Source organism: Peromyscus californicus, unplaced genomic scaffold (assembly GCF_007827085.1).
Source record: "Peromyscus californicus insignis strain IS unplaced genomic scaffold, ASM782708v3 Scaffold_12__1_contigs__length_115047231, whole genome shotgun sequence".
Classification (NCBI taxonomy): Eukaryota; Metazoa; Chordata; class Mammalia; order Rodentia; family Cricetidae; genus Peromyscus; species Peromyscus californicus.
The window spans coordinates 57,628,302-57,699,091 of record NW_026294413.1 but is presented as its reverse complement, the minus strand read 5'-3'; the positions used below and the strand labels follow the sequence as shown (position 1 = coordinate 57,699,091).

The 70,790-nt window shown below is 49.3% G+C and overlaps 3 protein-coding genes across 3 annotated transcripts in view; 1 reads left to right on the top strand and 2 right to left on the bottom strand.

Moving 5' to 3' along the window:
* Nucleotides 1-18,150, bottom strand: part of Scara3 (scavenger receptor class A member 3) — a 34,030-nt gene extending 15,880 nt beyond the window's left edge. The window contains exons 1-3 of the mRNA XM_052732906.1: nt 17,873-18,150; nt 2,366-2,464; nt 1,088-1,207 (exon numbers count right to left, since the gene is read on the bottom strand). Coding sequence (XP_052588866.1) covers nt 1,088-1,207; nt 2,366-2,464; nt 17,873-17,879 — 226 coding nt within the window. The 5' untranslated portion in view covers nt 17,880-18,150. The remainder of the gene's footprint in view (nt 1-1,087; nt 1,208-2,365; nt 2,465-17,872) is intronic.
* Nucleotides 18,151-34,140: 15,990 nt separating this feature from the next.
* Clu (clusterin) lies at nt 34,141-44,086 on the top strand. Its single transcript, XM_052732905.1, is given in 9 exon segments — nt 34,141-34,164; nt 34,166-34,235; nt 36,139-36,287; nt 37,640-37,810; nt 38,395-38,806; nt 39,604-39,708; nt 42,411-42,640; nt 43,378-43,553; nt 43,841-44,086. Coding segments are annotated over 9 exon segments (1,347 nt in total). The 3' UTR covers nt 43,851-44,086.
* A 6,282-nt stretch (nt 44,087-50,368) lies between these two features.
* LOC128106358 (L-gulonolactone oxidase) lies at nt 50,369-69,066 on the bottom strand. Its single transcript, XM_052731832.1, has 12 exons — nt 69,055-69,066; nt 67,839-67,940; nt 65,733-65,858; nt 64,068-64,162; nt 62,769-62,859; nt 59,970-60,155; nt 57,013-57,120; nt 54,542-54,618; nt 53,046-53,195; nt 52,709-52,873; nt 51,008-51,098; nt 50,369-50,497 (listed from the first exon to the last, which is right to left on the bottom strand). The coding sequence occupies exons 1-12, from the start codon at nt 69,064-69,066 to the stop codon at nt 50,369-50,371; spliced, it is 1,332 nt and encodes a 443-aa protein (XP_052587792.1).
* Nucleotides 69,067-70,790: the final 1,724 nt, after the last annotated feature.

Sequence of the window (70,790 nt, the reverse complement as noted above, 5' to 3'; positions counted from 1 at the left end):
AAAGGTGAAGCCTCGCTGGAAGTAGTGGCTCACTGGAGTGGGCCTTGAGACTCTTATAGCTAGGCCCCACCTCCCTTCTGCTCTCTGCCTTCTGCCTGATGAGGCAATGTGTTTGGCCATCTCCTCCTACCGCCGTGCCTCACCTACCATGATGGACCGCTCTCAAGTGATAAGCCAGAATGAATCCTCCCTCCCTGAAGTTGCTTGGTGTCAAAGCAAAAAGAAATGTAACTAATACAGCCAGGGGTGTTGGTTCCCAGATACCCTCAACCAGGAGCATGACCACATGCCTTTGCCGGAGGGTGTTCACTCTCAGGGTCAGCACCTTGGGTGACGGTCGCTCAGGCCTCCATTGCTTCTCACTACTCCCAGCCCTGTCACTAGTATCAAGCAGGTTGGGACAAACAGATTTCAGTATGATGGGACCAAACTGATTTTAGACAATTTACCTTAAACTCTTAGAATCTAGAAAGTAGAATCTACCTGAACCTAGTCATATGATAGCACCGTGGTCACACCGACTGCACTGTATATGAGAAGCACCGAAAGTCGGGTCTCCTGGCCTCATCTGCAGGACTCTTGATTTTGTAGGTTAGTAAGATCCAGACATTTACATTTTAATGAATACTGAAGGCAAGCTTGATGCAGGTGGTAGGTACCCAATCTTATCTTGAACAATACACACACAGACCATGGATGGTCTTAGAAGCCACTTGATCCAGTGGTCAAAATCCAGGGCTCTACAACAGATTCACCTGGAGAGCTGAAAGTTATGGATCCACTCTATTACCCTGGGAATAGGAGAGGGCATCAGTAGTTCTGAAAACTCCCAAATGATTCCAACACAGACCTGTCAAACTCGTCTGGTTATTCTCTTCTACTCAAAACCCTATAGCTAACTCTTAACCAGAGATTAGAAGCAAGTCTAATCTCCTAGAGGATTAGCCACAATGAAGTCCGAGCCAGGAAGATGCTTGTGTGGGTTGCAGGAGACAGATGTGGAGGCTTGTCTCCTCAGGGGTGCTTTTGGTGTAGAAATCTAATCAGTCACTCCCGGGCAACCAGGGTCAAGGAACTCTGAACTCACCCAAAGAGGCCAGCACAGCCACGGCCACCAGGAGCAGAGCTAGGAAGAGGTACAGAATCCTCACCGATGTGTGCAAAGATAAGTTCTTCTGACAGCGGCTGCAGCGGGGTCCTGGCCGGCCTGCAAAGGACAAGGAGACGGTGGTGGCTTGGGTTAGTGGTGAAGGCTGGAGTGGAATGCTCAGTTCCATGTTCCTGTCAAGCTGGACTCACAATGGGAGTTTTCCACTTTTATCCCTTACTTGCTCCTACCTAGACTGAATTTCTAGAACTTTCTGGAATAGAGGAGACAGAGACTACCGGACCCCCTCCTTACCAGTCCTTCTTTCTTGGCAGTATCTTCATTCAGCCCACAAAGTGGCAAGATGCCTTTCCTCTGTACACTGGCCCTATCAGTGGTCCACAGTCCCAGCAGCCTGCTCGCCCCACTGCCTAATGCTATGCTCTCTTGTGTGTTCAACACAACCCAGTTTGCCCATGACTTTCTGGGTTACAGTACTGGAACTCTCCTGCCATGATAATTCCTCAACAGGGGCAAATCATGATGCTTTAGACAGTGTGCCAGTGTTAAGATGTAAAGTCCCACACCTGGGGACTCCCTCAGCCCCAGGCACGCCAGAAGTTGGTCACCAGTTTTCCAACTGGACAAATAAGCTGTGGCTGTTTTGGAAACCAAACAAGGAGTTAAAGTCCACCAGTCAGGTTGCTGCACAGAGGGGAGAGGGAGCAGGTGTTCCTGGGAACTCTGGGAGATGACCAGCGCCCACTGAGAGCGTGAAGGCCCCAAGGTGAGTTCGGCTTAGCCGCAAATGATGACTACAGCAGTGATTAAAGACCTAGTGCCTGGTCCACATGGCACACTAGAATCAATTCGGAATTCTGAGGGCAGGCCCGGGGCATCACTGGGTGTGTACAATGTCCAGTCAGGGAAAGGACATAAGGTGTAATCGACTGAATGCCACTGAGGGCCCTAGTCCAACCAGCAACAAGTGGAAGACAGGCCTTGGGCACAGAGTGTCTGGCTAGGGGAGTTGGTAGGGGTTCCTGTAAGGGCTCAGGGGGAGCCCTGGGGGCATACGACACTTCCACCAAATGCTGATTTCATCCATACTGCACAGTCCCAGGCCGCACAGCTCTGCCCTTCCCTCTCCAAGGAACAGTAGGAAAATGAGGGCAAGAATTCTGATGTCACCCATTTGGACACATTGCTCACCAGTCTAGAGATGAAGGCAGTGAACTCTCAGCTCACGGAAGAGATAGGGAGTCCCTGAGTACTTACCTTCTTGGGTGCAGGGGAAGGATGGCATGTCCTCGTCTTCACCAGCCGGGTCCTCTTCAGTAATGCACAGTACATCCCTGTCACTGCCAGCTGATCTCACTGCAATGGAACCGGTTGGGTCAGACCCTACCTTGACCACCAAGTCACTTCCTTCCCTCTCTAGCTTCCCATCTGGTATCAAGGCTCACATCCCATGCCCACCCAGTCCCTAGGTCCAATTCAGTCCACCTGAGACCTGATGTAAGCTGAGAAATGGGGCAAAGCTAAGACGTAGAAAGCCAAGTTACTGAGAAATCTCACCTATCTGGTAAAGAGATGTACCCATCTCCCACAGTCTAGGAAGACACACAGGCCCACCTAGTCTGCACCTTGCTCAGACCCCTAGGGGTGGACCAAAGAGATATAACAATGTGTTGATCGGCCCAGCACATGGAACAGAAGAAGAATTTGCCTGCTTCAGGCACGAATCTGATTTGGCCCTGCATGGGCTCCAAGACTGTGTCCAGTCAAGCTAGGAAGGAGGAAACAGAAATCAAGAGGTGGGCAGATAGGGGATGAGTACATTCTGCCTCCTGTATGTACTTCACTAGAGCCTCACTGAGGTGTGAAAGGGTCCAGAGTCAGGTGATTCCTAAATAAGACCTAAGTGAGTTATCTCATTATTGAGAAAACTGTTCTTCCCTTCCCCTCCCATCTCCTCTTCCTAGGAAAACAATGATGAGGAAGGTGTTCTAATAAAGAGGAAGAGCAACTGTGGGGCCAACTTGGACTTTGCTCTGGGAAATGGGGATAAAAGCCAAGGATGGAACCTAAATTACTTAGACGAGGCATCTTTGATCCCCACTTAAAAAATTAGTTTTATTTATTTAAATATTTAAATGTAAATTATTTTATTCATTTAGTCTACAGGTGTGTATGTGCATGCACAGACATGTCATAACAAACATGTTTTTTTTTAAATGAAGAGTTAGAGCTCATTAAGATGAGATTTTAACATAGGTTTAGATCTGATCATCAATAGAGAGATATTCAGGAAGAACAGAACATACCCAAGTGTGACTGTGGGCTTCTCAAGAGAAAGTTCTGCTTACATGTCTTAACAATAGCCATATACGCAATTAAAAATATTTTATTTTATTTATAATTATGTGTATATGTGTGTGTGCCTGTGTAGGGTATGTGGGTATGTGCATGTAGGTGCAATGCTCACAGAGGCCAGAAGGGGGCATAGGATTCCCCTGGAGGTAGAGTTGTAGCCAGTGTGAGCCTCCTGACAAGGGTGTTGGGAATTTAACTCCAGTCTTCTGGAAGAGCAGCAAGTGCTCTTCACTGCTGAGCCATCTCTCCACCCCAAGCTATATATATCATTGCCACGGCACCTGAAGCTACAGCTCAAATGACTGGTTAAAAAAAAAATTCCCTCTTTTTTTATACTTTAATGACTTTATACAATTCCTGCAAGTGAATTTACTGGATTGGACTATAAAGACATTTTAATGATAAGGTAATTAACAAGTTTCTCTCAAAGAAGGACATAAAAATTGCACTTCTAACTACATGGCATACACCAATCTGCTGGCATACCCCAATGGGTCTCATAATAAAAACAAATGCATTTATGAGTTTAACTCCAATTATCTCCATATTTTATCTTTTACATTGAAAAATTGTTGGTGAAAGGCTTGTGGTGGATGGACATTGTACCTCAGGGGTAAAGCAAGTACTTATAATGTATGAGACCCTGGTTCAGCTCAGCTCCTAATATGCGCGCGCACGCGCTCACACACTCACACACACACACACAGAGAGAGACAGAGAGACACAGAGAGATACAGAGAGAGAGAGACAGAGAGACAGAGAGAGAGACAGAAAGACAGAGAGAGAGAGAGACTCTACTTGGAGTCTGGAGATGCCAGGTTTTCTGGTCAGCTCTCTGCCAAATGGCCCTTTTCCCTTAGCCCCTGTTCCTCTCCTTCCCCATTTTTAGAGGAACCAGCTGGGATACACGTTAGAATCTTTACTGAGAGTATGGCCTGACACTGACCAATCAGGGTGAGTGTCATGACCAATTATAAAGGTCTTGGACTGTCCCAAGGTGAGCGAGACACAGTGACGGCAGTGCTCAAGTGGGACAGCTTCTGGGGTCCAGGATTTGCTGTGGGAGCAGTGGCCCAGCTGCCCCCTGTAGGACTCATGGTCACATGTTCCCATCATCTCATACGTTGCAGACTCCATGCCCATGATATGGTCACTCAACCCTATATTTGTTCCTCCTCTGGCATGAGCTCCTGGTTTAAATGTCTCTGCCCTCCCCATTTCCTTTCCCCCATCTTCCTCCTCTTGTTTCTCTCCCAATAATTCACCTCCTTTGGGGCTTGTTTTGCTTAATCCTTGGAGACTTCTCTTTTCCTTCATCTTAGCTGAGCATTTGGTAATACATTTGTCGTTTACCTCTTACCTAAAGTTTAAAGCTCAAAGAATATGCTGAAAGCAGCCAGTTTGCTTTCCTCGGTTTCATTTTTGAAATGTGGTGAAGTGTTGGGTCTGGCCTCAAGGCAACCATCATGACAATCCTATAAATTTTACAGCCTAAAGTATCAGTTTTATGGTCAAAGAGACTGAGAGCCAAAGACATTAAGAATGTTACTAACGGCACACACAATACAAGTGGAGAAGCCAAGATCTGGATTCAAAAATCTTCCCTCTCTGGCCCACATACTATAACTGTGAGTGAAGAACAAAAGCTCTCCAGAAGTATTGCTCCCGCAACTCCAACATTAGAGGGTAGAAAGGAGAAGGGATAGGCACTTCACTAAGCTGGAAGAACTTGGAGGGCTGTAACAATATCCAACAGCCCTCTGGGGTTTTGTAAACCTTTGGCCCCTGTGCCTTCATGTCCCCAACGCTGCCCTGTGACCTCTGTAATCAACTGGGAAACTGTGATGCAGAGAAGATGGGGTGCTTAATGAAGTTCATTGTCAATTTATCAGAATCTATATTCACCTGGGGATGGGCCCCTGGGCATCCCTAGAGTGTGATTATCTTGATTAGAATTACCTGAGGTGGGAGGGCCTGTCTAGGGTGGGTGACACCATTCCCTAGCTGGGATCCTGGAATATATACGTGATGAAAGGGAGCTGAGAGGTGAACATTCATTACTCTTTGCTTCCTGACTGTGGATGGTGTGGCCAGCTGATTCGGGCTCATGCTGCCTTGACTTCCTCACCGTGATGGACTGTACCTCTAACTGTGAGCCAAAGAAACCCTTTTCCCCTTCAGTTCCTTTTGTCAGAATATTTTGTCACAGCAACAGGAATAAAAACCAAGACAGTGGGCAAGAACACTTGAGAAGTAGAGGCAACCTTGAGAGGACTCGTTGGGGAGGAGGGTCCCATCACTGCCATAAGCCCCCTCTGCTTAGCCCCCAGGTCTGTCACAGCTCAGCTGTCCCTTGCTGCATGCACTCCAAGGTTGTGGATTGAGCCTCTGTGGATCTCAGCAGGCAGCTCTCATTCCCGGGGCTTGAGTCCTAAGGGCGGGCAGGCTGGTTCAAAGAAAGGGGCAACAACATTGGCTTTGAAACCGGAACAATTTTTCATCATGCCTTCTGCTAGTGTTTCTGTAGCCACACCTGAAGACATCAGAGGCTCTCGTGATCCCAAGACTCAGAGCCCCACCTCCAGAGGAATTCTGAGTTGAGGGAGGCTGAAGATGGAAGTGTTGGGCCTTAAAAACACCCCTACTCCACTGCCTTAATTGATCCCTACAAGTAGGCTGAGAAGGATATGGTATAAGAAATTAGAGAAATTAGTCTCTGGATTTGATAGCTGGATGAGGAAGTGTGTGTGTGTGTGTGTGTGTGTGTGTGTGTGTGTGTGTGTGTGTGTGTGTGTGTGCGTGTGTGCTGGTAAGCACTGTAAAGAAGAATGGCAGAGTGGGAGAGGGAAATAAGGATGAGAAGCACAGTTTAATGGGGTACAACACATCTTTTTATGTGCAACCCCGTGGAATCAACCTTTTCAGCTTTACTTTGCAACTTGGGCTGTGAACCCTCCATCAATCTGCCAGCGGTTTACAAGGATTGCTTTGCCCGGGCAGCTTACAGCTTACAGGGTGATGATCTCTTTCCCAAAAGCTTCGGGCTAGGAGGACTAGAATTCTTTGGGCCATTCTGTGCTTGTCTAACTAAAACCTCAGCCGATAGCTAGGGCGGCTCAGCCGACGAGCTCTTTAGAACACCGTGCTATGAGGGCTGCTCAGATCTTCCCGCTGAGCCCCTCAGAGAGAGTCCCCTTCCTTCCTGTCCATGCCCTTCATTCTCCCCTTAGTGGTGCTTCTCGGCCCTCCCTCGTGATAGGGCCTCCTCCCTGTTCTGGCTCCAGAGGATATTTCATCACTCCACTGTTTATAGTCTTAGCAAGGAATCTGGGATGATTTAAATGAAGCCTGGCTGACACCAGCCTTCAGCAAACACCCCTCCCAGAGCAGCTTTGTCACACCCTTGCTCCCCTAGTGAGAGCCCCTCAAATTGCCTGCCATTAGCAAGTGGGAGTTAATAAGGACCACCACTTTCCTGTATGGCAAGGAGGGAAGTGACAGTTCCTGAGTTGGCTCTCTTCCCCGTGATGACATCTCAGCTGCTCTGTAACTCATAGCCCTCCCCAGTCCCCACGGAGGGCTTCTCCTCTTCCTAGTCCCCCGACTTCCTGCTGTCCAGTGTAGAGCCCTGCCCTGAGGGACTCTGGTCGGCCCATAGCTGGAACGCTTCGGCAGCTTACCACTTTAGCCTCTCTCGCTTTAACGAGAACATAATCCAAAGCATTTGTGGGGCTCCCTCAAGCCAAGTCTCTTGTAAGCACAAACTCCGTGTGTTTATGTCTCATTGAGCTTGTTCTGGTTGGGGACCAGATGGACCTGCAGACAGGAGAGTGAGGAAATCCTCACTGGTGAGAAGATGAATGGAAACCAGAAGGGAAGCAGAGCCTGGTGCCGGGCCAAATGTGGTCCCCTGAGGCAGGAGAACAGCTTTCCTTCATCACCCCATTTTCCCAGCCTTCTGGGCCAAGCTGGCTTGGTGTTGGGTATACTAGCTCTCAGAAGGGAACTTACAAGTCAGAGTCACTGCTATCCCATTACTAAGACCCTAGGATGGTAATGGCTCCTCTGTGTCCAGGAATCTGGGGCCAGACCCCAACACACATGCAGTATCTACAGGACTGCACATGAGAGCTGGGGTAGGACCCTTCCACCCAGACCTGCCATCTGTTTACTCATCAGACACCCCGCCCCCACCCCCAGCACCATGTCACCTCTTTCAGATCAGCCCAGGGCTGATGCTGCGTGGGCATCAGTCAAGGTAGCTTGCTGACTCTTGCTGAAGGCCTGAATGTTCTCTGCTGGTTCAATCATGAGCTCGTTTTAATTTAAAAACAAATGAAGATTAACCATTAGAAATATGGTTTCAATCTGTTTTATTCTTGGTATTCTCTATGGCCAAAGGAGTGTTGATGCATGGGGTTTGCAAGAGCTTAACACGCCAGAGCCAAAATGATCACTCAGGGACTTCAGGCTTGAACTGCCAGGAAATGGAAGGTGGGGAGGAGGGGGCTGAGGGAGGCAGCAGAGTTTAGGTGGGGCTTCCCTCCCTTCTACAGAGCTAGCTAGAGACTGGATAAGACATTCTTTCCCTAAAACCAGAAGGATTCCTGTTTGGGTGAGGAGTGGGTGGGAGGGTAGGGAAAAAAAACATATGTGACATTTAGGACTTTGGATTTGCCCAAAGTTATGGTGACCTTTCTGTAAAATGTAAGGGTGGCTGGGTGTCCAGAACAGCAAGGAGAGCCTTGTTCTGATAGGACGGAGGTGTCCAGAGCAGGCTAAGCTTCCAGGAAGGAGCAGCCTCCATTGCAGATACATGCTGCATGTTTTCTCTTCTTCCTCCTACAGCTCTCAACATCAGGAACAGGTTGGGCTTGGACGAGGACACTGGAGCGGACAAGACATTTCTAGACCTAAAAACTTTCGTGAAGCCCCTCTGAGGGACACTTAGAACAGCATGGTGCCTGAGAATCATGAAAGGGCAAATATCTAAGGCTCTGGAAACCAGTCACTGCCTCCCTTGTCCCAAGGCCACAAGGAATCTGAACTGTGACGACACTGGAGTGCTTTTACCTAGAGAAGACAGCCAGCCGGGTGCTACCCTTCATGTGGCCCACATTGCAGGCAATGTGCTTGGAAAAAAAGGAAAAACATCAAACAGCCTTTAAAGGCCAGTGTTGCCAGCCAGCTTCATAAGGTAACAGCAAACAGTGCAGGGTTGAAAGGGCTTCTGTTCCACTGGTACCTGGGGGCGTAATCTCCAACTTAAAGGCCAGAAGGAAGGCCAGAGAGGAGGGATTCCTTGTTTTTAAGCTTTTGCTTGCAAGAGCCAGGTAGAATATTGGATTGGTAGGTGCATGTCTTGGCACCTGGTTGCAGTAGCTGCTGACTTTCTTAGGGTCGAGCCTGGTTCAACCTTTCCCGTTGTAGGTGGAAAACATGCAGGATGCTTTAGCGCTAACCATCTGCTCACCCGGACACCGTCTCTGACACAAGCTTTCTTCTGGTTGACCAAGAAATGTGTGATTGATTCATCCCTCCCCCCACCCCCCACCCCTCCACCCTGGGATCAAATTCTTCTGCACAAGTCAGAAGGGGGAGATTCGAGGAATAAAAAAGGTCTTTCTTTGGGCACTCCAAGGAACATATTTTGATGACTATCTTCAGCCGAGTTCAGAGTGGGTTTTCCAAACAGCCAATTGGGACAGAAAAAATAAAGATGTGGGAAACCTTCTCAGGAGCCAATGCTATATTTAAAGTTTCAGGACAGCTATAGTTTAAGGTCGGGGAATGCTATAATTAGGGTTCCAGGGTTGTTTTCATCAGAAGCCGCCTGCTACTGCCCCTCTCCTTGGCTTTGTGGGTTCCTCTGAAGCCTGGTGGGAATCTTCTGTCCCTCTCAGCTCCAAGGAAGCCAGGTCTCTGGTTCCGATCCGTGTGCTCAGGTCAGCAAACTGGCACTGACAGGCTTGGTGCTCCTGTGGTGTCTTCACTCTCAACCCCTTTCCTGTTTAGTCTTCGCCCTTATACTTATTTGTTGCGAGGATCTAGGTCCCTTCTATCCCTGCCACCTCCTTCTGGACCTTCTCTCTGTGACCTCTCGCTGTGTTCTTGGTGGCTGTAGACATTGTGAGTTCATTCTTGATTTATCCTAAGCAAGGATAAATTCCTTTTTCTAAACAATATACTCCCTTTCCTCTCCCTTGTTACTCACTGTTGGCATTTGGGGTCCCATGGTTTTCACTGTCATCCTAACTTAGGGCTAGCCTAAGCTAACTCTAACCCTCTGATAACCCATTTCTAAGCAGTTCCCCAATGGATGACATCACATCTCTTTGAGAAGAGAGCTAGGACTTTTCAGCCCAGGCAGCAACCATCCCGATCACACCCACACTAGAATCTTAAGTAGAAACAGCCCCTCCTCCACTCCCTGGAGCCCCAAGACTTTAGTGGGATGGTAGAGATGGGAGCTAGCAGTCTGCTTGATCCTTGTTGCCAATCTGCTCTGTGGAATGCCACCCTTTCTCACTTCTCGGGTTCCCTGATGCCTTCTCTGTGACACCCTCCTCCTCAGAGCCTCCTCTTCTGTAGGACAGCAGCGGTGTGCTCCCTGTGCTATGGATGCCGAGAATGCAGCAACAGGAGTAGCCTAAGGCACACTCCCATGTAGATTAAGGGTCGCAGCCACTTTGGGTAGGGTTATTTTCCTATCCTGAACCCAATCACAGCTGTCATCTATTACCATGTCCCAACCCCCATCCCCCTCAGGACCAATTTCCAACTTCCAAGAAACCCTTTTTACAAAGTGTGTTCACAGAGCATGGTTCCAAAACATCCTTTGTGGGGGGAAGAAAAATAAAAAGCTTTTAGCAAATATTTCAAAAAGTCTTGAGGGAAAGAGAAAGACATTTAAATGCATGTCTAATTCTGTGTTTCTCAGACTGACTTGACCTCAGAACTTCCTGTCAATCTGGAAAAACATTCATTGATTGATCCTGTGGAATGAGGATTCAGAGGTGCCCTGTGTTGGAGAATGCTGCTCTGGATAATACCAGTGCTGGGTTGGATTATTCTTTCCTCTTCCTCCTGCCATACCTGTGAATGGAGCAACACCGAGTCGAAGCTTCTTAGTTGAAATCTGTGGGTCTCAAGCTCCACACTGGCTGGCTGCAGCTCAGCCTGCTCACTCTCTGGAGCATGACTGCCATTCCTCTTGCACAAATGGGCTCCAGCATCTCTCTTTGCACCCTGCCCCCATGCCTTCCCAGTCTCTACCACACTAAGCCTGTACACCTGCTCTCCACCTACCCACAACCCTTCTTGAACCCCAACAAGAGCCTTTTGCAGGGTCAGAGAGCCTGTAGCTCTCTCCTGGGCAGGCTGTCAGTGCTCAGCCTGTTTTCTCTGCACTGTGGAAGATATCCCCACCCCAGGCAGCAGAAGTTCTAAAAGACTGATGACACTGAGGTCTAACTCCTTTATCTTTCACTGGCTCCCTCAATCCATCTGCATCTTACTCAAGCACAAGTGGACAGTGTGGGAGGGGACCCATGTGGATTTAGAACAGATCAGGGTTAAGTTGACCATATGCAAATGAGTATTCTCCTCTGACTCAGTGTCTCTTCTAGGAACTTTCCTAAAAGGATAACTATGCAGCCAGCAAAAGTGCCTACAGAGTTGACCACTGAGTGCTATAATAAACCTAGTGGAAATGTGGATGGCTTCAATGCCCGTGAATAAGAGGTTGATTAAACTATTGCAGAATCATACTATGGAACATTACAAAAATGTTCCATAAAAATGTAGATTTATGTTTATTACTGGGGAAAATATATGCATCCTTTTAAAAAATTCTTTAAAAATATTTTTTTAAGATTTACTTATTTATTATGTATACAGTGTTCTGCCTGCATGTGTACTTGCATGACAGAAGAGGGCATCAGATCTCATTACAGATGGTTGTGAGCCACAATGTGGTCGTTGGGAATTGAACTCAGGACCTCTGGAAGAACAGCCAGTGCTCTTAACCTCTGAGCCATCTCTCCAGCTCTTTAAAAATATTTTAATGTTAGAGATTGAACCCAGAGCTTTGAATATACCAAGCACAAGTTCTACTATGAGTCTACATCCCCATTACCTTGTGTTAATTTAAAAAACTACACACAGGCTGGGGAGGTGGCTCAGTGGGTAAAGGTACTTGCTGCCAAACCTGATGACCTGAGTTCAGTCTTTGGGACCCACATGATGGAAAGAGAAATCTAACTCCCAGAGGTTGCCCTCTGACTTCTGCCTGTGAACTATGGAATTCATACCATAGCACACACTGCCAATGCCACCAAATGGAATCTATACCATAGCACACACTGCCAATGCCACCAAATGAAATCTATACCATAGCACACACTGCCAATGCCACCAAATGGAATCTATACCATAGCACACACTGCCAATGCCACCAAATGGAATCTATACCATAGCACACACTGCCAATGCCACCAAAAAATAAATTTAAAAATGTAAAAATAACAAAACTGTGTAAGACAAAGTAATATAGATAGTATCTTATCTTTGTGGGGGGGGAGGTCTATGTGCACATATAAAGTTTTATGAAAATATGTCCATCTATGTCTTGCCATCTGTCAGCTCTGGGATGTGGGGATTTCATAAGTGCTGTATTTTCCCTCCTTTCTGAAGTTTTTGAATTTATAAAATAACCATCTAGGAAAGTAAAGGTCCAAGTCTTATGAATGCTTCTCCACACCTTTGACAGAGTCTCCCACTCGTCTTTCATCAGTTTTGACAGGGTCTCCCACTCTTCCTCTATCTCCTTTGATGGGGTCTCCCACTTTTCCTTCATCACCTTTGACAGGGTCTCCCACTCTTTTTCCATCACTTTGACAGGGTCTCCCACTCTTCCTCCATCACCTTTGACGGGGTCTCCCACTCTTCCTCCATCACCTTTGACGGGGTCTCCCACTCTTCCTCCATCTCCTTTGACGGGGTCTCCCACTCTTCCTCCATCACCTTTGACGGGGTCTCCCACTCTTCCTCCATCACCTTTGACAGGGTCTCCCACTCTTCCTCCATCTCCTTGTTTCTGTTCTTTCCCCTTTTCTTCTGTCCCTTTGCCTTCCATTGAGTGCTGGCCACCTCTTTAGTTCCAGCTTCATTTCTTACTCCAAGAACCCCCTTCCATTCTCCTGAAACCCTCACGCCGAAGTCCCTGCACCTTTGCCTCACTCTCCCCCATGCAGCCAGCTTCCTCACAGCCTGCTAAGTCCTCCTCACCTCTGATCACCACCAAAGGTATGAATCACTCCCCCGGCCTCACTTTCCAGGTCTAATTCTTTGCCTGTGTCCCCAAGCATGCCTCTCAGCTTCATTGTGAGCTTGCTCTCATCCTCTCACCCTCTGAAAGTAGGTTTCCCAACACAGGATAAAGTTATAAGAGGAATAAAGTTATAGGTGAGCCTAGTGAGAGATGTCAAATGTGCCTTTTTCTGACAAGCCTTTCAGGTTCTCCAAGGACAATAGGAGGCACAAGGCTGCCCTGGCCCATGGCCTTCAGCTTCTCTTTGCAAGCCCTCAACTCTAGGCAAATCTGACTACCTGCCAGCCTACTTCCTCAAGTACCCAAGGCTCAACACTCACTGGCACCACTTCTAGCCTCTCCCAAGCTCTCTGATCCAAGTTGCCCCACCCTTAACTCATAACTGAAGCCCTTTCTGAACGTTCATGCACTTGCCCTTTGGGACTCCTGAGTCCACTGCCCGTGCCCTCCCTTTGTTCTTCTCCACCTCCTGTCCTGATTACTCAGTTAGCAACGTGGCTTCCTTTTCAGCTGCTGTGCCTCATCCCCTGAAGCAGGTCTCCCACATACACTGGCGGTCTGGAAGGGGTAGTGTGACATCCCAGAATAAGCAGCTGTCCCAATTGGGTTCAGATGGGAGTGAGGGTACTTTCCTTGAACTTTGAAAAAAAGGTCTGCAGTCTCCAATAGAGATGTTGACATTACTGGAAACACAGGCCAGGACTTTGGGGAACTGTGTATGGGACACTCATTCTGGGTCCACTTGGGAAAGTGCCCAGTGAGACCCCAGGAGTTCACATCCAAGGCCAAGGAACATCCAAAAAGACAACAACAACAACAACAAAAAAAAAAAAAAAAAACAAACCAAAACAAAACAAAACAAAAAAACCCCAAAACAAAAAACCAAAACAAAAAAAAAACAGCCAGAAAAGTACACACGTACATACTCTTTCCTTGATGCCTCTCTTGTAACACTGGCCACTTTCAGCCTCTTTCATAATAATTATGGGGTATAAACCTTGTGTCCTAGCAAAAGGAAAGTTCCTTGAGAGGAAGAGTGGTATCTAAGCTCTTCTCTGTATCTTTCTTGGACTCTAGTCTCAAGACTACAAGAACCCTGGCATCTAACATCTGGTCAATACATGCTCACTAAATAGAAGCATGCACTTTATCAACTTCCTGGGCTCAATTCTGAGGATAGCATGGCGTGATTCTTGATTTAAAAGAGCTCGGCATAGTGTGTGTTTACAGTTAACACATGATACAATAAACAAGTATTATGAGCTGTCTCAAGTGCCAGAGAATGGGCAACAGAATGCTTATGAAACCCCATATTCTGATCACTCTCTGTGGCATCATCCAGCCTACTTGAGGAGGGGAGTGGGCCCTATGGTGTGCCATGACAAAATTTGTCTGCGCTAGACTGGGCTGACCTCAACACACACACACACACACACACACACACACACACACACACACACACACACACACCCGGCACAACATAATTGAATGCAGGTGGAGTGTATGCAAGAGTTCAGGGCCCATCCTACCACCCCAGATGCCAATTCTAACACCCAGACCAGCTGTGCATCCATGGGAACTGCCAAGCTATCCACCAGTGCCTGTTACAAAGCAGTGTGCTTTTTCCTCTTTTACGAATTAGCTCTGAGATATGAGTCTTCTGGTCTTAAAGTTACCACAGATGGATAGCAGGGAAGAACTTTTGTGTGAGCAGTGTTAATGGTTTGGAGCTGACCTCTAACATCCAAGTTCCTATGACCTCTGTGGCTCCTGGATCAGTTGGTGGCTCTTTTCACTTTTGTGCCATTAGCTCCATGTTTTTGACCCTGGTTTCCTTTCTGGGTCCAGAGTTCTGGGGATGGAGGAGATAGCCTGCTGCCTCATGAATGAGCATAACTTTTTCCAGGGCAAGCTGAGGGGTGGCCTCTGCAGTGTGAATAGTTTCTCAGCCTTTTGGCCAAAATCAAACGTCAATCACAGGACTGTATTTTTGTTTTACTAATTTATTTTTATTTCATACATGTAGGCAAAGTAGCCCACATGTAGGTCTGTGCACCATGTGTGTGCTTGGTGCTCTCAGAGGCCAGAAGAGGGCATCAAATCCCCTGGAACTGGAGTTACCGACAGCTGTGAGCCACCATACTGGTGTTGAGAATCAGAGTCCAGTACTCTGGAAGAGCAGCCAGCATTCTTAACCACTGAACCATCTCTCCAGTCCCACAGGGCTGTATTTTTTCCACCTTCTTTCCTCCCTGCCTGCTCTTACTTTGTGTTTCAGGGTCCTCTCTCAGTTTTTGGGGATGGCTTACTCCTCTAGTACTGGAGAGTGGTGGAGCCTGACTTTGCCCTTCTCCCACACACGGGCAGGCAGCTGAGCCACATATCTCTCAGGGACAGAGACACACACCAAGCACATGCTTCCCACCACCACCCACCATATCACTTCTGCTCACCAAGTGGTACTGGGGCCCAGAGCTCCCGGGCCTCATGGAACATTCAGGAGAAAGGGGCCCAGAGAAGGAAAAGACAAAGACCAAACCAGGACTGGAGAAATACATCTGAACTGCAAATTGGGCATCTTTGAAGTTTGAGCTTCTGCCTTTATAGCCAACCAGGCTACTTCTGGGAGGCTCTGGGGAGGCTTTCTGTCAAGCCCCTGTCACAGGTGGCTGTTAATGGCTCACAAGTCAGTAGGAAACTCTGAGGTGGGCTTGTCACCAAGAGGCTTGTGGCAGCTGTTTGCTCCTAGGCTTATGTGTGAGAGAGGCCAGGTGCCAGCTTACATAAAAAGACACCCACTACCTGGGAGGCCTGGCCAGCCACCGTCAGGCAGGGGTCCCCTCCCCCACCCACCCTCACCAAAACATGTCAGCTGCCAGAGCAGGGCCCTGGCATTGGGGTGCTCAACAGGCCTGTTTTCTGGTTTAAATACTATCCCTACCAATGCTCCCTCCCTCCACAAAACATCACATCACTGTGTTTGCTTTGAGCAGGGGACATTGTGGGTCTTTGCCAGCAGATGTAATTGGAAGATTGGTGGGGCCTTGAAGGAGCCAGAAAAGCCAGCCTCCCTTGGGGAAGGGCCTCTTTGGAAAGTCCCCCTCCCTCCCTCTGAAGGGCACCATGCTTTTTTCACTCCAATGAGAAAAAGCTTCACTCAGAAGATCACAAAGGCCAAATATTTGCTGTTTTCCATCTCCCCTGCCCTTTCCATCATAGGTAGAGGTGATGGCTCTTTCTGGCTGCTGGGTGAGAGGCATGCTGGGAGGCAATCATTTTCTCCCCTGGCAGCTCTGTACCCCCTTGAGGCCCCTGGGTGTCTCAGGAAATCACTGAAGGTTTCTAAAGAGCTAACCTGAAGCTTGTGGAGGGGTGTTACCCTGGAATCTGGGGAGACACCAGAATTAGCACAGGAGTGAGCAGGCAGGATTCACAATTGCCTCCGTTCCTCACTGGGGAACCTTCTAAGAAATATTCATTCAAAATTGCTCTTTTGTCCCCAGCACAGGTTTTGAGCCCTATCGTTGCCTTTTTATATTTTGTCTGCAGTTGGGGGGTGGGGGTGTCAAAAGCACTCTGAGAAACACAGCATCCTTACACCATTGGCAAGGTCCAGGGCAGCCTGTGGCCCTGTAGACTATAGTGAGATGTGTCCTCAGAGCTTTCAGAAAACGGCCTCCCCCAGGACTTCAGATGGCAGGAGAGCGCTCTGGAGACGCAGCAGCTAGGAGCGGGGCCCGTGGGCAAGGCTCTTCTCCATCTGCCAAGGGGACCCACCCAAGTCACTCTAAGACCCCCTGAGGCCATCAGAAAGCATTGGCAGAACGTGCCAGAGGCCTGAGGGACGGAAGCAGAAAGGGATGGGTCTCCTCTGGACTGAAGGTCAGAGTCCTGGGCTCTAGACCCTTTGGCTAACAGTAGTTGTAGGCTGCTTTTCCATAGTACTAGCTGTGAAATTCCTGGGGCTCAATACAAAATGAAAGTGGGGGAGAGGGGGGAATCCCCCGTTTAAAAAACATTATGAATTTCAAGATACCATCGGTGATACCTTAAACAAAGTGCGGGTCCCATGGGGGTACTGAAAATGTGGCACATTCAGGGTCAACCCTACTGTCTGGGCCTCAATCTCCTACGCTCTACAATACAGAGTTTGAATTGAGTCAGGGAGTTGTCTGTGAGGCCCTTGCTTCCTTCACTTGAATGCCCAATCCTTGAGTACCAAAGAGATAAACCACAGCTGCTCCAGATGAAACAGGCTTGACAGATGGGGCCTGACATCCTGGCACAACTTCACCTTCCCAGCTACACCTGAGAGGAGTTTGGAGCCCTGAACACCATCCCAAAGGTCCTCTTAGGAAGGGAACGCGAGCATCCCCGGCGCTGCTAGAGGAAGGTTACCTGCAGACGCCAGAAAGAGTACCCCAAACCTCATGATTCCTCCAAAGCCTGCTTCTCCCCTGGCTAGGAAGGGAGCTCTCCAGGACCCAGGAGCAGCAGCTTGGAATCAAGAAGGGTTTCTCCTTCCATCCCAACTCTGTCTGGCCTTCAGGGCTTGCTTATGGTCCCCAGGTCAGATGTCAGGAAGGACAGGACTCAGTTGCGACTCTGACTGGCATGATTGTCTTGAGGGGAAGGGGCCAAAGTTAGTGGAGAGAGCAGCGTAAGCCTGGGTGGGGCCTGCAGGAGCCCTTGGGATGGGACCTCAGCTGTGATCTCCACCAAGCATCTTTCTGGGCTCCCTGGGAACCGGATCGGAATCTTCTCTGGACTTTAAATTTGTTTTGAGGGGTGAGCAATGGCGGTGAGGCCGGCACTGCAAGGGCCATGTGTTCACCCTCACTCTCTTCTCTTTTCCTGGACTTAGGACTCTTCCTGTCCTGTCCCGTCCTCCACCCTCCACCCCCCTCCCGCCTCACTCCCTCTTCAGGGATAGTAAAAGAGGCAGGGGGCCCGACCTGGAACACCTTCCTCAGCTCTGGGGATTCTCAGCCCTCTTGCAGCCCAGGCGCCAGGGTGCCCCTAGCCGGTGCCTTGGAGGAAGGATGGATGATCTCTGTGCTCCCAGGGAGTCTGCTTACCTTTCATGGTCCCTTCTGCGCGGGCCTCTGCAGGGCCCGGTGGTGCTCGAGTAGCCTTGGATGGAGGGGGAAGCCGGGGTCCTCCCCAGGCAACAACCGCCGCCCCTAGGCACGGCCCGCGGGACTGGGGCTCGTGTGGGGATACATGCGGCGCTGTGTAGTTTCACAGGCGGCGTGACCGGAGGTGGATCCCGGGGGTCGCAGGCTGGGGCCGCCGCGCTGCCCGCGGGAGCCGGGCGAGCTGTGCTGCCCCGCGCCCGCCGTCCTGGCCTCGCGCGCATCCCTCCCTCCTCCTCCCGCCCTCCCTCGTCGTCACCGCTTGGGCCCCAGCCCAGAACAACTTCCTTGATATTTTCAAAACTGCCGCGGCCGGGTCCCTTTGTGCCCCTGGTGCGCGGCGATGGGTGCGAGGGAGGGTTCGCCACCCCGGGGCATAGCACCGTTACCATTGTGGTGGGCGGGGACCGGGACCCAGGATTCCAGCCCTGCACAGTTCCCTCTCCCATCTGTAAAGAAGAGGGACCTGGAGGAGCAAGAATTATTAAGGACCAGTCCCTCCGCCAACTGTTGGTTTTGCACCGGTCTGTGCTCTCCCCAATCCACACCCTCTACACTGCAAGCTTCCGCTTCCAGGTAGCCCCTCAGTCCTGATCAACTGTAGTTGACACCTCTTGGTTGCAATGGCTCTCTGCCACTGTCAAGCTCAGTAATGTTGAACTTCTTGTCTGCAGGGGAGACCTGGGCCCCCGAGCACTCCCAAATCCCGCTACATGTGGTGGGGACACTGATGTAAAGGATATTAGAGGGAAAGCTATTTCAGACACCAAGTTGACGCTTGTCATAAAGCCCCCTCTGTGTGTTAATTGCATTTAATGAGCATATGTTAACCACGCGTTTACTAGTCACCTACCAGCTTGCAGATCCTGCCCTAAGTTGAGGGAAGGTGGGGAACACATCACCTGTCAGTAAGGAATGGAAAGCCAGCAATTAAGCAATAGGCCAGAGATGGAGTGGGTGACAGCAGAGAGCAGGGACTCCAGAGTGAGGACAACCTAGCCTGTCCCCTTCTTGTGGCTGAAGAATGGAGACTGGAGATGGCAACGCCGAGATTAACATAAAGAAAGCCAGTTGGTGGAGGAGAGCTGGACTCCCCCCCCCCCCCAAGTCCCCCACCAGGTCTCTCTGACACAGACTTGGGAGAAATGGTGTTACCTACATGACCTCCTGGCCCAGCACTTCGGGGCATTTCCCAAATGGGCTTACTAGTCCACTCTCATTCTTGGGGTGGAGGGAGGCTTTACCTTTTCTTTTTTCTTTTTTTTATACTCTTTTCCTATTCCTAACATGTGTCCTGGTCTAGTTTTACTGCCCTGAGACTCACACCCACCCCTGTCACATCCTGATTGCTGCAGCCCTGCAGTCCACTCCCGCCCCTGCATGTCTTCCTCATTGAAGGCTGGACTAAAGCCCCGAGGGCCAGGAGTAGAGTGAGATGCTGCTACTCATCCAGCAGACCAGAGAGGGCAAAGCTGCGCTCTGCTTGGCCCTGCCCTGGACGTCCACAGTTTGCAGACGGTGTCCCCGTGTCCCGGAGTGTATCAGCAGAAACTCACACCACCTGGAAGGAGGGAGGCCAGGACACCAAGTCTGCCACCCGAGTCTGGGCTTCTGAGAGTCACAGCCTGCATCAGGGGACTCCTTTGGAAGTGCCGAGTAGACAGTCATGTCCATCAAAAGGGACATTCATCTCAGGGGTCAGTCGCCTCTTCATTAACTTGTTTGACCCTCTGTATTAATTATTTTCCTTGTTGCTATGGTGAAATAGTAACGAAACAGCTTAAGGGGGAGAAAAAAAAAGAGTTTCTTTGGGCTCCTGGGTTGAGCACACGGTCTACCACAGAAGGGAAAGCGTGACGGCTTCTCCAGCTGTGGCCACAGGAAGGTGAGGCATCTGGTCACATTGTGTCTACAATCAACAAGCAGAGACAGGTGGACGCTGCTGTTTGCCTCACTTTCTCTTTTCTTCCCTTTTTATTCTTTTTCTTTTTCTCTGTGAAGCCCCAGCTGTCCTGGAACTCATAGAGATCCACCTGCCTCTGCCTCCTGAGTGGTGGGATTAAAGGCGGGCACCACCACCTGGCTTTCTTTCCGTTTTATTCTATCTGGGATCCCGGGCCCTGGGATGATGCCACCCACATTCGGGGTGGCTCTTCCCACTCAGTTAAACCTCCCTGGAGACACCCTCACAGACACCCACAGAACTCTGTTTCCTAGATGATCTGGGTCCTGTCAAGTTGACAAAATCAACCATCACACTCTCTCCACAGTCCTGTGAAATAAGCACCACCCTTGTCTGTTATTCAAAGAGACTGAGCATGGGAAGGCTTAGCGGTGTATTTATTTAGCTTGCTGGTCAGTGGGAATGGTGGGATTTGAACCCGGGCAGGTTAAATTCAATACTTGTTAAAATACCGTGAAAAATGCTTAGATATTTGTGTACAGAATGGTTTTAAAAGGAGTCCTTCATTTCATCCGTGTTTTCGGTAGCTGGTGGGGGAAGGGCCTCACCCTTGTGTGAAGGAATAGGGTACCACTCCCAGGGCTTTTTTGGGTCTGAGGATATTTGCATCCTGGCCATTAATCTGACCATGGAGGAACATCCATCATCAGTCCTGAAAACCGACTCTTCTGCTTGCAGATGGTCCCTGGGTGAGCCCAGAAGGACATGGGTCAGCCCCGAGGATGCAGAAGATAGATATTCCATGGCCCAAAAGGACTCTGGGGAGAAGAACTCAGCTTTCTGGAGTGAGGAAGGGTTAGCACACACCAGGAGCTGCAGATCTGTGTGGTGTAGAGTGACAAAAAGAGGAAACCAGCAGAGCAGAGCCTCACCACAAAGCGAGAGGGGAGCACAGGGGGTCTAATAGAAGCCACCCCAGCCTTTGGCTGACCACCGTCATCTGCAAGTTCAGGTACTTTCTACCCACAACCAGAGGGCTGGGCCTGGGTCAGCTGGAGCACCTCTCACTGAAGGATGAGGCTGCAAGGCCATTGGGAGAGGGTGGAAGCTGGGAGGTCAGCGCAGAGGCCTGGGTCGCAGTAGTTAGAGAGGGGTAGGGAGACTGGCACCATTTTCACCTCCCGCTGTGGAAGGCAGCGGATGGCTGCACACACATAGGCCACCCGGGGTTGAAAGTCAAAGGAAAGGGAGACGTATGACCACTGATGGTTGATGCACCAGGGATTTATGAAGATGGGGAGCCCAGCGTTCCCGAGAAGTGTTACCAACCCCCTGCTTTCAAGACTTCCGGAGAGCGCCATGGACACCATCAGTTCTCTTCCACTTGAGGCAAAAGGCCTTCCTCACTCTTCCTCCTCGGCCTCCGGCTCGCCACCTCCCCAGCGCCTGCTGCTCTCTTGCGAACGCCCCCCATCTCCCACCAAGGGAGCCTCTGGCAGCATCTCCACTTTTCTTGCTACCTGCCCCAGAAGCCTCAATGCTCAGGAGTCTCCCCGCTCCTCCTGGTTACCGAACAGAGCAGTCTTTGCACACCCACAACCTCTTCAGCCCTGTGTGGTGACCACCATCAACGGATGTGACTCAGAGCGCTGCCGAGAACCAGAACCAGCAAGACGCTCATTTAGTGATCCCCCCCCTTCGTGCTCAGGGAATAGGTCTTCAGGCCCTTGGGGGAAGGAAGTCTGAAGCTGTAGACAGCACAAACCACAGATACTCGTTTGTTCCTATACGTAGACCTATGGTAAAACTTAACTCGTAAGTTAGACATAGTAAAAGACGAATAGTAAGTACAATAAAATGGAACAATTATTAAAATATTGTGTTTAAAGTTATGTGAGTGTTGTCAGTTTCTCTTAGCTACCTGATTGCACTTTGTGCAGGCCAACTGGTGTGTAAGATTCACACCACGGATGTGTTAGACAAAGGCCTAAGAGTATAAAAATGTCATAATTATCACTAGTCTGTTAACTAAAAGTAAATAATAACAATGGTAGTTTAAGTTACTTGTAGCCATACTGTGCACCTAAACAGGAAAAAAGAGCATAAAAATGTGAATATTTCCAACATAAAGTATAAATTGAATGCAATTATAATATCTCTTTAAACTAGGAAACATCATTTTTAAATTCATACAAATGATTTCATATGAAAGAACTGAAAAAAAAATTAAAGGAAAATTTATGTAATTAAAACAATGTATTCCACACATGTAAAGAAACCAATCAGATGAACAGACTAGGAAGTTTGATATAGTTCTAAGTTTGTTTGAGAAACTTCACGTACGTAGAAATGACATATTAACTTGGCATAGAAAGGTAGTGTGATGGTTCATCCCAGTTGTCAACATGATGAAATCTAGAGTCTCTTGGAGTCAGGTATCTGGGTATGCTTGCAGGGAATTTTCTTAATTAGGTCAATTGAAGTAAGAGGACCTGCCCACTGTGGGTGGCATCACTCCCTAGGCTGGATCCTGGACTGTATAGAAAGAAGAAAGCGAGCTGAGCACTGGTCTTCCTAGCTCTCTGCTTCATGACTGTGGATGCAATGTGACCAGTTACTTTAAGCTCCTGTTGCTATGACTTCCCAGCCATAGCGGACTGCACCCTGAAACTGTGAGCCTAAACAAGCCCTTTCTCTCTTCAGCCGCTTTTGTCAGAGTATTTTACCATAGCAAATGGACAAAGGCAGTTTCCCTGACAACAATGTTACATATTAGGTTACTAATCTAGACTAAAATAAGCTAGACCACTATTTTACTCCCCACTCCTACACACACACTCGTACACACAGAGTCACATGCATGCATTTCATTTTGGTTAGATATAAAAAGAACACAATAGAAACTAAATGAACATGAGGAGGATAGTGGTCTGTCTTCGAGTTGAAGGAAGAATTTCTCAAACAAGGTAGGAAACCCAGCGACTAAAGAAAAATATAAACACATTTTATTTGCGTAAAACCATGAGACTGCAGCTGGGCGGTGGTGGCGCACGCCTTTAATCCCAGCACTTGGGAGGCAGAGGCAGGCAGATCTCTGTGAGTTCGAGGCCAGTCTGGTCTCCAAAGCGAGTTCCAGGAAAGGCACAAAGCTACACAGAGTAACCCTGTCTCGAAAAAAACAAACAAACAAACAAAAAAACCCAAAAAAAACCCAAAAAACCAAAACCAAAACAAAACAAAAAAAAACCATGAGACTGCCCCCACAATCAAAGGAAAAAGACAAATACATGATAGCTTGTTAGAAAATGGGGCTGGAGATAGGGCTCTGGGGTTGAGAGCCCTGGCTATTCTTCCAGAGATTTCAAGTTTGGATCCCAGCACTCATATCAAGCAGTTCACAACCACCTAGAACTCTAAGTCCAGGGCATCTGACACCCCCTTCCACCTCCCTGGGCACATGACACACACACAAATACATACAGACACATAAATAAAAATAAAAATAAAAATAAATCTAATTTATTTATTAGATTTAATAAATTTATTTATTTATTAGATTTATTAAATTAATAATTTATTTAATAAAAAATAAAATAAAATCTAAAAGAAAGAGAACCTGGCTGGGCAATGGTGGCTCACGCCTTTAATCCCAGCACTCGGGAGGCAGAGGCAGGCAGATCTCTGTGAGTTCGAGACCAGCCTGGGCTACAGAGTGAGTTCCAGGAAAGGCGCAAAGCTACACAGAGAAACCCTATCTCGAAAAAAAAAAAAAAAACCAAAAAAAAGAAAGAAAGAAAGGAGAACCTGGAACACACAAAGGATTACTTTACTTGCTTTCCTTTGTTTACTTAAAAACTTAAAATTGATAGAAAAACATAAATAACTTGTTAAAATAAAAACACAATATGGATAGCCAAGACACAGAAAAGGAAATTTTATTTCAAAACAAGGAGTTGAAGTCAGTAAATATACAAAGAGATTATGACAGATAGTACCTGCCTCTCTGTCTCTTTCTGTCTCTGCCTGTCTCTCTGACTCTCCCCCTGTCTCTGTATCTCTCTTTCTCTTTTATCCTGAGGCAGGGTCTCATTAAAAATCCCAGGCTGCTCTGAACTTGCTATGTAGCTCAGGCTGGCCTCCCTCAAACTCATGATCCTGGCAGGCAACACTACTCTTGGGGGAAGACGTTACTTTTCCACTCACCCAACTGGCACATCCAAAGGACAGCATCTATCACGGTGGTCATGTCGGGGAAGGGGCATTCTCAGAGAAGCGAAAGTCCCAGAAACCCTTGGGGGAAAGTCAACAGACAATGTATCTGAACATTAAGAATGAGCCCTCTCCAGAGTTTGCATGTCCAGAACCCACATCCAGACATGCCCATGCCCATCTGAGATCTCAGTGCTCCTACAGAGAGATGGGAGTGTGACTAGGCTGGTACAAAGCAGAGAACAAGACATCCTGTCCCAAACAAGGTAGAAGGTGAGGACTGACACCCAAGGTTGTTCTCTAACCTCCACTCATGGTCCATGGAACACATACAACAGCCCATACACACATACGTGAACATGTACACACACTTCACACATAGAGATTAAAAAAAAAAAAGAATGAGCTGTCTGCTTCTGTTTCATCTGTCAGTATCTTCACCTTGTTGGGAGCAACAAGGGCATCAATAAATTCAGAGTCACATGGAGGGTCGTGATTTATGGCAGTGCTTAGACAGGCAAAACTGGATTAAGAGAATGATTGAATAAAACGTATTTAGTTTTACCATGGGATGCTGCAAAGCTGCCCAGAAATATGGGTTAGGTCTTCCTATGTATTGACTCAGAGTGATGTCTATGATATTTCATTAGGTGGAAGAGAGCAAGTTGCATATGATTTTATACTGTTTTTAAAACTATGTATGTATGTGCAGTGTGCAGTGCCTGAGGAGGCCAGAAAAGGGAGTCAGATCACCTGGAACTGGAGTGAGAGGCTGTTGTGTACCACCTTGTGGGTGCTGGAAACTGAACTTAGGTCCTCTGCAAGAGCAGCAAGTGCTTGCTGTTAACTGCTGAGCCTTCTCTTCAGTGTCTTTAGTATTTAATATTTTTAAAAAGAAGAGAAAAAGGGCAGCAATCTATTTTTTACTTATATAGTTGTTTGTAAACTTACACACTACATGTAAATGTATGCTTATAAAAAGCATCTACTACTTTAGAAGCATGAAATTCAAAGAGAAGCTGACAATAAGACAGATAAAGAAAGGGAGATGGTTACTGACTGTATATCCTTTCCTTTAAATCTTTGAAGGAATGTGGAGCCAGAAGTGTCTTTGTGTCCTCCAAGCTTGCCCCACAGGTCAGTTTACATCAGTGTGAGAAGCACATTGTGTAGTCGGAAGGTTTCTCTGGTCCCACCCAACCCCAAGGTCCTGCAGCCACTTATAAAATAATCACTCAGTGGCTTAATATTATTTACAAACTGTATGGTTTATGGCAGACCTCTTGCTAGCTAGCTCTTATATCTTAAATTAATCCATTTTTATTAATCTATGGATTTCCCACCTGCCTCTAAGCTGCCTTGTCATAGTCCAAAGCAGCTTATTTACTAACCAATGGGAAATATATATATATATATATATATATATATATATATATATATATATATATTCACAGCAACAGAAAGATATCCCCCAGCAACAGTATTGTGTATTTTGTATATTATACAAAAATGAGCAGAGAGAGGGCCCAGGAAATCACAAATAAAAAGTGTGTGCTACTGTCCCACATGGGCACTCAACCAGGTGTCCTTTGTTTAGTCTAAAGCCACACATAAAGGCAAAGTGGAGAGTGTTTGGGATAGGGATGAAGAGAGTTAGGCATCTGACACCCTGTATGAAGAGGTTGAAGGACACATAGGGCAGGCCAGACACATTTTGGCCTTTCAGATGTTTGGCCCGTTGGCTCGTGGAAGAAAGGACACCATGTCAGGCATTGTCTTAGAAACAAGACATAGGAGGCAGCTGTATGGAGGAAACTGCAGGGGCTTCAGCCAGAGTGAGCAAATACCTGCTCGGGGTCCTCCGAGTCCTCTTCCCCCACGCTCTCTGTAAAGGGAATAATGCTACACACTATGGCAGAGAAGATCAAATGCAGCAAAGCCTAAGCCAACAATTTGCAAATTGTGTTTCTAAACTGTGGCTGCTTTTACTTGGATGCATACACATATAATATATGTATTGATATACATTAATATAAAATTATATATGTACTAATATATTAATATAAAATATATTACAAATATATTTTATATGTATTCAGATGATATAGCGGATGAATTCAATCATAACTGCTGGGCGGGGGGACTCAGCTATTGGTAATTTTAATATAATTTAATTAATTTTTTTTAAGACAGGGTCTTGTATATCTCAGGCTGGCCTCAAACTTGTTACATAGCTGAAGATGTTCTTGAACTCCTGATCCTCTTGCCTTCACCTCCTGAGTGCTGGGATTGCAGGCATGTGCCATCACTGAAGTATTCTGGGTATTGTACCCAGATCCTCATGTATGCTAGGCAAACCTTCTACCAACTGAGATATGTTCCTAGTCCTCACTGGTAATTCCATTGTTTAGTCATTGGCTGGTTCCATAGAAATGCATAGATCTGGGGGTTGGGGATTTAGCTCAGTGGTAGAGTGCTTGCCTAGCAAGCACAAGGCCCTGGGTTTGGTCCTCAGCTCTGGAAAAAAAAAAAAAAAAGCATAGATCTGAAGAAGTAATAATTGGAGTCTAGGTAATTGTAGAAAAATAAGTCTCAATCTGAGGCAGATCTGTGGGTCAATTGTTTTTCAAGGCTCATTAGCTTAACATTTTGAGATAAAGGCTGGGATTGAGAAATTTTGAAGTGAGATAGAGTGTAGCCTGTTCGCAGCATGAGGAATGGTAAGTTTGTTTAAGGAACATTTATCTATTTCAAGCACATAATAAGCAATTCACAATTGACTAGCCACAGCTCTCTCTCCTGGGCAATCCCAAATGGGAAGATGAGAAGGACCAATTGATGAGATGTTTCTGGACCTCAATGATGCCCAGAAAAGATGCTGAGGCTTCTTCTTCATAAACCCTTAGCAGATTCAGTTATTTATAATTTTATGGCCCATGACGTCATCATGGGCCCGTGATTGACTTAACGTACCCTTAAATAATTACTGCCTAAAGAATGATTCTTAGTGTGGGTCACGAGACTCTGCTCATGTCCATTTCTACTTTGTTTTGTTGGTAACTGAAGTCTCCTGGTTGCATGCTGAGTTCACTGAGCTGGCTGATGGCCTGGCTGTGGGGTGTGTAGGAAGGACACCAAGTGACAACTCAGATGCAAAGACATTTGGGCAGCCAGAGATGCTGAGCAAAGCTTAAAGAGAAAAGGAGATCGCCACAAAGCTCTTTACTTACTCCAGCACTCTTCCCCCACAACCTCACAGAAAAGGAACCGGCTGACTGCCCAGTCACGGCTGTCCAAGTCCACGGTGGGAGAACAGTGGGAAACAGCAACCCCAGCTGACAAGCTGATGAACTCTGTGAATCAGCCCGTGACTCAGCATCTAGCTCAATGCTAATGAGGAGTATTTAGGACAAGGAAGTGGGTGGTCCTATTCTGCCCTGCGTGGTCATGTCACTCCCGGCATTGGCAGGCTCAGAGCTAGGTTTTGGGGGTTTCAAGAGCAGCAAAGTCAGAAGGTCAAAGCCTGGAAGAGTCTGCAAACGATGACATGCACGGACCTTCCAGCTCCAGGCCTCTGAGGGAAGCAGACTGGGTTGCCTTCAGCCATCAGATGGCCTTTGGGAGACATAACTAGGATTTCTTTGTGTGGTTCTGAGGACAGAATTGAGCTTAGAGACAGCCCTGACAGGAGCCAGCAGGCTTCAGCCAAGATGCCCTAAGTATCAATGGCTTTCCTAAAGAATCAATGCTTGCAAGGGAAGTAGCTGGTTCTCAGGTTGGGGGCATCCAAATAGAAGCAAAGGAGCACTCGGACAGGGATGCTGAGTAAAAAGGAGATCTTACATGAGGGTCAAACCAGCTGTCTATGGCAGTTTTCCTAGAATACTGAAAAGCCAGGGCGGGGGAGATGAAGTAGTTCATCCAATGCAAGCATGAGGACCTGGGTTAGATCCCTGGTACCTGTGTAAAAAGTGGCCCAGACTCATAATCTCAGAGCTGGGGAGGTGGAGACAGGAGGCTCCTAGGGCTCATTGGTCAGCTGCTGGCCTAGCCTACCTAGTGAGCTTCGTCCTGGTGAGAGATCCTGTCTAAAGCACACACAGTTGGACTCTACCCAAGAAGGTACGCTCAAGGTTGTCCTGTGGTCTCACATATGCACACATATGCATCTGAACACACGCGCACATCTATAAACACACAGAAGCGCACGTGAATCAAGTGGTGCCGTCAAGATCTGTGCCGTGCCGGATGTTCCGCTCGCTCAGGTTTTACATCCTGTCCTTCAGGACTGCTTCCTTCCTACGCGTGTGCTCTCTGAGCTGGAATGCAGTAGGTCTGTCAGGCTCAGCTTTGATAGTTACGGCCCCTCTCAGTCATGCCTCATGTCCAGCAACTTGACTTCAGAGGTTTGGGGTTAATTCTGCAAATGCTGAGTTAACCTAAATGAATCCTCTGCCCTGTATGTGAGAAACGAGTAATGGGATGGGAGCGATTTCTACTTCCTAAGATGGCCTGAACTGACATTCAGGGGTGTGGGGCTTGAAGGCATCGCCAACACTCTCTAGAGGCTGAGGCAGAAACGGTATGACAGGAGAGCAAACCCAAGGGCAGAAATGGATGCATATGCTGGTGTAACTTATCGACACTGCCAATATTCAGCGAAACTCCCTTTGCTCTAGTTCCGCGTGCAAATAAGCTTTGGACTATAATTTGCTTCCATATAGTCTCAGTTTATAATCAGTCCCTACTGAATCATTTTCCACTTCCCATTGTACTGTCTCTCATATTTTCAGTCAGTCCTACAAATTCAAGAACCAAAAGAGAAACTGAACATCCATCCAAGGAGGCCGTGAACTTCTGGGGTGGATCTGGCACCCAATGTCCAGCAACATATATCCATATAAGACCTGAGAAAGCTTTAAAAAAGGGGGGGGGGGTTCTAAACACACAAAAATGGAGCCAAACACGGCTTCCTACTCTTGTGTCTCCCATGTTGGCCATGGTACAGAGACACGTCTCCCAGCAACTACCTACGTGCCTGAGCCGCCAGTGTGCAATGAACCACGCGGCAGGTTTAAGGTTTTGCTCATGCAAACAGAAAAAGTTAAAGATACACAGTAAAGCAGGTTCAGATGAAAAAAAAAAAAAAAAGATTTGTGCCAATTTTCTCAAAGTTGGATTTCCAAATCGTGTATACTTGGGAACTGGAGAAAAGCGGCCACTTGTAATCGTGGCCGGGGAATCCTTATCGTCCTCTTCCCGGATCCCCTACCTCAGCTGACTAAGGCAGATCTTCTTGTCTGACCTCCAAAGAACAGTTCTTACAGACATAACTATTGTAGTCTGTGCCCACAACATCCAGCAGAGAGGAGCTGTGGAACAAAAAAGTTACAAGGACACCAGTGTCCACGGAAAATGTAGCTGTTACTGAGAATTCTTTTTTTTTCTTCTTAAGGAAAACAAAGAAGTTTCTAGGGGAGAAAAATTCCCCCAACGTTCTGTTGACGCTGTTCTTTGGTCAGTTATCTTCTCAAACTTGGCATTGGGTCAGACTAGCTAAAGGAAGGCCTAGAGAGGACACATTTCAAATCCACCCTTCCCAGACAGAAGAAAATAAGGCCTGAGGACAATGTGGTTCATCCAAAGGCACCAGGTGCCTCTAGGCACAACTGGGATGGTAGCCAGACCTAGCCCACTTCTGCCTAGGCCTAGACACTTCCTGTAGGCTGCCTTTTGGGAAAGGTCCAGATCACCATAGCCTCTGGCCTTGGGCAAGTGGAAATCTGGCCTCCCAGCTGTTCTTTTATAGACATGAAAGGGACGCCCAGGCCCTGAAAACACGTCTCTCCTTCAAGCCCTTTCTCTTGTACACCGTTTTCAACGCTTGCCACTCAAACGGCCTTACCTGCACTGGGTCCTCACTGGCTTGAGAGGAATGCCAGGCTCTTGCCCTGTCTCTTGACACACAAATGTTCCAGAGTCCAGAGTGGGAAGCTTGGTTCCTTCTCCAAGAAGTAGCAACATGGTAGAGACTTCTAGACTGTTCTTCCTTTCCAGAGATCCCAGTAACAGATGTTCCTGCTCTCTGAAGAAAACAACTGGGGAACATCTCAGCACCTCTGGATACAGACCAGCTACTTAATCAGCAGGGCCTAGTGGAGAACTTCCATGACAGGCTCCTTGTTCAGAAACCGATGTGAATGATAAGTCTGGGACAAAGTAGTTTTTGTTTTAAATTTTTTATGAGTGTATATATTAATTATACATAATAATGAGTTCAATAATGACATTTCCGTACATGTATATAATGCATTTTGATCTTATTCAGACACCCCCATTTACTCTTTCTTATCCTCTTCCCCCTCCCATAATCTCTTCTTTCTCTTCTCTTCCTCTCTCATGAATTTCATTAGGGTTGCTTACAGGAGAATGGAGAGGCAAGTTATTTACAGAGACATGGGCACCTTACCTGTGGCTATACCACTGAAGAAAGTGGGACAGTGTACTTTGAAAGTAGGTGTGAGGTTCCTAGGGCCAGAACCAGTGAAGCCCACCCTGCTTGACTGGGTTCCACTGGCATGGGAACAATGCTTAGGTTCTATGGATCCCAGAGACAGGGAAGGCCTTCTGGGCTCCTGGTGTATAATTTGTTCATTCTTAACCCATTTCTGTTTCCTCCATCTGTCTGCCAAGGGACCAGCAGCCCAGCGCGGCATTTAGAGAGCCAAGTATTCCCTAACACAATGCCTGTGTCATCCTCAGTGTTTCTGATACTCTCCCATTTAAATGGGGGAAAAGAAAGGGACAGCGGTTAATGGGTTAATGTGGAAGATGGATGTGCAACAGAGTGGACGTGACTAGGCCAGAGTAGTGTGTGTACCTCTCTTCCTCTAAGGCTCTTCTGTTAGGGCCTGGCTATGAGGCCTCCGGTAGCACGCAGGGAAAAGAGCAGCCACCTATCTAGGGTCCCTCTGGCACCGGCAGTGTCATTTGTGATGCCCATGCGCCCCCCGGTGCCCCCCGCCGAGTGTTGCACCCCTCACCCCCACCTCCAGGCTTCCAGAAAGCTCCTGGTGCATTCCCCGGCATTCTCTGGGCGTGAGTCATGCAGGTTTGCAGCCAGCCCCGAAGGGGGTGTGCTTGAGCCGAGCACTATAAATAGGGCGCTTCCCTGGTGCTCACTAGCAGCGTCACCAGGAGGAGCGCACTGGAGCGACGCTGCAGACCGGTGAGACATCCACACCTTTCCTACCCCAGCGCTGTGTTGAAGCCACAACGGGAGGGATGGGAGGACGGGGACAGCAGCCAGGTGAAGAGATGGCGCAGCCGTGGGGAAGTGGGAGGAAGCCAGAGTCCCATCACCAGGCAGCCGAGCCTCGGGTCGAATTGCGGGGGGTGGGGGGGGGGGGTGGGGGTGGGGGTGGTGGTGCTGCGCGCTGTCTCAGACTCGGGAGTCCCGGTGTTCATTAGCCCGGATCACAATTTCAAGGTTGTTAAATAGGCCGCATGCAAAGATCTTCCTTTTGCAAAAATGGGGAAACTGAGGGTTGAAGCCTGCGCTGCGTTGCGTGCGTTGCGGGAGGCGCAGGGGCGCGAGTGGCTACGTGCTGCGTGCAGGTGCGTATCTTGGTGGGCGGCTGATGTCTTACATGCATGAGTCACCGTGTTTACACCTCCCTTCCAGCTCCTGGGACAGCACATAATAAATAAGATGTGTGTATAAGGACACGCTGAAGCCATTCAGTCCTGCTTAACACAGGGCTGAACGCATTCAGTCTTTCAGAGAATTGCTCCACCAGGCCTGAGCCGTCTGACCCCACCAGATCGTTTTATACGTTAAACGAATGAGAACTGAAGTCCGATGGCTTTCAGAATTTCTGGATCCAATTTTAAAAACTGCTGCTGCTGCTGCTGCTGCTGCTGCTGCTGCTGCTGCTGCTGCTGCTGCTGCTGTTTTAAAGGAAGAAGTTAGGAATCCAAGTGTCTATGCAGGTTCTGTAACAGGAAGCTCAAGAGAGTACAATTTAGTGCCCAACCTTGTGAGAATAATAAAACAAACCGCAAATGTTAGTCAATGGATTATTAGACAGCCACAAATGTGTGACTTTAAAGAATATTTGAAAGCAGGTTCTGTAAAGGGATGGTTCATAAAAATGCATTGAAAATAAATGGAGGAAATACGCCACAAGGGAAAAGACAGTGTTGTCCTGTTAGATAAGGAGGTGCTTGGCCCTGGTCAGGCTCATCCACTCAGGGCAGTTGGCAGCCAGGCAGCAAGTCAGCCTCCAAATGATGAGAGGAAGTGAGTCAGTGTAGAGGGAGGGCACCAGGCTGTGTGCATTGTCCTTGGACCAACAGCGCCGCAGCACCTGGAAGCTTCTGAGACAAGCAAATTCTGACCCAGAGTCAGCATTACCACCAGACGTCAGGGGAGTCTGTACTTGGGAGATTTACAGAGTAGAGGCTCCATCGATCGCTCCTTTGAGGTCTGTGTCAGGTCCATTTTACAGATAAAGAAACTGAGGCGGAGAGATGTAAGACTTTTGATGTCAAGGAAAGACTATTAAAGTGGGGTTTTGGAGTGCTGGGCTCTCATCCCGGGGTGGCCATTGGCTTACAAGTGTGTCTTGGGAGACTCAACAGTACCTAGGCTTTGGCACTGCTGTAGAGGAGCAGAGGCTGGGTGGAAGAACCACCCTCCCCTTTCTTATCTGGGAGCTTGGTGGCTCTCCAGGCCCCAGGTCTCCTTTGGCAGGACCCAGGGCCACTGCAGCTCATCTTGAAACTGTCTTACCTCCCTCCCATTCAATGCTCTTCCTTGGCTACCCTGCCCTGCTTCTGGGCATCATACTATAGGACCTCTGAATCCATTTCCAAGGCTGTTGAATGGATTACTTCCCAAAAGTCACACTCGAGGCTTCTCCCACCCACAGGTATTTCTGTGGCTTCATCTCTGATGTGGCAAAGGGTCTGTCCCCTGCCGGAGGCGTTTCGGGCCTCAGTGAGCATTTGGGAGACCCTGTGAGATCGGGACCTTCCTAGTCGATCTGAAAACCAGGCTGGTCCAGCTGCCCACCCACCGCTGGGGAAAGTGCCTGTCCTTTCTCCCACGCGGCTCCTCTGCCTCTGTGTCCATAACTTACGCCTCAGTAGAGTCCTTCCCTATTAATGATCTACCCAGTGTGCCGATGGGCCTGTCCAGCTGAGAGCATGTTTCAGAGCGAGACATTTCAGGAAGAAAGACCGCTCCTCCCTTCTCTGTTCCTGTGGCTATGGGAAGTCGGTGAGCCCAGATAAGCCGTTCTGCACAGGCTTGGAGATACAAGGCGTGTGTGTGTGTGTGTGTGTGTGTGTGTGTGTGTGTGTGTGTGTGTTTATGCAAACAATCCAGCTTCTGGGAAAGGATCCATTGTGTAATCCTGGGGCTTCAGCCTGTGTCCCCTGGCTCAGGGCAGCCAGCCCAGTGGTGGCAGGGGCACCTTGGCAGAGCATGCTGGTTCAGGCTTAGAGGGAACAGGCATGTGAAAGGGATTTGCTGGAGCCAATGGGTCTGTCCTCCTGAAGGGGCTTTCACGGGGGGGGGGGGGGGGGGGGGGGGGGGGAGGGGGCACGGCTAACCTCCGGCTTTGTCTTCCCCTTCCCTTGCTCTGCTTTCTCTGCTTCCTACACAGTCCTTCTCTCCTTATTTGCTTCTTTACCCCCACCCCCACCCCTTGAATCCATATTCAGCCCAGCAAACGCCTCACCCCAGACGTAATCAAATGGATTGAATTTCCGTTTGTGCTGACGGAAGGGGGTGAATGTTATCTCTGTCTACCGAAAAGCACACTTAGCCCTGGGGGCTCTGAGGGGATCATTGAAGGGGATAGGAGAGGGATTTTTTTCCCCCCATGTTCCTCAGGGATAAACTGCAGTCATGCTAGCTGAGGGGGACAGACAGACAAGGGCTACGGGTTACAATCCCACCCCACCTCCTTTCTCAGGGAGCTGTGGCGGGCTGCGGGAAATTCATAAGGAGCCTGCCCAGCTGTTACCATGATGCTCTCCTGTTCTTTCCACACAGATCTGCTAGGACTCCTGACCCAGAGGAGGCCGCACCATGAAGATTCTGCTACTGTGCGTGGGGACTGCTGCTGGCAGGGGACAATGGCATGGTCCTGGGGGAGCAGGCGGTCTCCGACAATGAGCTCCAGGGCAAGTAGACTGAGGAGACTCAGGTGGTGGTGGGGTCTGGGGTAGGACCACCTCTCCCAGCTCGTCCCCAAGTGCAGAGGGCTGTTTTCATACTGCACCCTGGGTCTGTCCCTGTCCCTGTTCCGTCTGAGTCTCTAAGCTCCTGCTTTGTTGTGTTGTGTTTTGTTTTGTTTTGTTTTGTTTTTGTGGTCAGGTGCCTTCTAGACATTGACCTCTATGTCCCAAGCTACTCATTTATTCCTTCCTGGTCCCCTCACCTGGCTCCCTTACTTTTCTCTCAAGGCTGTGCCCAGACCATTTAAAACTTGGTCAGTTTTACCCTTGAGTCCCTCAGCCTCTCCCCCTGGAAACCTGGTTTCACCAGTATCCTTCTCCGGGCAAGAACAATACAGTTCAACATGAAGTAGTCATCTGAGATCACCCCTTCCTCCCCATCTTCCAAGGCTTTCCTGGAAACCTGCCTTTCCTCCTTCCTTCTCTCCCAACCTCTTGTTCACAGCTGACCAGTTCTGTGGGGGTTTTCATTTAAAAACCCAGATATTTGGGTCAGTCCTGGGTGTGAGTCTGCCCTATACTCTAGTTCAGTGGTTCTCAACCTTCCTGGGCTGCGACCCTTCACTACAATGCCTCAAGTTGTGGTGACCCCCAACCATGCAACTATTTTCATTGCTACTTCATAACTGTAATTTTGCTACTGTTATTAATCATAATGTAAATATCTGATATGCAATGTATCTGATATGTGACCCTGTGAAATGGCCATTCGACCCCCCCCCCACACACACAAAGGAGTTGTGACCCAAGGTTGAGAACCACTGTTCTACTTGTAAACCTCTGGGCCACTCTCTTGATCTCACAACTCTGCTCCTAAACTCCAGCTTTACTGAGATACGACTGATACATCAAAACGATAGATTACAGAATACAACCTGATGCTCTGATACTGATATGCATGGTGAAATGATTGCCATTGTCAAGCTATTAGCTATCCATCACCTCGCCTTATTGTTGCGGTTCAGACACTTAAAATATATCCTCTTAGCACATGACAGAGGGTAGAACACAATATTATTAACCATGAGTACCGCGGGGACCATTGACCTCCAGGCTTACTCATGCTGCGTAATTGAAACTTCGTGCCCTTGGCTCAACGCCCCCGCCGCCCCCATCCACTCCCCCTTCTCATTGGATGTGTGTGACCCTGGCGTCAGGAGTAGTAGACAGAACACATTTGAGGTGTGGGAAACGGTGCTTGACACAGGATAAGCATCCCAGTAAGTGGTGCCGCTGTGACACCATATGTCATCGCCTCCGTCACTTGCTGCTGTGCCCTGGTGACAGTCTCCATGGTGACTGCAGCTCTTCATTTACCTTCCTGTCTCCATGGTGTCCTGTGCTGTTTCATGGATCTTCCTGTCCTCATCACCCTGACACTGTGCGCCGGAACAAAGAAGTTCAAAGGCTGGGCTGAGCTGAACTCCAGAAAGAGCTATATCCACAACCACAGACTTTTATTCTATTTTGATGCTTAAAAGGTTAACTAACACTGCCCCCCGCCTCTTTTCCTTGAAATATCGCATGGCAGGGGCCAGATATAGTATGGCTGCCTTTCTCTGTACTGCTCCTGTGGTGCGTGTTCCTGAGCTGTGGGGGTGGCATCTACCATGAGCCCTGTGATGAGACACAGAGGCAGGACAGAGACCATAGCAGCTGCCACTGGTTTGGGGTGGTGGTGACAATGTCTCAGCTTGGCCGCTCCGACCGCCCCCATCAGAGCAGAGCTTTCTCAGAGCCCCACTGGCTCCCGGGCTATTGCTCCAGCCCTTTCTTCCATTCAACTCACTCTACCTTCCTCTCTCTCTCTCTCTCTCTCTCTCTCTCTCTCTCTCTCTCTCTCTCACAGAAATGTCCACCCAAGGGAGTAAGTACATTAACAAGGAAATTCAAAATGCCGTCCAGGGAGTGAAGCAGATCAAGACTCTCATAGAAAAAACCAACGCGGAGCGCAAGTTACTGCTCAACAGTCTAGAGGAAGCCAAGAAGAAGAAGGAGGTAGGGCCAAGCCTTGCCCTCTCCCTGCTGGAGGGGAGGAAGGGGACATGGTGGGCAGATGTCTCGTGGGGTTGCCATGGTGTCCTAGCGCAGTCTTTACAGGGCTTTGCTGAAGCTGGCCGGCCTGGACCAAGGACACAGAGAAAGCACATTTGCTTGCGAAAGCCTCGGAGCTGAGGTCTTGGATCTGGTTTCCTTGCAAGTCTGGCCCAGGGCCTGAAGCCCAGATTCATTTCAATAGATTTTTCTAATCCTTGTTGAAGATAGGGCATGGTGCGGGACTCGGGAGGGGGATCACAGCAGCATCTGGCTACTCTCCACTACTCCTTTCTTCTGTATTCAAAATTACTTTTAACATGAAAGTGCTTATTATAATATTTAAAAATTAATGCGAAATCTTTGTAATCTGTCCTTAGTCATCTATCCAACCCCACTTAGCCACAAGGGGCAGTCTTCAAAACCCTTAGTGGAAGCCTGAAGCCGTGGAGAGTACCAGGCCCTCTAGATGTGTTTATGTACCTATCTATGATAATGCTTAATTTAGAAATTACAGACAATAAGATATGAACAACAAAACAGAACAATTATAATGTTATACTGCAGAGAAAGTTATGCGGATGTATTTCTCTCACTCTCAACGTATCTTAATTCCTCACGGTTCACGATACTATTTTTAGAATGTAATTGACCTTCAGTAGCTAAGACCACTGATGATAATTGGAGGCTGCTGTGTTAACATTTGCTTAACTTGTCTTCCGCATTTGAGCATCTCAGGTGGCTCTGGTGCACACTCACACACACATACACACACACACACACACACACACACACACACAGAGCAGAATTTATACACATATCCACCATTTACACACATTTCTTTTCCATATCTATATGTAGACGTCCACATCCACAGTAAACTAATATCTCTTCAGGCACAGGATTTAAAATTTTTATTTTGGCATTCCCTGGAGCCAATGACTGGGCCAAAGGCACAGTAATGAGTTTGATGGTTGGTGTGACTTCTGTTTTGATAGCTTCGATTTGCATGTCAGGGGCCACAGTTACATAGAAAGATGAGACTGGTGTCTTGGGGGAAATGAAAAGAGGAAGTGAGGCATAAGGGAGAGGTGGAGATTGAGGAAAAGACTGTCAGAGCAGTAAGTCAGAGAGGTCAGGGAAAGCTTAGGGAACATCTGGGCCTTGGAGGAGAAGAGGCTGCTGAGAGCCCAGTGGGGGGCAGCAGGACAAGAGGGCTAGGGCGAAGATGAGGGCTGCAGGAGTACATTGAACATAGACCAGGGAGACCTGCCGGGACTCTGTGTGGCTCACCTGGCCCTGTTATCTTCCCGAAGGATGCTCTCGATGACACCAGGGATTCTGAAATGAAACTGAAGGCATTCCCGGAAGTGTGCAACGAGACCATGATGGCCCTCTGGGAAGAGTGTAAGCCCTGCCTGAAGCAGACCTGTATGAAGTTCTATGCCCGTGTCTGCAGAAGCGGCTCTGGTCTCGTTGGCCGCCAGGTGAGAAGGAGACGTGTCCACGGCCTGGGCTCTGAATGAGGAACATGGAGAATCCATGAGATAGGCCTCGTTCCATAGGCTGGATACGGTTGATTAGCACTGCCTGACGACTTGCCTTTCTAGTGTCATGGTTGATTGGTGATGTCTGACATGAGTGCAGATGTAAACAATCATCCCAGGTCTGCTTGCCGGGTACCATCTCTTAGGAGACCTTGAACTAGCTGGGGGAGATGGCCTCATGGTATGGCAGAAACCTGTGCTCAGCTAGGAGAAAGGAATTAAGAATATTTAGCATATTAGCGTTGATTCTGTCCCTACCTGTGAGCTCCACAAGGTTGGGACTTAGTAAGATTCACTGTTTCCTGAAGGTTGACCAGCCCAGTGGGCATGGCTGTCCTCTATGGTCAAAGGTGAGAGGGGATTCTTTTGAAGAGACTTGTGAGAGGTAGAAGAGTGACATGAGCTGACAGAGTATCCTCTGGGAGGCAGAACAGTGGGAACTAGGGTCACCTGCTGTGTGATCAGAGGAGGATGCATGCGGGACTGGAGTCAACACCTCCTCACTGTGCTTCTCTGGGTCCCAGCTGGAGGAGTTTCTGAACCAGAGTTCCCCTTTCTACTTCTGGATGAATGGCGACCGCATTGACTCCCTGATGGAGAGTGACCGGCAGCAGAGCCAAGCCCTAGACGCCATGCAGGACAGCTTTACCCGGGCATCTGGCATCATGGACACGCTTTTCCAGGACCGGTTCTTCACCCATGAGCCCCAGGACACCCACTACTTCTCACCCTTCGGCTTTCCACACAGGAGGCCTCACTTCTTATACCCCAAGTCCCGCTTGGTCCGCAGCCTCATGCCTCTCTCCCACTATGGGCCCCTGAGCTTCCATAACATGTTCCAGCCTTTCTTCGAGATGATACACCAGGCTCAGCAGGCCATGGATGTCCAGTTCCACAGCCCAGCCTTCCAGTTCCCGGACGTGGATTTCATAAGAGGTCAGAAAACCCTGCCTTTCTTTCCCAGAAGGAAAGGGAACCTCCCAGATGTTAAGGCTCTTCCAGGGCTTGGCATGTGCCGTCTTTTTATGTTCCTAGCGGCCCCTTAGGCTGGTATTCTCTCCATTTACAGGTTCAAGGAGCTAGGATGGGGGTAAAGGAATGCAGACGACAATGTGGGGTCCAGTTCAATTTAGCACAGTAAAGATTGGAGCCTGTGTTCTTTGTGACCCTCCTACAGGACCACAGCTTCTTTCTTAGGAACTCTTGAGGGCGAGGTGTGTGCGGCCTGTCCTTCCAGGCAGTGAACTGTATTACAGCCTTGCTCGCCCTTAAAGAAGATATTCATGGCCGTGACCTTAGTGTGCAATGTCTGTAAGGATGAAATGTCACATGGACACAAGAAGCCAGTGTCTAAGGAGCAATATTCTTCATTGGTGCTTTGTGTCCTAACACCATGTTCTACATGGTGTGTGGTTTGCACCATGGGGCTCCACGGCCGGTTAGGAGGGATACCAGCCCAGGAGAATGAAGATCTGAGAATGCTGGCATGCCAGAAGGCACACAGCTGAGGGGATATGGCAGGAGAGAGCTCCTCAGATGGAGGTGGTGGCTGCACGGGCCGTACCTGCCGTGAAGCCATGGGGATATCTGATTCCATGTGCGCAGGCAAACAACCATGCCACATCTCCCACTGACCTCAGGGCTGAGCAGAGGTGTGGAGTCGTGTTGGGTGGGCTCCCTTCCAAAGGGCTGTGTGCCTCAGCCTGCCTCTTTCTCCCTTCATATGTATCCAGAAGGTGAAGATGACCGTACAGTGTGCAAGGAGATCCGCCACAACTCCACAGGGTGCCTGAAGATGAAGGGCCAGTGTGAGAAATGCCGGGAGATCTTATCTGTGGGTGAGTGGGGGACCAGTCTATAATCTGGCACTGTGGTCATCTGACTTTGGGTCACCTGTGACTCACTGGCAGGGTCCTTCTTCAGAGACTAGCTCTCTGTCTGTGAGCTGGGGTCCCTGGAAAAGTCCTCACCTTGATATACAGCCTACTGTCCTCCTGTCTAGAGTTGGGTTCATGATTTGGGAGTTGGGATAGTGCTCTACCACTGAGCGACACCTGTTGTATTTAAAAATCAAGTTCAGATGCAGATTGTTCTAACACATATGAGGTGTATCTAAAGCAACCACCACCTTGATGGCCCATGGTAAACCCACAGTCCACGGTGGGTGTCGCCATAGAATTTGACTACAGCCACCAGCAATTCCCGTGGTTACTTTGTCCACAGTGCCAAGGACAGTAGACCTTGTTTTTTTCCTTCGTATTATGAAGTCTCAGACGACATGCATTTTGTTTAATGAGCACTCACCACGTGCCAGGCACTGCTGTAAACATTTCAGATGTTTGCTCACCCTTCAGAATGACCTTGTGAGCTGGGTACAGCTCTTTTCATCTTGTAGAACAGCTAAGTGACTTAGATTATGAGACATGAGACATCTCACTTAGGCTGTGCTTGTGAATAGCACCCTGGGGTTTCTCCCACGGGACCCTGAGTTATGTCTTTGTGATAGTGGTCCTTGGTATCCTGCCACATTCTTTTTTGGTGGATGAGTCCCTCAGAAGATGAAATATTTTCCTTCAGCAGTTCCCCAGGCAATCTGGGTGTGGTGGTACACCCCCCCCCCCCATAATCCCAGCACTTGGGAGGCTGAGATAGGATGATGGTGAGTTCAAGGCCAATCTTGGCTACATTGTGAGATTCTGTCCTAAAGAAAACAAAACAAAATACAAACAGCCAACAAAACTGTTCCTCAAAGTTTTGTCAGGTCTGGCTATCGATCAAATGCCCCTGCTTCAAGCCCAGTCTTTTCCGTGGTTCCCGGACTTTGCAGCGCTCCCTGCTCAGATCACAAAGGGTTAATCTTCCTTATCAACCCTGTGGTTTTGCTGTTACTTCATACCTGTGGTTGGCCAGGACAGGCCTTCAGAGTCTGGTTAAATATTCCTAGCCTCACTCCCGCGATGTTAGGAGTCCGTGCAAACAAACATTAGTGTTTCCAAAGGTTGTGGTGTGGAATGTTAGACAAGTATATGGCCACACCTGCAGGCTTTCCCCAGGAAACTGTCAGGCTAGTTGAATGACAGAGGGTCTGTCCACAAGGAAGCCAGTCACCTGGATCTCTTACATCAGACTTAGAGATCTTAGACCACACTCTAGCCGTCACCATGTCTAGCACCCATTAGCTCTTATTTATGGTGCTGACAATTTTATGGATAGGCTCTACCAGGGACCTGCAGCCTGGGATGTCTTGATTCAACCCTGTGGGGCAGGCCTTTGCACTGCTGAGCGTTTAACAGCATCTTTGGCTTCCACCTGCCAGATGCCACCTTCCCTCCACTGTGACCATCAGAAATATCTTCAGAACTTCCAGAATGTCCCCTGGTGGGTAACAAGGTCCCAGGTTGAGAACCACCAACTGTGTAGCCCCTCAGGGACTTTTCCTTCTTTGGGATATTCAGTAGCAAGAACGTTCAGGTTATTTCTCGCAGATTTCTTCTCAGCCTGGCTTCTTGTCTCTAATCCTGTTTCTTGCCCCACGCAACATTTTGTCTTATTTTAGTATGAATGATCGCAGCTGCACATAGGGCCCACAAGGCTCTCTTCTTTCTTGCTTGCTTCGTTTTCATATAGCCATTCCTGGATGCTTTAAAAATAATGGGGAGGGGGGGGGGGGAACTGGTTTTCAGACCACTTGGACACTCTGTAGGTCCTAGAAACCTGAGATCTGCAGCGCACTCAAGGACCAGAAAGGAAGATTGCAATTTCACTGTTCTCTGCAGGAGCCCATTGGCCAGCTGTGGGTGGACGAGGGCAGCCAAGGATCGACACCCCGGCACCAAACCACAATGTCTAAATCTCTCAAACATGCCCAAAAATAAGCTTGGCGAATGTTGTAGAACCATTGTCTCAGAGGAGGAAGAGCTCAGGTGGAGGAGTTGAAGATGTGGGTTCAATCTTGGTTCCACAGATTGTATCTCTTATAGATCTGGGCAAGTTTCTTACTTCTGGAAACCCGTTTCGTTACTGGTAAAACAGGAGTTTTGATGCCTACTTTGAGAGAAAAGGACACCTGGAGCACCTGATGTGTGTCTGGCACACAGTAGGTGCACCTAGGTAAATAATGCTCCTCTTCTCTGGGGAGTGTCCAGTGCACAGTAGGTTCCTTCTGTTTGGAAATGACTCCCGGGAGGAACTAAGGCAGCTAGAGTAACTCCGGGTCTGAACACATGGAGTAGTTGACCTCGGCGCTCCCTAGAGAATGGTCAGCAGCACTGGGACAAGTCACCAAGACTGGTCCTGCCTATTACTCAGAGAGAACTCACTCATGCTGCTCCAGCACAGCTTAGCGCCGCCACCACTGCTTCCCAAAGCACGAAGGGAGCAGTGCCTTGATGTCCATTTCGGGGGACTGCTTCATGGTTTGTGGAGCTCCACTCAACAGTAGCTCTGCTGCAGATTCCAGCTGCAGGCACTGGTCCCCAAGGTCATTTTCATCTCCCCCTAACTCTCCCTGCGGGGTTCTGTTCCTTTCTTCTCCCGACAGACTGTTCGGCCAACAACCCTGCGCAGGCTCACCTGCGCCAGGAGCTGAACGACTCCCTCGAGGTGGCCGAGCTGTTGACCAAGCGGTACAACGAGCTGCTTCATTCCCTCCAGACCAAGATGCTCAACACCTCATCCCTGCTGGAGCAGCTGAACGAGCAGTTCAGCTGGTTGTCCCAGCTGGCTAACCTCACACAAGGAGAAGACCAGTATTACCTTCGGGTCTCCACAGTGAGTTGTGTTCCGGTCACGTGCTGTGCTTAGGCTGGGGCCCTTGTGTGGTCTAGAGATGATGCGTGCCTCTTAGAGGTGGAATGGGACAAAGATACTACACAAGAGCACCTCTGAGTTCCACTGGCAGGGACTAGGGAAGTCCCGTGCTCCGTGGCTTGCGAAGGGTGGGGAACTTTGGGCAACTTTCCTGCCCCGTCGACCCGTCAGCCTGACTGCCAAGCTGCTTTCTTACCGGGGATTGAGTTAAGTGGCACATGAATTGGTTCATTGTCAGGCAGTGAAAACAGCTTCCTTTAACGCTTGGACCTCCCCCTCCCCATTTCAACCACAGAGCAGCTCTAACATTTGTACAAGCGAATGTGGGGGCCAGGCATGCTGTAAGCCAGCACTGGGGAGACTGAGGCAGAAGGGTGGGGAGCTTGAGACCAGGCTGGACTACATAGCGAGACCCTGTCTCCAACAAAGTGGAAAACAAGAAAATAAGACAAGATCATAAGAAAACATTGGAAAATCAAGTTTCTGGAGTGCCTGCTCAGCTGCTCATTTTCAAATGACATCTGTTCTTTCAGACTGGGATGTTTTTGCTCTGACTTGTCTAGACATCTTGTCTAGTGACAGATAACGGAAGATCCGCATTTGGTTGAAGGGGCAAAGAGAAATTCCATATCCTTTGGCGAAGAAGGGCACACTCTAGACCTCGTGTATGGATGCCTCACCTGCCTCCTTCTGCCTAGGTGACAACCCACTCTTCGGACTCAGAAGTCCCCTCCCGTGTCACTGAGGTCGTGGTGAAGCTGTTTGACTCTGACCCCATCACAGTGGTGTTACCAGAAGAAGTCTCTAGGGATAACCCTAAATTTATGGATACAGTGGCCGAGAAAGCGCTGCAGGAATACCGCAAGAAAAGCCGGTAAGCAGGCAGCTTTTCTGTGACCCCGAGGGACTGATAAACAAGCCTTTCTGAGACCCTGGGAGGCTGGAAAGTCCTCAGAAGTCCAGATAAGGAGCAGAATGTGCGTTCTGGGCACGGTGCCTATCCCTGTGGCTGGAGTCCACGGGTAAGCTAGGAAAACCCTGGGAATTTTCTTTTCTCCGCTCTGGGAAATGTTTTTCCTTGGTGGTAAGAATGTGGGTGTAGGTGGCTGCTTCTGGGGCGGGGGGGATACTGATTCCCTTCTCCACTTCTTTTTTTTCCAGAGCGGAATGAGACAGAAACATTGCTTTTCCACACGTGGGGCCTCTAGAAGTGAAGGCCCCCCCCAGCTCCCCGAGGTTGCCACAGACCCCTAGAGAGCCCCGCATGTCTCCAAGCGAGTAGGCCTCTCGACCCCAGCAGCCTCTCCTTCCTCTGGATCCTGCGCTCTAACAGCTGCACTTGCTGCTTCTGGGGAGAACTTCCCCACGCAACTAATCCAATAATAAAGCCGCCTTGTGATCTGTGTCGCCCGGCCTGTTTCCATACCTGACTTTCCTGCCGACCGCATGTTTCCTTCTGGTATGGGGAAGAAACAGAAAGAGATGGGTCAGCTGGCCAAGTGCTTGCCACACACCTGAGCTCGGTAAAGTCAGGCATGGCGGCACGTGCTTGTAACCTCAGCGTGGTTAAGGTCGGGGAGAGAGGGCCTTGGCACTTGCGGGTGAGGCAGTCTCACCCGATCAGTGAGCTCAGGTCCCCCGAGAAAGATCTCATCTCAAAACACGCAGGCAGGAAGAGATTGGCGGAGGGACACCCAAAGCTCCGCACGGATGCAAAAGAAACCTTAAAAGTAAGGACCGAGGTTATAAAGGGCTCGCCATACAGTGGAGAGTAAAGAATATCGAGGCAGCTGGGGGGACCTCTGGCTTGGAGAGAGGTATGTTCCACTAAACCACTGAGGCAAATTCCTGAAGTCCATGTGTCCTGACAGGTGGGGCAGTCTCCCAGAGAACGCTCTGAAAATCAAGGTGTAACTGTGGAAAGTGGCCTGCAGGAGGCCAGGCTAAGAGGCAGTTTTCTTTTTATTTGTAAGAACTTGGAACTCTGGGACACCTTCTGGACCATGGTGGTCTCTGATCACTTCCACTCCATACAGTCTTTACCTCTTTATTGGGTGTTTATTTCTCTGCTCATGTGGTTTTTAAAGTTCCTTCCTCCACAGCTCAGGCTCGGCGGCCGGTCGGCTGCAGTACCAGGTGCTGCCAGCAGGTGACGCTGACCGGCCATAGTCTACATCTCCATTGAGTACATCCTGTTTGTCCCTTACTGGGATCTCAGGCCATTGAGAGTGACACTGTAGAAACGATGACACAGGCCATTTATTTGCAGTCCTGAAGCTAGTGAAGAGCAGATTCAGGGACCTGAATTCAGGGGCTTCACGCCAAGGCTTCTTCTAGCTCCGTGTGTCCTATGCAGACCGAGCCTTGCTAGGTGTTTTCTAGAACAGTTGGGTCAATCTAGGTTGCACAAAGATGAAGAGAAGGTACAGAAAGGGCTTGGATCATCAGAGTCCAGCACTGACCCTGCCGATGGAGTAGCAAACAGCACACCGTGCGGAGCAACCTCACAAGGTTCACAATGAGCTGTTTGCCTCCGCGCTGTTTGCACTCCAATCTGGTTTCACCTCTGATCCCGATATCCCTGCTGCGGTCCTCGCTGACTAAGACATTGCTTTGTGATGGCCGGGCTGCCTCCGTGCGTGCACAGCTCTTCCTTCCCCAGCTCAGTGACGTATGGTCCAGCAGTGGCACTGACCATCTCTGGTCCAACTGGAAGTGGATGAGGGTTTGTCTAGGCTTGGGATGGAGTTGTCACAGGTTGGGGGACCATGATCAGCCTGTCCTCACTTGTACCGGCACCCAGGAGAACAAAGTCCATGTCTTGAGGTGGCCCCAGGCCCGCTCTGTGACCTCATCTTTGCCTCCAGTCTCTCTAGGTCTCCTAAGGCACATCACAGGATGGGGGTGACTGGAGGGCCACTTTCCCCCAGCTCATGTTCATAAGTGACCACGAATGCCATGACATCTTTGCCAATGATGTTGTGTGTGTAAGGCCACACAGTGACACACTGACACCATCCCAGGAAAGGGCGCATTTTTCAGATCGGCAGCCAACAGGTCCTAAAGAAAGGAGTTAGTTCTTTGAAACTGGCACAACATGCTACTGCCTTACTCTGACTGTGTAAAGACGTCCTGTGTCTAGAAACACATGTCAAGATCATAAAACCAACAAACACACAGCTGACTCCTTTTTGGAATTTTCTGGAAATGTCTGGGCTTCTCTTGACCTCTGAAAGGTCCTGTCTCATGGAGAAGACATCAAGATAAGGTTGATGTCAGCAGCACAGACCTTTAGTGACATCTGCTCCCCATTGCTTGGTGATATTGCCCCTCTTCATAGATTCCCATTTCAAAGTCTCCCTGGCCTGTGTGATTAGGCTCTTTGGAATGATTTTTCTGGCTTCCAATCTTCCATTCTTGTGATAAAATCCGTTTTTTGCAAGACCTCAGGAAGGGACCTTACTTACAGAGGCCAGAGAACTTCACTTCTAAATCTGAAGTCAGCTATGGTTTGTAGAGCTCGGAGTCTGCTCCCTTCTCTGAGACATTCAAGGTCATTTTTTGTTTGGGCCATGGAAGGCACACATGTTAGGTTTTAGATTTTTTTCCTCTGTACAGCCACTGGGGACAGCTTGAGGCCCAGTCCAGAGACCTGTAAGAGGCTACCACAGAATGACTAGAGAGGTCCCTTCCTGTGCTGTGTGTTCCCTCTGTTGGTGAGCTTTGATGGCCCTTCCCAGCCAGCTCTACCAGTGTGCCTTCCTGACAGGTCACTGTGTCTTATCTAAGGTTCCAAGGTGACAGAGTCGATCCATTCTCCAGTCTTAGTTACCTCCTATTGCTGTGATAAAAATACCCCAATAACAGCAGCTCAAGGAGAAAGAGCGGGCAGTTCCAGATGCAGCCCAGTGAGGCTTCATCTCCTGTCAGTTCCACAACCTCCCCAAACATCTGCATCAGCTGGAGACCAGGTGCTCAGACATGGGAGCTTGTGGGGGGTGGGGGATTGCACATTTGGGCCACCATGCAGGTGGCCTGGCCAGCTTGTCTAAGTTTGTCCTAACCTGAGCCAGAGACCCCAGGGCATAAGAGCCACATAAGCCTTTGAGTGTACTAAGCTTTAGCAAAAACCTCAGAGTAACGAGCTGGTGGCTGCATCCCATGGGAGTCTCAGAGCTCACCCAGGCCCCTTTTTTTCTCAGCTGCATACCTGAGGAGCATGGGGACAAGTGGGCATCTGGAGAGAAGTGTGCTTGGTTACTTCTCTCCCCAGATGCAGCTTGGAGAACTGATGCTATGCTGTGATCCTATTTACCCACCGGACCCCCACCCCAGGAGGGCAATGGTCCTCATCGTTCAACTCCATTTTAATTTCTTGGCATGTGCTAATGGTTACTGCCCACTTGTTAAGAGACCAGGCTGGGCAGACAGGAACAGGCACACACGTCGGTACCCATGAGTTCCCACATCCAGAGAGGTGGCTAGTGTTTGCCGCCATGGGGACGGATGATCTGGTTCATGATGCTTCAGGCTCAGCTGGTGGGGAGGCAGCTGCGGGCAGAACCCAGCCAATGGGAACTTGGATCAGAGGAGACAGAAGAAAGATAGAAGGAGGGAGGAAAGATGGCTGTAGATCAGCAGTGCCCTCGGGAGCCCAACACAGGTTCAGCACACATCACTCAGGGTCAAAAGGATGGTGCCATGGGAGTCTTCTGGACGGATGGCCTTCAGGGGTTGAAAGACACCAGCTCAAAGCAAGAATAAATTGCACTCATCAGAAGCCAAAGCCCCTAAGGATATGCAGGTGTTCTGGCAACTGGAACGTGTATTTTCAGAACACTGGGTTGACCGAGCAACCTGGGAATTGAAGAATTAAGGAACTTGGAGGTGTCAGACTTAAGTCATTGGACTGAGTCCCTCACCGCCTATATGTCTTGAAGAGAATGCTCAATCCATGAAGTTTAAGAATTGAAATGTAAACTATCTAAAAATCCATGCTGTAAAAGGTTCTCCTGTCTCCAGCAGTAGGGGATGCTCTCCCCAGGCTCCTACTTGGGTGCAGCCTTCTGACGGAAAAAAAAAAAAATTATGAAGTCAGTATGAAGCAAAATTGGAGTAGGTAAAGGAAAGTTCTGGACTTGTTAAGACAATACAGGCTTTAATTTAAGTGTGGGCATGGAAAGAGACAGAACATCTGAGGAAATAAGGACTTCTCAAGGGACTGGAGTCACTGGGACTCTGGATAGCCCCATGTATGAGCAAACTGAATGGGAGATTGTGAGTTAAATTGGGGTGGGAGATTCGATGTGTGGATTTTTCCAGAACAGGGGTCACTTTTTTGTCCTTTATGGGGTTTTCCAGATGTGTTATGGCATCAGATGAATAATGGGGAAGGCAATCTCGCAAGCCCAGTGGTGGCAAGCTGCCATTATCGTGACGTCAAGGACAGTCAGTGGCCATGTTGGTCAGGTCTTTGTGTTGGCCCCAGCTGGGTTTGGGTGGTTTCGTTCTTCACTGGTGGAGTGATACATGACGTTTCATGATGGGACAGCTCTGTGTTTTCGTTTTTTTTTTTTAAGCAACACGTAGTTGGACCTTTCCCCACCATGCCTATGCAGCCTGTCTCATTCCCCTCATCTTTGGTCTTAGAGTTTAAAGACATTGCCTTTTGTAGCTTACTCTGAGGTACTGACAAGTTCCTCCACTTCCCCGAGCCTCAGCTTTCTCTTTTGTGGAAGGGAAGGGGGGAGGTGACTTAGACCTGGTGATTTCCAATGCCTCAGGGTTGAGCTTGCTATAATTTTTAAATTTTTTTTTACTTGTGTAATATGCATTTATGGGGTTGTGCACGTGAGTGCAGGTACCCACAGAGTCCAGAGGAGGGAGCTAGAGTTATCGGTGGTTGTAAGCCTCTTTTTTATTTTTTAAAGATTTATCTATTATGTATTCAGTGTTCTATCTGCATGTGTCCTTCCAGGCCAGAAGAGGGCACCAGATCTCATTATGGATGGTTGTGAGCCACCGTGTGGTTGCTGGGAATTGAATTCGGGACCTCTGGAAGAGCAACCAGTGCTCTTAACCGCTGAGCCACTTCTCCAGCCCTGGTTGTAAGCCTCTTGATCAAGTGCTGGAATCAAACTCCGGTCCTCTACCAGAGCAGTGCATGTTCTTAGCTCTTGAGCCATCCCTCCAGCCCCACGTTTACTCTTGTTAGTCACTCCAATCCATTCCAGAGCCCTCAAGAGAAAAGTAACCGATGGGTACATCAACAGTGAGGGATTTGATGTTGGGCTTAGCACCGTGATTTCAGTCTGCAAGGAAGCCCTGAAGGCTGCAAACTCCAGTTGAAGTTAGTGTGGACTCTTCACAGCCCTGAAGTTCCCCCTAGTGGGCTTATCTAACTTTTTTGCTGGTCAACATGACACTATCATCTACAAAGTTCACAAGCGAGAAACAGGCAATCAAGTTTAAAAAATAACTTAAAAACTATAAGATTTTGGGCTGGAAAAATGACTCAGAGGTTTAGAGCACTGACTGCTCTTCCAGAGGTCCTGAGTTCAATTCCCAGCAACCACATGGTGGCTCACAACCATCTGTAATGAGATCTGGTGCCCTCTTCTGGCCTGCAGGCATACATGTAGACAGAACACTGTATACATAATAAATAAATCTTTAAAAAAAAACTATAGTATTTTAAGTTAGCTTTTACATTAAAATACTTGTTATTGTTGATACTAATAGTATCATGTCACCGTGGCTTCATCTGCACTTTCCTAAAACAATGGCATTGAACATCTTTTTTCCGTGTTCGGTGGCCTTTGTGTAGCTATAGAGAAATGTCTATCCAAGTCCTTTGTCCCTTTGTGATCTGGCAGTTCTGTTGGTAAGTACACTCTGCATTTTAACTCTTTATGAGATAAAGAATTGCAATATGAATTTCTCAAAGGCAGAAAAATATCTTCAGAGTCTTTAATTTATACAAAGTAGCTGGAGCATCTTGGTTCTCCAAGGAACACTCCAGAAAGGCCACAAAGCAAACTGAAATCACATTTGTGAAGAGGAAGGTGAGTACAATACCCGGGGAAAACCAGGGACACGGTGAAAGCCTGGCTCCTAAGACCAGTCTCCGAGGTGATGGGAGAGAAACAAACAGATGAGTGAGTTCCACTCTGAACACCTCCTGAAAGAGACACTGTGAGTGTCAGGGACATGACACTCAGGCCAGGTGGGTCCATCTGGAAGATGGCTTCTCCAGGACCAGACAGTCTCTGGGCATCCGAAAGAACTTTTGAAGAGAGAAAGCAGAGCGTGCTTCATGCCACCTCTGTGCTGAAACACTTGCCAAGGGATCCCTTCTGTAGTGGGCTGCAGAACCACAGGCCTCAGGACCTCACTACAACTGGCAGACAGGTAGATCCTAGGAACCACCAAATCCCCAGTCTGGATGATTGGAATGTGTGTGGGACTCATGGGAATGCAAACAGGGATTTAAGTGAGAGTCTACCTCTTGCCTGGGGTGCTGTGAAGATGGTGGAGAAAGGAGCAGAGAGGCCCCCCCGCCCCCAGAGCCCCGCCCTTCTGTGTGGTCAGGAGTGGAGGCTGACTCCCACTGTGCCTGTGGGCCACTGCTCCATCCCCCAAAGGTCACAGAAATCTGAGAGGTGGGGGAGGCTAGCTGCCACCTCTGCTCTAGTAGAACACCTTCTCCAGGTACGGATTCAAGAACATCCCAGTGGGGTCCAGCTTCTCACGGATGTCACAGAACTTTCGAAAGGCAGGGTACATTTTCTCAAAGTCCTTCCTGGTGCAATTGTGGGCCTGTGGAAGCAACCAGAGGCAGCAGGCTTTGTCTTTACAGAGCTGGCAGGCCAGGCTACAGGCCAGCACCCAGAGTCTCTGAGCCTGTGTTATGACACTGCTCCCCCACCTTCTACACACAGTACAGACTCCCAGACAGAAAGAAAGTAAAGCTGAAGCAGCTTAGAATTCATCACTGGTATCCTCATCCCATAATACTATGGAGGGCCTGGCTCTGGTCCCACCACTACACAGGCCTTCACTTTCCTATCTGTTACGTGGACACACAGATGCCTGCCTCATCCTGCTCACAAGCTCCATAGGAAAATGATAAAGTGAAGGAAATTGCTATGAAGACCCCAAGGGCCCAGCAACCTCTGGACTTTGGGAGCTGGAGTGCAGGAGAGGCGTCTGGTGCCCTTTCACTAGCTGGTTGGGTTATTTAGAATAACAGAGGAGGGGCGCCCTCTGGTGGAAGCAAAGCGTAGAGCAGCAGGCCTGTAGCTATGTATGGGTGCAGGGCAAAGTTACCTTTGCCCAGTGGGGTCTGCCTCCAAACTTCTTCATGATGGTCTCGTAAGCCAGCCAGTAGTCTAGCCGAGGCACATCCTTGCCATAGGGCCTAGGGCAGAGGGGAAGAAGTTGGTTAGCCAGCCTGCCCTGTCCTATGAAGGGCCTCCACTGCCTCAGGTGCATTCTCTGTGGCCTGCCCTAATTGGCAGGTGACTAGAGATCAGGCTGGCTCTCCCCGCAGGACAGCACAGTCAGGACAGGCACCTGAGGCCTTCTGCTCATAGCACATCCAAGGGATCTCCAAGACTTTGTCCCCTTGTGTATTCATCAGTTGATACCTAGACATTACTGTGAGTTTAGTATTGACCAAAGACCCTAAGGTAACGGAGCTGAAAAGTTTCTCTTGTTCTGGTCATTGCTTTACATGGGTTAGCTACCAGAGTATAAAACAGACACAATGTATTGCACAGGCAGACAGCCTAGAAACAGCAGAGGTATGCAGAAGGGCATGCCATCTAGGTTTGCACAGGGTGACATTCACTGCGACAAAATTGCTCATGGTGTGTTTGTCAGAATATGTCCCCTTTGAAAGCAACTCCTGACTGTCACACAATACACACACACACACACACACACACACACACACACACACATTGTTCATTCCTACAGTATCCACACAATATACAAATACACATTCCCTGGATGACCTTATTCATGTCTGGAAAGCATGGCCATGTAACCTAATGAATGTCTTCAGTTGGTTCTCCTGCCCAGCTACTCAACCCCAAAGTGACTGACCCCTGAAGCCGACTTCAGTGCTAACATTTCCAACAAACACATTCAGATGCATCCCACGGCAACTCTCACTTATGCATCTGAATTCAAGGAGCAAGAGAAGGAGACCCACAGATAGCTGACATGAACTTCACCGTAGCCACGTCCTCTACCAACTAGACTACTGTTCCTTCAGTGTGTCTTTCAGAAACTCTTTCGTGGCTCTTTGGGGCCCCCTAAGAACTGTGAGTTCAGCTGTCCCTGGCTTTGCAACAATTTGGGACCTTACACATGGTGGAGGAACACCCTAGAAAGATCAGGGTGGTCACTGGTTTGCAAAGCCAGAGAAGGCCTGTGACACGTGGATGCATGAAGTGGGATGGGAAGTGGGGTGGGTGGCAGGCGAGGGATATATCCTAGCAAGGAACCAGAAAAGACAAACTCCTTCAGGTGCCTCATGCTGGCTGAAGAGAGAAAAAGGTCAGCCACGGGCTTGGGTTCAGTCCCTGGGATCGACAGATACATCCTAACATCAGGTTAACATCTCTTTCACTGAACTTAAACCAGCTTCAGAACTGGTCTGCGTGGCTTCCAGGCCAGCAGAAATCTTACTGGCTTGGGCACCTGAGCTGGGATATATTGCTCATTCCCTTCCATAGTCCTCATAAATGGTAAATATTCCTCATGGATATTAGCTCACTATTAATGCTAGAATATAGTGATGGATCACAGACTATAAGTGGTACATGTCACAAGAGTCTACAGGGAGAGAATAATAGAATTCCAAAGGGGTGAGATGCCATTTCCAGCTGCTGAGATCAGTGTGATCTCCCAGTAGAGAAGATGGCCTCAGAAACCGGCACGAGGAGATGGAGGAAGGAGAGGAATCCCTTTATATATGAGGGGATAGCTCCTTCCACCCCACACCCTGCAGTGAGCTGTCACCTGTACATGATGATGTTCATGTAGCAGCTGTCCCTCTGGAAGCAGGGGCTCAGCAGGATATCGTCACCTCGGGTGAATCGCACCTCCACAGGGAAGTGGGCTACCACATGGGGGTGGGCCTCCAGCATGGCCTTCAGCTCCAGCAGGGCCTCCTTGGTCTTCTCCCTGCCCTCAGCCCGGGAGAGACCTCAGAGTTAGAAGGGACTACCCCAATCCTCCTCCATGGCTCTCTCTATATGGGGCTCCCAGGGACCTCAGCCCAGGATGCTCACGGCCATAGGGACTCCCAGCTCTAGAGAGGCCCATCGTTCATGGTGGGCCTGGAGGAGTGCACTACCTGGGGATGGCCCAGTCTTGGACGTGCTGCTTGAAGCGACATTCATAGGTGAAGATCTTGTGGCTAAGGTTGCTGCTTTCCTTCTTGCCGTTGAACAGCAGCCAGAAGAAGAAGCGGTTGATCCAGCCCACGAGGCATGGCAGGAAGGTGCTGCAGGGGCAGGGCAGAGGGGTTGGGGGGCAGCAATTACTGCGTGTCAGCTGCGGGCTGAGTTCTTTTCACACTGGGCCCTCACTCCTCACTCCTACTCTCCCAGGCTGGGGCCAGTATGGCATTGGTCTGGGTAGGGACAGTGGCCACTTTGCCTCACCTTTCTCCTGCCACCAGCCCTTAAAGACTGTGTGCAGTGTCTTGTCACATCTTGCCACTCAATAACAAATGTCCATGGCTCAAAGCCTTGTGGGTTAGCTAGGGCAAGGCTGAGTGGAGTTTTAACTTCAGCAGTTACCCGCCAGGTTTAGCTCCCTAAAGAGTGTGCCATTCACTCTCCTTCTAGACCCTGGGAGCCTTGATTCAATGGTGCCAAGCATAAGCAGCCAAAAGAGGAAGTGTCCTGGGAGAGGGTCTTGGGTTAGACTCTTGTCCTTAGACACAATGCTGGGGGTTCCCTGGGGAACTGTAGAAAGAGAGCTCAGTGCTTCTTGGGCCAAGACACAACTGGCTCCTAGCTTTGGGCTCTAGAAAGTTCACCATGCCATTGTTTTCAACACACACACACACACACACACACACACACACACACACACACACACACACACAGCTTTGCTCTTTGGCTGGCGGTGCTTAGATCATGAGTTGGGTGCTACCTTTATCAGCGGGTTGACATACCATCAGTGATTTCACAGTTGTGTGGACTATCAGGAGATGGGGCTTGGTTGCAGGAATTAGGTTACTAGGAATGTGCCTCTGAATGTGTACACCTACCCTCAGACCTCTCCTTTCTCTGCTCCCTGCCTGCTGTGAGGTGGTCAGTTTTTTGCCACCATGCCCTCACCATCATGAGTCTCTGCCTCAGCCCCACAGCAATGGCATCAATGACCATGGACTGGAACCTCTGAACTCATGAGCTAAAGTAAATGTCCCTTCCTTTAGGATATCTTTCTCAGGTGCTTTGTCACAGCAACAAAATCTGACTAACATTTAGAACCATCCACCCACCCACCAAACCACCCATCTACCACTCTTATCTCTACTCCCACTGACTTGTTACAGGCACTGCTCGTGTGGACTCATCCCCTCCTCCCATCCCATATCCCCCTCTCCTTTCCCAGTCCACTAACTCATGGCCCCCAGGGTGCCTTATTCTCCTTCAAATCCTTATAATGACTTTTGTTGCCCTTAGAATGAACCCCGAGCTCTCCAGGTGATTCCACTATGAGGCCAGGGCTGAAACCATGGCCTTACACCCAGGAGGCAGACCCAGTTTGCAGATGTAGTGGCAGAGGCATCCTCCACAGCATACAGAAGATGAGACAGAGGTCCCAAGGCTTTCCTACCTGGTCCAGAGCAAGAACTCCAATAGGTAGAACCCGATGGCATAGTCCCAAAACCAGTTAGATGTAGAGGAGGGGGCCTGGGAGGGATAAGGGATCATGAGTTAGGCACCAGGGGCTCAACTTCTTTCTGACTTGTTTATTATGATGATGTCCCATTAGAAGACTGTTGTGGAATATGATTTTAAGATGTGCTACATTCGTTTATGCTGTGGAAGATGTAAAGATGTGTTGCATTCTTTTATGTTACATTTGTTTAATTCTGTGAAGCTGTGTTACTGTGCCTGTCTAAAACACCTGATGGGTTTAATAAAGAGCTGAACAGCCAATAGGTAGGCAGGAGAAAGGATAGGCTGGGCTGGCAATCAGAGAGAATAAATAGGAGAAATTTGGGAAGAAAAGAGAGAGGAACAAGAAAAAGGAGAGAAGACACCAGGAGTCAGCCACAGAGTAAGAGTGAAAGTAAGATATACAGAAGTAGAAAAAGAAAAAAGCCCAGAGGCAAAAGGTAGATGGGAAAATTTAAATTAAGAAAAGCTGGCTAGAAACAAGCCAAGCTAAGGCCAGGCATTCATAAGAAAGAATAATCCTCCATGTGATTTATTTGGGAACTGGGTGGTGGGTCCCCCAAGAGAGCAAAAACAGCCAACTGCAGAAGACATGTCCTAGGAGGACTTTATGTTAGAGGAGGAGGGAGGAGAACGGATGACCCACCTGCTAGGACAATCGGGAGCCTTACTTTCCATGACAGAGCTAATCTCCACCACGTGGATCCCAGGAATTGAACTTAGGTCATCAGGCTTGGCAGCAGATGTCTTTTCCAGGAGAGCTACCTAGGCCTGCATTTTTTTTTCATATATACCATCTGTCCCTCCTCTTGAGATCCTATGATCCAGGGGTTCATCAGCCACCCTTTACAAACCCTACATTATCTCTTAACACAGAGTAGGATTTGGGATACTACTGACATTCATTTTTAAATTATGGCTTTTTAAATGTTCATTTTGTGTGTGTTTATATATGTGCCTATGCATATGTGGAGGCCCGAGGTCAATATTGAGTTTCTCCATCTTTTTGTTTATTTTTTTTGTTTTTTTGTTTTTCGGGACAGGGTTTCTCTGTGTAGCTTTGGAGCCTGTCCTGGAACTCACTCTGTAGTCCAGGCTGGCCTTGAACTCACAGAGATCCACCTGTCTCTGCCTCCCCAGTGCTGGGATTAAAGGCGTGCGCCGCCGCCGCCGCCGCCGCTGCCGCCGCCATCACCCAGCTAGTCTCTCCATCTTAACTTTTTGAGACAGTCTCACACTGAACCTGGAGCTTGCCAAGTAGCTAGACTGACCACTGAGTCCCAAGATTCCTCCTGTCTCTACTTCCCCAAAGCCAGGATAAAGGTGTGTGCTACCACCCCCAGTCTCTTTATAGTTTTATTTTTTTCTGGATGCTGGGGATCAAGCATAAGTCCTCATGCTTGCATGGCAAACACTTTATCAACTGAGCCAACACCTCAGCTGGTAAGTGATGGCTTTGTTTGTTGTGGGATAGAATATTACTTTAACTATATAAAGATATGTTGCATTTGTTGATGCTGCATTTGTTTAATGATGTAAAGATGTGTTACTGTTTCACCTTGCCTGCCTAAGGCACCTGATTGGTCTAATAAAAAGCTGAACAGCCAATAGCTAGGCAGCGGAGGGATAGGTAAGGCTGGTGGGCAGAGAGAATAAGTAGGAGACGGAAGCTAGGCTGGAGTGGAGAAGGACAGAACAAGAGAGAAAGAGAGGGAGATGCCTGGGGCTAGTCAGCCAGGCAGCCACAAGCCAGCCAGTCAGACACGGAGTAGGACATACAGAATAAAAGAAAGGTAAAAAGCTGAGGCAAAATGTAGATGAAGAGAAACAGGTTCACTTAAGTTAGAAGAGCTAGTGGGACAAGCCTAAGATAAGGCTGAGCATTTGTAATTAATTATAAGTCTCCGAGTCATGATTTGGGAGCTGGTTGGTGGCCCAGGAGAAAGCCTGCTGTATTTGTTTCCATCTGCTGAGAAGCCCCTTATTTGCAAGGCTGTGAGGACAGGAGACAAAAGTTTGTCTCTTCAACTAAAGTGGAGGTGTTACAGGAGGCGTGCATGAAGAATTCTGTGGTCCAGCCCAGCTGTCTGACACCCAAGTCCATCCTGCCTGCTCCTACATACACTTCTCTTCTCTGTGTCTCTCCCCCACATCTAGGTTTTTCCCTTTGACACACTGGACCCCAACTTAGCCACCTTCCTTCCCACCTTCACCTCTGTCTCTTCCTCTCTTCATGTTCAACGACAACCCCATTCCCCTGGCCATCAGGACAACAAATGCCAGCTACCCTGGGATGGGGAGGGTGTGCAGGCCGTGGGTGTGATGAGGATTGAGAGTGCGTATGCTAGTGACCAGCAGCCCCCTGCTCCGGGATGCCGGGCAAGATTGGGCCCACACTGCAGCTACCTTGTTGGTGTGGTCTTGGTAGATGATGCTGACGTTGTCACTGTGAGGAAACCAGAGGAAGCGGAAGTATTCTGACTTCTTCAGGTGGCTGTCCAGGTTGTCCAGAACCTGGCACAAGAGGGAGATAAGATGGGTGATCTTGACTGTCAACTTGATTTGATTGTGAAATACCTAGACTAGTTAAGCCCACCTGGGTAGGTCTGTGGGAGTGTCTCCAGAGATGATTAGATCACTGACCAAATCAACAAGCTAGGCTCTTTTCCTTTTTTTAGTTTTTTGAGACAAGGTTTCTCTGTGTTAACAGTCCTGGCTATCCTATAATTCCCCTGGTAGACCAGGCTAGCCTCAAACTCAGAGATCTGTCTGCCTCTGCCTCAGTGCTTGGATTAAAAGTGTGAGCTGCCACCACCACCACGACCTGACCAAGCCAAGCTCTTGATGGACTCGTAATGTGAAGGCATTACGGGGAGGCAATGGGTCAGAGGTAGGGCATAACTCTGGTCCCTCCCTGTACCTGCTTCCTCTGCTTCCTGCTGTCTATGTGCTCTCCAGGCCATGATGGCAGAATGCCCTGAGACTGTGAGCTCAAAGAAACCCATCCCCCTTTAAGACGTGTCTGTCACACATTGGTGACCATCATGTAAGAGAAACCAGTCCAGGAAGAGACTGTTAGTCACAGGAAGAAGTCAGTAAACCCCAGTCAAGGCCTAGGTGTGTTTTGGTTTACTTCAAATAGAAGGAAATACTGAAGTTATCTTAATATTACCAAATACCTTGGTATAGATCTTAAAATATGCTGGGTGTTAAAATCACTCTCACACATATTGACTTCCCCAAGAAGCTTAGAGGAGATGTGACATTTTACCTTAGCTTAAGGAATTATTAGTGGCTTGTATAAACTGGGACCAATGTGAGTAATGAATGGGGATTGTTATGAGGATCAAATGGGATAATATGGCCAGAAAGTCCTTAATATGGTACCGCACACAAGGGAGTCACTACATAGGCTTTGAGTCCTGCATCCAGTACTACAGCTTTAATGCTGATTGCCATCACCGTCATCATCACCATCTTCTCTAACATCATTACCATCATCTTCTCTAACTTCATCACCGTCATCATCACCATAAATATCTTCATCTGTCTTCAACTTCATTTACCACCACTGTCATCATCACCATCATCCTAGCCATCCCCATTACCATCTCCATCATCTTTGTCTTCATCACTACCATCCCTCATGTTCATCACCATGATTTTCATCATCTCTTGTCTCTGACACACGGTAGATCCTAACATCACTCATTACTGCCTGCTTGGAGATAGTATCACAGCACAAATAATGTCTCCATGGAACCCACCAGGCAGGTGCAGCACAAATGTAGAACCCAGAGTATAGATAGGTTTTGGAGTTGACAAGCAGCTGTGGGTTGAGGAAGAGTCCTGGTATTAGAACAGGTTGTCTGGATTGAACTCTAGGACCCCAGTAGCGAATGTAACAGCACCATTTTCTGGGCTTTGGATCTTGAGAGGCTTGTTCAACATATCTACTTATCTTTCCTCCTAGGGTGGCTCTAGGATTCACAGGCAACAGTGCCCTTTATGACACTGAGTGGTTGCTAAATGGAACCATGCGTGGTCCCACCCATTATGAAGAGAGCCCTTTCCCATCTGGGTTCACAAGCTTTGTTCATATGAGCATGCACGTATATATTTGTGCTTCCGTGTGATCATGCATGTTGTGAGAGTACATTACACAAGCAAGTGTGCATGTGTGTTTCTGTGTGTTCAGGAGTGTGCATATGCACATGTGTGGACTTATGTGCATGTTGGGGAGGCAGCCTAAGAAGAAGCCCTAATAGACCCAAGGTTTGTCCGTAATTGATTTTAATGCTGCTGAACTAGGGCAAAGGAGACAGGACAAGCAAGTGTCATGAGACAGTCCATTCACCTAGCTCTGGCACTCTAATGGAAATGTGTATGTGTGTGTGTGTGTGTGTGTGTGTGTGTGTGTGTGTGTGTGTGTAATGCCCATCCTTTGGAAGGAAAAATCAGACCCTTTCTGTTGGTCAAAAGCTCCAGATTAAGCATCAGTACATTCCAGTTTGACTTAGAGCAGGACAAAAGATTCAACAACGCAGCATGCAAGATTACAACTTCTTTCTGATGGAACATGGTCCTAGCTGCCCATCCCTTCCTGGCCTATGATGGTCCTTCTCTCCTTAGCCTGTAAGACCCCCTCTGCAGCTGTTCTCATGGAGGTCAGCAGTGGCCTCCTGGGATTGCTCTGACCTGGATATTGATCTGATTCCCTGCAGCACTCAGGACCAGCCATTGCCTGTTGCTTTGGGAACCCATCCCTCTCCTCACCATCTTCACTGCTGTCTGTCTAAACCCCCTGTGCTCTCATCAGTTGAATGCCCTGTCTTCAAAGGCCCCTTTCTTTCCCAAAAGCCCACTTTTAGGGGGTGATGGACCCTATCATTGATCAGTGTCCTAGGGGGTTGAAGCTCTCTGCCACTGGCTGAACTGTGTCTACTAGATTACTGCACCGAATCCCTAACCTCTGCTCCCAGAATGTGACCATGTTTAGAGATTGGGCCAGAGCTCAGCCTGTGGTGCCTTCCATGGTAAGGGAGTCCTGGCGTGTCCTCCATAGCACAAGTGGGAGTCAATGCCCTTAAGAAGGGCCCATCCTCACTTTTTCCTGGGGCGGCTCTCTACCTCAACCCCTTCCACATCCACATGTCAGTAACCCCTGAGGTTCTTCTGCATTTTAAAGCCCACCAGGGTTCTGAGCACAGTCTCTCTTGGGCCAAGAAAAAAGGGGTAGTAAAGTGAGACCCCCCTCCTTCAAGCCACCAAAAGTCCACGGGAACTATCCGAGGGCCAGGACACCTTGGCAGGACGTCCATTTGTTTTCTGAGGCTGGGCAGTGGAGAGCAAAAGACTAGTACCTCCTTGAGGGTCGACGGAAAGGACGTCTCCTGCAGGTGGAACTGTGGCACACACTGCAGGGTCACGGTGAGGATGACGCCCAGACAGCCCAGATGTACCCGTGCAGCCTGGAACACATCTGCATTGCTTGACTCGGAACATTCCAGAACGACACCATCAGCCGTCATCATGGTCAGGGCCACCACCTAGCCGTGGGAGAGGGGTCACACTTAATAACCTACTTTCTGTAGAATCACCCTACTTTCTGGCTTGTCCTTATAACAGAGGCCAGGTAGCACCTATTCCCAGGGGCCACCATGGCCAGTCACACAACTCCCTAGCCAGGTCTATTGTCACTACCTGAGAGGGAACTGGGAACTGGGGTAGAAATGGGGGAGAGGAAAGCTGCCTCTGGCATCGGAGCTCAGCTCTCAGTAGAGTGGAGCCCATCATCCTGTGGGGGACCCTGATGGCTTGGCTTGTCCTCCGTCATTCTGTGGCCTCACAGTCAAGAAGCAGCTAGCCTCTACTGCCGGAAAATGCTCTGGGGACACAGACCCCCAGGATCGGTGCTTGACTAGGCCAAGTGAGCACATATGTGCCCTGAGATGGGACAGTGGATCAGGATCCCTACAGTCTTGCCCAGCCACATGGAATCTTTGTCTTCAATAGAGGATTTTTCCCTCAGAGGAAATGCATTCTCCTGCTTAGCTTCACCTGACCAGAAAGTTTGGGTTTCTGTGAGCACTGAGGCATTTGGTTGCAAACTGATGGAGGTCCCCAAGGTCCCCACTTCCAGAAGGGCCCTCTTTCTCTCATGGCTGTTGAGGTCCTTCTCTATACTCCACTACCTGCTAATTTGGATGGAAATTGCTTCTGACACGTGCAGTTGGTGGTTGGTTGCTCAGGGAGAGGACAGCTACAGCTGAACTAATTCTGATTAACAGTGACCAGAGAGCAGAGAGAAGGAACTGACAGAAAAGGGACACTGTGGCCAGCTACGGTGAGAGGGGGCGTCTGGTATTTGATACAGAAGCTGGACATTGTTGAAGATTCAGAGCCTTGAGAACAGCGTGGCTGTGAGATCTAAAGGCCTGTGAAGGGTGGGGCTCTTCATTAACTGCTTCTGTGACCTTGACAGATGATAGTCCTCACTGCCTACGAAGGTAGGAGGATCAAGCGCAAAGCCTGCGATTAACCCCCTGCTGTAAGCTGAGGAGAGGTGAGAGCTGTCCACCCCTTCACTTTGCTTCTGTGGTTTTGCTTGAATCTGAATGTCCCCCAAAGGTGCATGTGTTAAAGTCTTGGTTGACAGCTGATGGATCTGGGGGAAGCCATTAACTCATGACAGACCTAACCTTATCAGTGATCCACGGGTAGACTATTAATTTGATGGAGGTTGTGAAAATCAAGAGTGGGGTCTAACTGGAAGAAATACACCCCTGAAGATGTGCTGGAAGGATCTCTCCTGTCCGTGGCCCCTTCTTTTGCTGTCTGTTTGCTGGCTGCTGTGTGGTAAGCTCAAGTTTCCTGGGTCATACCCTTCCTCCAAAACCATGAGCAAAAAATACACTTTTCTTTCTTGAAGATGATTTCCCTCAGACATTTTGTTATAGTGCCAAAAAATGACCAATATGGTTGTCATCGGTGCGACTAACACAGAACAAGCCCTCCCCTTTGATTCCAGGCCTGCCCAGTGGGACTTCCAAAGAAAGGCAACCAATAAATCCCATGTGCATTTTTTACTAGTGACCACTTTAATTTCACACCCTGATGACCAGTGTGTAGCAAGGGACACGACCGTCTTGACATCAGTCCTAGACAGTGAAAAGAACTGGGCTCATATCTTGGGAGTCCTGACTGGATCCCCCGTTACCACTGGCCCCTTGGGCAGTAAGCCCAGCTTTGAGACGGCAATGGCTGCTAGGATCCTGCCCTCACTCCTGCACATGCGCAGCTCGGGGTCTTGCATCTTACATCACCAGGGGCGCTGGCGACTACAGTACGTGCCTTAAAAAATCAGATGCAGACCCCGTGTTCTCTCTGCTCTCTGCTCTGCTCCCACCATCTTTCTCTCTCCAGGCCTGGCTCTCCTCTCTCCTACCCCCTCCTTCCTCCCAATAAAGCTCTCCCTAACTCTGGTAGTCGTGGCCGCGGCTCGTGAGTTTTCCGCCGGCAACCAGCGCCGATGATCATCCTTTCAATGGCCATGGAAGACTCCAAGTTGACAGTGTGGAAAGTTGAAGGCGTTCGGCTTCAGAAAGGCTGTTCCTGATGCAGGTGCCTCTGAACTGCCATTTGGCCAGACGCTATTTAATGAGTGCTAATTCATGACCTTAAAGTCTATATCTTCTCCCTGTGGATTGGGCTATCTTCATTTTAGCTGAGGATTTTGATTGACAGCCATGTACCCAGAAGCTAGGGAGTCTACCAGTGTGCACATAACCAGGGAGTAATATGGATTAAAACTTTTTTTTTTTTTTGATGAAGACAGACAGACTCTACCACAGGTTACCCCCATGCCTTCCCCAGGTCCTACCTCCGCTGCTACCGTGCCTGGCTCCTGGTTATAACTTCCAGTGGAGTTGGTTCCCCCTTGTTCTGTGCTGCTTATGAGGATATGTGTGTGGGGATGAGTGTCCCTTAGGATGGCTAAAACACCAATAAGCCTGGGACTCCTTCAGGCCTGGTAAGGTTTTGGGGGAGGAAGTTGGTGTTTCTGGGCACACTGTCAAGTGCCTGACGTCCGTGTGGAGCTAGACCTACCCTGCCATGGATCTAGAGGACTCACTTGGGTGCCATGGACACGAGAGACTCACCTGGGTGGGCAGGATGCCATGCTTGATCCCTGTGTTGTGTGTTCCGGACCCAATGACGCCAGCAACTGTCACGTCGGACACCGCCCCTAGACTGGGCTCAGCAGGAAGAGCCAGAGGGACAGAGATCAGTCGGACTTCTCAGGGCAATGGGAGCCCCAGATGCAGTAGATGCTACTTAGGACAGAAGACGCCTTTCTGCTTGAGAACCCCCCTTCACCTTCCATGGTCTAGCTTGTGATCAGCCCATCTCTCTGGGCCTCAGTTCCCTGATCTCCATGTCCAGCAGATGAGCTGGTTGGGGCATGGGCCGGTTTGCAGGAAGGAATACGTGTTTGGTCTTTGAGGTCTCTGCAGCCCAACAGGCCCCTGTCCTCTAACTACCAAAGGCGTCTTCTCTAAGCGGAGCCACATGTTCTGGCTGAGACTCCTCTGCCCCCAACCCACCCAGGCTCAGGTACTGCCCTGGTTCTAAACACACAGATAGGCCAGCAGGTCTATGTGGGTGCGCCTCCCTGAGCTGGAAGGGAAGGAGCGGGAGAGAGGGCCCAGTCACCTGTCCTACTTGGAAACCCACACAGCTTCCTTGGGGCTCTGGGAGAAAGTTAAGCTCCTGAGACGGGGGTCCAGGCCCAGAATGAGTAATGGGGAACTAGGCTCCCTTTTGGCACCCTCCACGTGTCGCTGACATTGAACCCACTGCCGGCACAGTACTGGTTAGTTTCTGCATCTAGTACCTGCCCCTTGCTGGAGCTCCTTGAAGGTGGGGTCTGGGTTTCATTTGTCCTTGCTTCTAGAGCCTAAACATGGTCTATACATGGCGGTCACCCTATGAATAGCCTAGCCATCCTGACCTTTGGAGAAGGGTGGGGACAATGGTTTCCACACTGTAGAATTGTGGGGCCTATGCTAGCGAGGCTGAGGTGAGCTGACCGCAACACTTGAAGGTCAGCCACAGATTTCCACAGGGTCAATTAATTCCACCTGCAGTGAGATTTCTACACCACTGTTCAAACAAACCAGTGTTCAGGCAGTGCTTTCTCTCAGGTGAAAGCCAGTCACAGGGTCACCTTGATAGCACCCCTCAACTGTCTCATCCTGGCTCAAAACTCTGCTAAGCTTGGACCCGTTTCCTTCCTTAACCTAGGGGGCATGACGAGTAAGGCACCCTGAGTGGGCGAGTGAGGAAGGGGTACACTCCAAGCAGTGTGAGCACCCCACGGCCAGATCCGTGAGTATGGGGACCAGAGCAAGGAGGGGAGAGGCAGCCCCAGGCCAGCTGGGGCTGGAGGAGGGACTCACTTCGACATGGCCAGGCCGTGCTTGTCCAGCTGTGGGTGCAGGTCTGCCAGGAGGATGCCAGCTTCCACTGTTACCTGCTTCTTCTCCTTGTCCACCTGCAAGAGCCAGCACAGGCTGGGAGGAGCCAGGCCACACTCAGGCCCTTGGTCCCCAGTCAGGCCCCTCTGGAATGTGAGGATGGCTAACCTAGCCTGTGGTCAGCTTAAGGCACTTTTCAATCTAAATGGGGGTACTGAGCCCAAGAGTGCTGGGACATTGGGGACAATTTGTTTTTGAAACAGTCTTACTATGTAGCCCAGGCTGGCCCCAAATGGGCAATCCTCTTGCGTCCACCTTCCAAGGGGAGGGATTACAGATGCATGCCTCAGTTCCTTGGTGCTGGTCTCACAATTTAGGATTGTAAATGGAACCCCGGGCCTTTGCACATGCTGGCTGGGCAAACACTCTGCTGAGCCTCCCTTCTAGCTCTTTGGGGATGTTCCATGCAACTGCTCACAGGCAAAGGGAATGAGAACCAGGGAAGCGAAGAGCTTTGCCCAGGGACACTCGGGTAGGATGGGGACCGCCACACCTATGCTCCTCACCTTGTCCACACTGGGAAAGTGGGACAGGGTCTGTTGCCGCAGGGCCTGGCCGTACTATTTGGAGGACAAAAGTCTCTGCCTGCTCTCACCCCGAGGGACCCGTGCAATGGCTAAAAACCGGGAAGGGAGAAAAATGGCTAAGCACAGTTAGTCAGGGTACTGTATCCTGAGATCTGACTGCAGCCAGGGGCTGTACCAAGACCCAAGGTCATGTAAACAGAAAAGTCAGTGGCAGAGCTGGGGCGAGAATCCACATCCCTCCCCAAATACCAAGTACTTGCTCCTCCAGCTACCCAAGGAACAGAGCTTGGAAGATCAATTGCTGAAGCCAAGTCCTCACTACTTAGCAACCAGACTGATTGCCATGACTGATGTTCGCTGAGAGATAGGGCCTGTTGGTGTGAGCAAATACCGGCACAGTAGAGAAACCTAGGTCATGGCTAGCTGGCTCTGGGGAGGGGAGAGCCTTCTCTGGACTTCAGTTCAGGGGAGCCAGCCCTGGCAGGTGAGGACTGCAGTCTTATGCACATGTTTCTCGGATCCCAAGTTCCCTGTAGGCAAGTGGAGGCTGGCTGAACTGCACAGACAGTATCTCAGTAGGAAGCTAGTGGCAGTTCTGAGTCTGGGTCCAGCTTTGCTGTTGTCTGCTGTGTGACCATGGGCAAGTCACTGCCTGTCTCTGATCTTCATTTCTCTATGTGTAAGCCTAGTCTAACGTCAGTTTGGGTGCCATTGGACCAGCCACTGTGAGTCCACTCTTGGGAATGTATTTCTCTGTACCTCTTTGAATGCGTTTGAATGGAATCTTTAGCAAAAGATATATATCATCTCTGTGATCACAAAGGGCCAGGCAGACTTGACAAGTGGCCTGAGCAAGCCCAGGGAGGGCTCAAGTGACAGTTGCTTGGGGAAGCCCAGGGATCAGGGTGTCACTCTGAGGACCCAGGGCAGGAAGAGGCTAAGGACTGAGGCAAAGACTGGGAGATTTCATGCATAGAGTCTGGGACATAGGCTGAAGCTACTCAGCTTAGGAATAAGCTGGAAGGGGGCGGGGGGGGGGGGGGACCAAGGGCCCCAGTACCTGGAGGACCCGGTTCATCTTGCCCATGTGGATCATGAAGCCATCCGTGCAGGCGATGTCTGAAGGCGAGTGGCCGCCACCTACCACCTTCACTCTCTTGTTTTGCTGCCGAGCCAGGGTCAGCACCTGCCGAGACAGTGTCAGTCAGGATCTGCTCAGAGAGGAAGCTGGGGAGCCCTTCAGGGCTGGGTGTAGCCTGCAGGGTGTGGGGAGAAGTTGGAGGGGGTGTCTTTGGTATTCGTGGCCCTGCCTGGCTCCAGAAAGCCAGAGAGACGGGCTTCCAGAGAAGCCGGGACAGAGAACCACAGTCCTTCTAGTCTGTGGCTCTTGTTCCCGCTACCGCAGCTCCAGCCCTTTCCATTTTGGTTCTAGACAAGGTCTTGCTATGCAGCTCACCTGTCCTCCAGTTTGTGGTCTTCCTGTCTCCCTGACGGTGGAATTGCAGAGCCACCATAGGGGCCAATTTGAGGGGCCCTCCCTTTTGGGACCTATATAACCCAGGCTGGCCTCAAACTCACTGTGTAGCCAAAGCTGGCCTTGAACTCCTGATCTTCCTGCCTCGTCAGTGCTGGGATGACAGCGTCTATGGCCAGGCCAGTACGTGCAGTGCCAGGGATGGAACCCAGGGCTTCGTGAACGTGAGGTAAGCATTCTACCAGCTGAGCTAGATCTTCAACCCCAGCTTAAAACTTTTAAAAGACAAATCCAACTGCATTCCTCAACAATAAAAAACCTTCCAAAGGTATCCTAGTGACAGGATAGGACCCAAGTACCTCAACGTGGCTTCAAGGACCCTTAATCTACCCCACGCTTCAGCAAAGGCCCATAGAGAATGGTGACCGTGGCTGACTGTGACACATCCCAGGGCTGGCAAAGGTAGAGAGTGTCTGGAGATACTTGGCTAAATAAACATGTGGATCCACAACGCTACCTCAGTGAATCCACTTACATCCTCATCATGCTTCTGCTCAAACACACTCATCCAGGAGCCCCAGGACCACGTTTCATAAATCCTATCGCATCGCCTGAGAAATGCTGGCTCCTCCCAGGGTACATTTTAGGCTGAGGCCGAGCAAGACATTATGTCACACCACAATCCTGGAGCTGCTTGGTCACACCCCCATTTTCATTTTCTCCGGGTTTTGCTGGTCCTCCAAGGAAACACTACCCCTTACCCTGTCACTACCACAAGGTCAGGTGGGCTAGCACATCTCAGAAGCCATCTTCTCAGGTAGCTATGCCGGAAGCTCACTCCTGGCTCCCTCCCTCAGCCCCTAATTGCCCATGCTCCATCAAAGCCACTTCTCTGCTTTCCAGCCTGTTTTCATGTCTCTTGGGGTACAGGCTTCAGTCCCTACACTAGTGCCCTTCCCCAGCAACCCTGATTCTTCTCAGAAGGTCATCTCATATGTAAGTGTAAATGTGTGTCTGTGCATGTGTGTTTGTGTGTGCAGAAGCACTCATGCACATATATGTACATGGGCTTGCATGTAAATATGTATATATATATATGTATATATATATGTATGCACAAGCCTACTCAAAAAGTACACAGGTCTAAGTGCATATATGTGTATAAATGCACATTTGCACAAGTATCTGTGCACACAGACCTATTCGTATGCCTGTGCATAGATGTATGTTCATGTGTGGGTGTATCTGCACAGCTGCATGCACATAGGAGGCCTATGTGTGCATATGCACATGGATGTGTACATGCCTGTGCACAGGAATAGGTCCACATGCATATATTTTCATGCAAATGATGTACATAAGCATGCATGAACATGTGTACATATATGTGTGCACGTACGTACACAGGTATGTGCATGGAGTTCATTGCAGAAGTCTGAGAGGGGAGTGCAGACATGGCCACCCTTGGTACACTACTGTGCAGGCTTGGGGTGGACATGCCAAATTACAACAGGCTGCTGGGCAGACCTGGAGCTGGGGAAGGCAGGAAGAGGAGCTTTGTGTTTACCCAACCAGGTCAGCAGTTAGGGACCGAGGCGGCTCATTAGGCCAGGAAGCCCCACGCCAGCCTCTGCTGCAGGGCCAGGGCCACGGATGCAGGCTGTGCAGCCCGTGTGGTGTGGATGGACCCACCTCTCTGACCTCCTCCACTGATGTGGGCTGGTAGTACATCTCTGGACAGCAGCCATAGGTCTTGGCCCAGTTTTGGAACTGGACCCCTTTGTATCCATGGACCTGTACCAGGAAGAAAGCCAGGTCTCAGCAGGCCAGCAGCCACTATCCTAATTACATGCAATCACATCACCAGCCCCACAACCTGCCACAAAGCGGGGGAGTGGGTGGTGGTGGACAGGACACACGGACGAGCTCCCTTTGGCCTCCATGGTTCTTTTTTTTTTTTCCTTTCAGAGCGGAGGACCGAACACAGGGCCTTGAGCTTGCTAGGCAAGTGCTCTACCACTGAGCTAAATCCCCAACTCTGCCTCCACGGTTCTTAGGTCAGGGCCACTTAGGAAGATCAAACGGGTAGCAGCTGCTCTGAAGGTAGCAGCCCACGCAGGGCTTCCTGGTGTTGTCATCTTGTGATCCCTCCCGATGAGACAGATGGGAATTCTGCCCATTCTGAGGCCAAGTGGATGGATGGGGTCAAACAAGGATGGAGCCTGATGAACCAGGTCAATCCCTGCTCCAGGCACATTGATGTCAGCCCAGCAGATAAGAGTACTGCAGCCCAACAGGGCTGTGGGCACAGAGCTGGAAGAGGTGGCCCTGGAGGCAAGGGCTGGGGTCTGGCTTCTCTAGCAGGGTGTGTCTCAGGGGCTAAATGGCACTGTCATCTTCTTGGCCTCAAGCCTGGAAATCAAAATCCTGTTTGTTTCACACCACTGCATAACCAGACACTGCTGGGTCTTCTATGTGTCATATCTTATTAGATCTTACAATAATGTCACCAAATAGAGGATATTAGTCCTCTTTCAGCTGCCAAAAATTGAGGCTCAGAGAGGTAGAGGGTCTTCCCCAAGCTTGCAGAGACCTAGCGAAGGTGTTAAAAGAGTCCAGCCCAGGCCTTCCTCTCTCATAACTCTTCTAACGCCAACAATTCCCCAAGTGCACTTGGAAAGTCCCATGGCCCGTCCCATGGCTCCAGCCTTGGTCTGGCTTTACCCTCCCACACCTGGCTCACAGGTGCTGTCTGGACACAGCTGGCTTACAGGTGCACCCTCCCACACCTGGCTCACAGGTGCTGTCTGGACACAGCTGGCTCACAGGTGCACCCTCCCACACCCGGCTCACAGGTGCCGCCTGACCACAGCTGGTCAGATCTACTGGCTGCAACACGGGCCCCTACCATTCCTACCATGATTCCAGTGGTCGGGGTGTCAGATGACTTGACTTGAAGCGTTCCCAAAGAAAGTCCGACAAAGCCCTAGGCAGTAGGTACAGCAGTCAGGCAACCTCAACTCTGGGTTGCCTCAGGCAGAATGGGACTGGATGTTTAGCCACTCCTACCAAGGCGTTGGGGCATGGGCAGGTAAACAGTGCAGAAGAGGCTCCTCCCCCTGCAAGATCGAGGCAATCCCTGTAAATAGCAGCTGGGCCCTGCCCCCTGCCTGGATGCTCCCAGGAAGGCTGAAAGATGGACCTTCAACAGCAGCTGCTGTGCTCCTGAAAACCCACTGCCCGAGCTCTGAACCCAATCTTGAGGGTTCGGAGCCGAAGGACACCAGCCACGCTCCCAGGCTCACGACAAAGCTGGCTGCCTCATGGGCCTTTCAGAGCCAGGTACCTATGCAGCCCTGAGTCCCCCAAAATAGCTTCCCACTTCCACCCTGGCCTATGGTGGTTGTGGGAGGGAGCTGCTGAGTGACAGTCTAGTACCATTCAGAATCAGTAACCTGGTATCCTACTGAAGCAGACATTTAAAGCTGTTTGGTTAAAAAAATCACTGACTCGCCGGGCGGTGGTGGCACACGCCTTTAATCCCAGCACTTGGGAGGCAGAGGCAGGCTGATCTCAGTGAGTTCAAGGCCAGCCTGGTCTACAAAATGAGTTCCAGAATAGCCAGGACTGTTACACAGAGAAATCCTGTCTCAAACCCTCCCTACATCCCCCCCACAAAAAAAAAAAATCAGACTCCTCACTTGGGCCCTCAAGGTAACTAAAAGCAGGATAGGAGCCTGATACATCTGCCTCCATTTTGTGTCTGTCCTTCTGTCCTTTACTGAAGGCATGGAGACAAGTCACGTCCTTCGAGCCACCTTAGATTCTTTTTGTTTGTTTTTGTTTTGTGTTTGTTTGTTTGTTTGTTTTGAGACAGGGTTTGTCTGTGTAGCGTGGCTATCTTGGAACTCACTCTGTAGACCAGGCTGGCCTTGAAGATCCACTTGCCTTCAGTGCTGGGATTAAAGGTGTGAGCCACCATGCCCAGCTACCTTAGATTCTAAGCACAGCAACACCTCACAGTATAGACCACCCTCCCAATTAGGGCAATTATCCATGAAGGTGAGGCTGTGTTCTGGAGGCCAAGGACTCATCTCTTGAGAACTAAATGCTCTCGTGTGGAGGGTAAAAAGGCCTTGGGCACACAGATAAGCACTGGAGAAGCCAGGAAAGTTGAACCCACAGCTCACCTCTTCAGTTTCGGAATGAGGTGCTTAGCTGCTCTTCCTGGAATGCTAGGGATGGTGTGGTTTTATAACCTGGTGATCCCTTGCTGTCTGAAGAGACAGACTCTGCTGGGTCTCCCAGAATGTATGTTTTTACTTAGCCAAGACCTTTTTCCTTAAATCTTGAGCATTGCTTTTAGACCATAAAACCCACTCTTATGGGTGATGTCACTTGTGCTACATACAACAGCCTCAGTGACTTCTATGTTATGGCCAGACCAATCCTGACACCTGAAAAGTTTCTGCACCCACATAAGACTCTCTGCCGACACAGCAATCCAAATCAAACCGAATTAAGAAAAAGCCCAGGTTTAATGGGTAAAATGCTCCCGGGTGATTTTCCAGCCCCTAGAGGGGAGTGGGGGGAAAAGACACCAAACAACCACGTGTCTGTTTTCTGAGGTGCAGTTTAAATGCC

Excerpts from the sequence above, each read along its gene's own strand:
- LOC128106358 (XM_052731832.1), bottom strand. Across the intron at positions 57,121-59,969 it reads TTCCGTCGACCCTCAAGGAG|GTTCTGGACAACCTGGACAG; the intron begins GTACTAGTCTTT and ends CTCTTGTGCCAG. Across the intron at positions 51,099-52,708 it reads ATGAACATCATCATGTACAG|GCCCTATGGCAAGGATGTGC; the intron begins GTGACAGCTCAC and ends CCTCTGCCCTAG.